General features: G+C 41.4%; 1 protein-coding gene and 2 long non-coding RNA genes across 7 annotated transcripts; 1 reads left to right on the top strand and 2 right to left on the bottom strand.

Moving 5' to 3' along the window:
• Window positions 1–21,398: 21,398 nt before the first annotated feature.
• Window positions 21,399–30,347, bottom strand: LOC115135174 (uncharacterized). 3 transcript variants are annotated; one of them, XR_003864453.1, is made up of 3 exons: window positions 30,138–30,347; window positions 28,326–28,513; window positions 21,399–22,116 (listed from the first exon to the last, which is right to left on the bottom strand). It is a non-coding gene; the product is annotated as an uncharacterized LOC115135174 (long non-coding RNA). The 3 variants fall into 3 exon arrangements; XR_010465558.1 differs by lacking the exon at window positions 30,138–30,347 and adding an exon at window positions 29,778–30,096; XR_010465559.1 differs by lacking the exons at window positions 28,326–28,513; window positions 30,138–30,347 and adding an exon at window positions 26,188–26,374.
• On the top strand, window positions 26,825–27,761 carry LOC135574681 (uncharacterized). The gene is made up of 2 exons (XR_010465557.1): window positions 26,825–26,915; window positions 27,158–27,761. It is a non-coding gene; the product is annotated as an uncharacterized LOC135574681 (long non-coding RNA).
• Window positions 30,348–32,223: 1,876 nt separating the features above from the next.
• Window positions 32,224–58,929, bottom strand: oser1 (oxidative stress responsive serine-rich 1). 3 transcript variants are annotated; one of them, XM_029669583.2, is made up of 5 exons: window positions 58,826–58,929; window positions 50,142–50,313; window positions 45,027–45,136; window positions 44,737–44,847; window positions 32,224–33,329 (listed from the first exon to the last, which is right to left on the bottom strand). In XM_029669583.2, exons 2-5 carry the CDS (start codon window positions 50,151–50,153, stop codon window positions 32,588–32,590), a joined length of 975 nt encoding a protein of 324 aa, XP_029525443.1. In that variant the 5' UTR covers window positions 50,154–50,313; window positions 58,826–58,929; the 3' UTR covers window positions 32,224–32,587. The 3 variants fall into 3 exon arrangements, with proteins under 3 accessions (XP_029525443.1, XP_029525431.1, XP_029525452.1); XM_029669571.2 differs by having other exon boundaries at window positions 58,545–58,902; XM_029669592.2 differs by lacking the exon at window positions 58,826–58,929 and adding an exon at window positions 58,441–58,525.
• Between the last annotated feature and the right edge of the window lie 13,160 nt (window positions 58,930–72,089).

Raw genomic sequence — 72,089 nt, forward strand, 5'->3', positions numbered from 1 at the left:
CTTCTAATTACTACCATAAAGATGATCGCCAGTCCATCCATTTTGAATGTCAACTTAAAAGGTCATGTTTATTCTATGATCTATATTTCTATGATTTCAATAGGTTTTCTATGAAGGATTGACAGTATAATTTACAACAACAATTATTCCCTTTCAAGTCAACATTCTCTGATGTGTGGATCTTCAACCAACATTGTGGTACCTTTTGCAAGTTGCCATTTCAATTTTATTTCCATTTTAGTACACTTATCGGCCAAAACATGACCCCCACCCTGTATTCAAGAACATGTTGTGTCTCAACCGATGGAGGGCACAACACAACTTTAGATGATGCAAAAGAGTGTTATAAAAGGTTAAAAAAGTACAGAATCTTGTTTTAAATACTTTTTTCCCCAGAAATTATAAAAATAGTTTAACAACCTGTTAGTAAGCTTTTAAATTATATAAATCTCAACCGTTGATCTTTTCCAGTGATGAAGACATGGATGTCTAAAGTGGGTGGGTTATGCAAAAGGGGTCAACTTTGAGCACCTTTATCTCTTTAATGTTTTGGCATTCAGGTCCAAAAAGTACATTTATGAGCACTTCTACAATGGGCAAATATGTATGGAAGGTTTCTTTCAAATTAAAAGGGCCCTGTCAAAAAAGGGATTGAATTCAAATGTATTTACCCCATCGCTTTGGCAGGACTACAACCACCAATAAACATAAATAACCATACAACTTTCAAATATACAAAATAATATAAATACCCTTCACAGTAGGTCAGGGTAATTGCAAGACACACATGCATGGTAGTGATCTTATGGTCATTGCCTAAGCCCTCTCTCTCCCACAAGCTTGGTTCACACAGTGTCATATTGAGGCACTTAAAGCCATGTGGCTTCCAAACAACCCGGGCGCCAGTCAGCCAAGAGCCACCCTCAGTGGGGCATGATCCCATCTATGAGGGATCAGAGGTCACAGGGCTAAATATAGCCCAGAGGGAGGAGGGAAGCAGCGCAGGTGAGCCAAACAAGCCTGAAAAAGACCTGCCGGCTCGCATTACAGGAAACAGTCGTTCGGGAGAGGACTTTCCCATTTAAACACCCACTAACTTTTTTTCATTGGCCTAATCATGTGAAAAATGCCCTTCTTACACAAACAAGCAGATGATAATTGTATATTTGTTTTGATCTGTGAAAACGTGGTGAAATATAGAGTTGAGGGCAGGAAACGAGAGCTACCTCACTCTAGACAACAAAGGTTGATTATTTTCCCTCAGAGATGGGTGAAAGGACTGCAGTTGACTTCATGTTTTCATGGAAGGGACAGGTTCTGGCACCAAAGTTATTTAATATGAGATAATGTAGATTGTGATTATATAGCTAATGTGATCACTGTAACTGATTAACATGTGTCAGAGTGACATTGAAATACATGGGAGGTAATTTAAGGAGGTCTGCAATGGCTTTTTAGTGGACGATGTGATGCGAAAGGAGATTAAGGAGATCGGATTAAAATATAAAGCAGTTGTGATCCATTTGAGAGTGATTCTATAACCTGATTAGGTTGCAAAATGATTAAGTTGTTTTAATAACACTATCAATGAACTAGGAAAGCCTCTGGTTAGACAAAACCAGTTCGGATCTATTACGTTTTATTCACAGAGAAAAAACAAAACCACAAGCCCACACAACAAAAGACCCTACATGTAGAAACTAGCACGTTTCTAAGGGTATATGGGATCGAGACAGGGCAAATAAAACCAAACAGATCTGCTTTCATAACATAAAGATGTCTTTTGCTTTAGTGTTTGCCTAATGCAGTTTAAATAGTCTAGAACTGGTTTGATTATTTTGGGCTTTCACTACATGTTATTTGGCAAATATGAGCGAGCTCTTTCTCCCTGAGTGCTACAGAGTGAGGCACACCCTTGTGAATCATTCTAGGTCATGCCAACCTAAAGAGTGAGGCACACCCTTGTGAATCATTCTAGGTCATGCTTTTGTCAACTTTCGAACCTTCAGTTCATTCCCAAGACATACAGTACATGTAGAATAAACTAGTCAAAGACAATAAAGATATATGCTGCTCTCTAGTGGCTATTTTGTAGCTTGAACTCCACCCGGGTCATTCTTGAATTTGGGTGACATTTAGGTCCCTTGCCTTTGAAACCATGAAAACACTTTACAAAAACAAATAGTTACACATCATACATGTTTTTGATGATCAATAATAAAACATAATGCAACATTAGGGCAAGCAAATTGGGGTGTACCAGTTGTAATGAGTGGAGTTGTTGTGACATGTTTTGGGGGTTTACAGATCTATCTTTATATTAATTTGAATGCTAGAAAGTAAACAAAAGTATTTACTTAATTCTATAGATCAATAAAACAAAGAAGGCTATTGATATATCTATATTGTTTTGGTGTTACCGCCTTGAAAATCACTCAATACAAATATATACAGGGAACTAGACCATTCCCTTCAGAGGTCATTGGTATCGGGGGAGGGGTATATATTAAAGGTAATTATTTATTAGCTAATCACATACTTTTAGTATGTCATAAATTTGAGGATTCCATTGATGATCTGGTGTGTATAAATAAAAAGTGTATTTGGTGTTACTGAATTTAAATGAATGGAAATTATATTGTGAGCAAAATTATTCATCATATCACCTCAGTAAATTATTTGTAAAGGTTTAATGACCTTGGATTGGAGCGTCTGTGACCTCCATTTAATAAAATGGTTAATAAAAAATCTTAAAATGTGTCATTGATGTTACCGTCATTGGTGTTACTGGTGGCAAATTGTTATCATAATGGTTGATTTGGAATAGGAAGATGTACCGAAATACGTCAAATGTACCCAAATACCCACATTTATGCCATGCCCAAATGTTACTGCAATTCAAGAATGACCCATTCCCAACCACAAGTGCATGGTGGATTCTTGCAACAACAAATTAACTGCTTTTGAAGATAAGTTCTGAACAAAGAAGACACAGGCTATGCTACTGTATGTCCTTACAAAGCTTTGCAATGGAACAATAGCATGATATTTAATATGTAACCAGCATCTCTCACTAAAAGCGCCAGACATAATGCTTGATCAGATAGACATAAAGTTTAATCAGACTGATGCGACCCACATTTTGGACTGCATTTGAATGACTTTCTGCATTTTGATGAAATGTGAATTTCCACTACAATGCCGGTGAACTCTTCAATTTAGAAGTAACCCCAAATCCAATACATTTTCACACGCAACATAGTTTTGCAGGATAGCCAACAATTACAACCTTTATTCACCCACAATCTGCATACAGAATGACTGCCAGGGTTAGTAATAAATGACTACCTAAACCATATTAACTGGAACAACTATTTCAGTAATGGGTGCAATAAGTCAAACTAACAGATTGGATAAGTTTAGAAAAAAATGTATGGTATTTATCTTTGTGTAACATAATTCATCAATCAATGTATTGATTGTATATATCAATGATGTCGCTCTTGCTGCGGGTGATTCTTTGATCCACCTCCAGCCAGACGACACCATTCTGTACACATCTGGCCCTTCTTGACACTGTGTTATTAACAAACCTCCAAACGAGCTTCAACGCCATACAACACTCCTTCCGTGGCATCCAACTGTTCTTAAATGCTAGAAAAACGAAACACATGCTCTTCAACCGATCGCTGGCCACACCCGCCTGCCCGACTAGCATCACTACTCTGGATGGTTGTCTGGCTAGACTATAAACTCTCCTTCCAGATTCACATTAAGCATCTCCAATCCAAAGTTAAATCGAGAATTGGCTTCCTATTTTGCAACCAAGCCTCCTTCACTCATGCTGCTAAACAAATCCTTGTAAAACTGACTATCCTACCGATCCTTGACTTCGGCGATGTCATTTACAAAATAGCCTCCAACACTCTACTCAGCAAATTGGATACAGTCTATCACAGTGCCATCCGTTTTGTCACCAAAGCCCCATATACTACCCACCACTGCGACCTGTATGCTCTCGTTGGCTGGTCCTCATTACATATTCGTCACCAAACCCACTGGCTCCAGGTCATCTATGTCTTTGTTAGGTAAAGCTCCTTATCTCAGCTCACTGGTCACCATAGCAACACCCACCCATAGCAGGAGCTCCAGCAGGTATATTTCACTGGTCATCCCCAAAGCCAACACCTCGTTTGGCTGCCTTTCCATACAGTTCTCTGCTGTCAATGACTGGAACAAATTGCAAAAATCACTGAATTGGATACTTATATCTCCCTCACTAACTTTAAGCGTCAGCTGTCAGAGCAGCTTACCGATCGCTGCAGCTGTACACAGCCCATTTGTAAATACCCCATCGAACCAACTACCTGCCTCATCCTCATATTTGTTTCTGTTTTTCTGCTCTTTTGCACACCAGTATTTCTACTTGCACATCCTCATTTGCACATATATCACTCCAGTGTAAATTGCTAAATTGTAATTACTTCGCCACTATTGGCCTATTTATTGCCTTACCTCCTTACTTCATTTGCACACACTGCATACATATTTTTCTGTTGTGTTATTGACTGTACGTTTGTTTATCCCATGTGTTGTTGTTTTTGTCGCACTGCTTTGCTTATCTTGGCCAGGTCGCAGTTGTAAATGAGAACTTGTTCTCAACCTGCCTACCTGGTTAAATAAAGGTGTTTTCTTTTAACATGCAACAATTCTACAAATCTAACAGCAATTGAGCATGCTGAGGAATATAATAATGATGGGTGTGGTTTTGCAGACTAGCTTGACCCAAATACCACTCGCCACAATTATTTGTGTAAACTCAAAATAGTTATTTTCTGTGGGTGTCACTGAGTATGACACCCCATTTCATGGATGCACAATTAATAGTTTAGCCTGTACAGTGACGTTAATAATTGTGTAAATTCTTGAGAATTGTGTTCTGTGGGTGTCACTGCGTAGGCTGATTTCATGGGTGCACAGTCTGTTTAGTGCAATTTGAATATTCGATATGCACAATAGGCTGACTGGGAAGGTGATTTCCTACTGTCAGTCATGTTATAAGAGCTAAGATGCTAATATTTGTGTAAACACTTGATAATTGTTTTCTGTGGGTGTCACTGAATAAGCTGATACCCCGTTTCATGGGTGCACAATCCATAGGTAAGGCTGTACAGTGCATGTAAGTATTATCCCAATGTGCTTATGTGGTCTACTACATCCACGGTGGGATTTCAACAGTTTTTACAGTTTATTGTCAAACCAATTAATTATTGTATTTCATTCTAAATTATGTAACAACATTCCAACCTTGTTTAGCATTATCTAGTCTAAATATGGCATGATTCCTCTATTTGTATCCATTTGCATCACTTTCAATTAGGGACTTTTATTTTGAAGGCAAGCCACAAATTCTACTATTGTGGTTAATCATTACTGTGGCTAGCTTCACATTAGGTAGGGAGAAGTGGGTACCAGGGCCGGGTTCAACAGGAGGACAGACACAAAGTTGGCCACATTTCAGATAGAAATGTAAACTATTATTGTAGGACAAACAACCAACTAATTGCAGGACAAAAGTAATTGAAGAGGGAAAAAGTAAGGAACTTGTCTGTCTGCCCTGCATTAAAGACCGAAATTGGTCACGGAAATGGCGCCACACCAAACTGTAAGTCTTCCGACTAGCTTGGAAAGACAGTACCGTGCAGTTTCGAAGAGCCCTCACTGCTGCTCGATCATCCTATTTTTCCAACTTAATTGAGGAAAATAAGAACAATCCTAAATTTATTTTTGATACTGTCGCAAAGCTAACCAAAAAAGCAGCATTCCCCAAGAGAGGATGGCTTTCACTTCAGTAGTAATAATATTAACTTCTTTGAGGAAAAGATCATGATCATTAGAAAGCAAATTACGGACTCCTCTTTAAATCTGCGTATTCCTCCAAAGCTCAGTTGTCCTGAGTCTGCACAACTCTGCCAGGACCTAGGATAAAGAGAGACACTCAAGTGTTTTAGTACTATATCTCTTGACACAATGATGAAAATAATCATGGCCTCAAAACCTTCAAGCTGCATACTGGACCCTATTCCAACTACACTACTGTCCCTTCTATGTTGAACATAATAAACGGCTCTCTATCCACCGGATGTGTACCAAACTCATTAAAAGTGACAGTAATAAAGCCTCTCTTGAAAAAGCCAAACCTTGACCCAGAATTTAAAAAAAAAAAACTATTTGCCTATATCGAATCTTCCATTCCTCTCAAAAATGTTAGAAAAAGCTGTTGTGCAGCAACTCACTGCCTTCCTGAAAACAAACAATTGTATACGAAATGCTTCAGTCTGGTTTTAGACCCCATCATAGCACTTAGACATCACTTGTGAAGGTGGTAAATGACATTTTAATGGCATCGGACCGAGGCTCTGCATCTGTCCTCGTGCTCCTAGACCTTAGTGCTGCTTTTGATACCATCGATCACCACATTCTTTTGGAGAGATTGGGAACCCAAATTGGTCTACACGGACAAGTTCTGGCCTGGTTTAGATCTTATCTGTCGGAAAGATATCAGTTTGTCTCTGTGAATGGTTTGTCCTCTGACAAATCAACTGTAAATGTCGGTGTTCCTCAAGGTTCCGTTTTAGGACTACTATTGTTTTCACTATATATTTTACGTCTTGGGGATGTCATTCGAAAACATAATGTTAACTTTCACTGCTATGCGGATGACACTCAGCTGTACATTTTAATGAAACATGGTGAAGCCCCAAAATTGCCCTCGCTAAAAACCTGTGTTTCAGACATAAGGAAGTGGATGGCTGCAAACGTTCTACTTTTAAACTCGGACAAAACAGAGATGCTTGTTCTAGGCCCCAGGAAACAAAGAGATCTTCTGTTGAATCTGACAATTAATCTTGACGGTTGTACAGTCGTCTCAAATAAAACTGTGAAGGACCTCGGCGTTATTCTGGACCCTGATCTCTCTTTTGACGAACATATCAAGACTGTTTCAAGGACAGCTTTTTTTCCATCTATGTAACATTGCAAGAATCATAAACTTTCTGTCCCAAAATTATGCAGAAAAATTAATCCATGCTTTTGTTACTTCTAGGTTAGACTACTGCAATGCTCTACTTTCCGGCTACTCGGATAAAGCACTAAATAAACTTCAGTTAAGGCTAAATACGGCTGCTAGAATCCTGGCTAGAACAAACAATTTGATCATATTACTCCAGTGCTAGCCTCCCTGTTAAGGCAAGGGTTGATTTCAAGGTTTTACTGCTAACCTACAAAGTATTACATGGGCTTGCTTCTACCTATCTTTCCAATTTGGTCCTGCCGTACATACCTACACGTAAGCTACGGTCACAAGACACAGGCCTCCTAATTGTCCCTAGAATTTCTATGCAAACACTTTTTTTTTAAGCAAACGCTTTTTATTTATTTATTTATTTGACCTTTATTTAACCAGGCAAGTCAGTTAAGAACAAATTCTTATTTTCAATGACGGCCTAGGAACAGCGGGTTAACTGCCTGTTCAGGGGCAGAACGACAGATTTGTACCTTGTCAGCTCGGGGGTTTGAACTTGCAACCTTCCGGTTACTAGTCCAACGCTCTAACCACTAGGCTACCCTGCCGCTTTCTCCTATAGAGCTCCATCATCATCTCTTCAGTGGGTCCTATGATTGAGTGTAGTCTGGCCCATGAGTGTGAAGGTGAGCGGAAAGGCTCTGGAGCAACGAACCGCCCTTGCTGTCTCTGCCTGGCCGGTTCCCCTCTCTCCACTGGGATTCTCTGCATCTAACCCTATTACAGGGGCTGAGTCACTGGCTTACTAGTGCTCTTCCATGCCGTCCCTAGGAGGGGTGAGTCACTTGAGTGGGTTGAGTCACTGACGTGATCTTCCTGTCTGGGTTGGCGCCCCCCCCCCTTGAGTTGTGCCAAGACGGAGATATTTGTGGGCTATACTCGGGCTTGTCTCAGGATGGTAAGTTGGTGGTTGAAGATATCCCTCTAGTGGTGTGGGGGCTGTGTTTTGGCAAAGTGGGTGGGGTTATATCCTGCCTGTTTGTGCCCTGTCCGGGGGTATCATCGGATGGGGCCACAGTGTCTCCTGACCCCTTCTGTCTCAGCCTCCAGTATTTATGCTGCAGTAGTTTATGTGTCGGGGGGCTAGGGTCAGTCTGTTATATCTGGAGTACTTCTCCTGTCTTATCCAGTGTCCTGTGTGAATTTAACTATGCTCTCTCTAATTCTCTTTCTCTCTTTCTTTCTCTCTCTCGGAGGACCATGCCTCAGGACTACCTGGCATGATGACTCCTTGCTGTCGCCAGTTGACCTGGCTGTGCTGCTGCTCCAGTTTCAACTGTTCTGCCTGTGGCTATGGAACCCTGACCTGTTCACCGGACGTGCTACCTGTCCCAAACCTGCTGTTTTCAAATCTCTAGAGACAGCAGGAGCGGTAGAGATACTCTTAATGCAATGCAGATCTCAACCCCATAGAAAATCTTTGGAGGGAGTTGAAAGTACGTGTTGCCCAGCAACAGCCCCAAAACATCACTGCTCTAGAGGAGATCTGGATGGAGGAATGGGCCAAAATACCAGCAACAGTGTGTGAAAACCTTGTGAAGACTTACAGAAAACGTTTGACCTCTGTCAAGTATTGAGATAAACTTTTGTTATTGACCAAATACTTATTTTCCACCATAATTTGCAAATAAATTCATAAAAAATCCTACAATGTGATTTTCTGGATTTTTTTTCTCATTTTGTCTGTCATAGTTGAAGTGTACTATGATGAAAATTACAGGCCTCTCTCATCTTTTTAAGTGGGAGAACTTGCACAATTGGTGGCTGACTAAATATTTTTTTCCCCACTGTAGATATGTATAGTGTAATTATTGTTTATTGATGTGTTCATTCAAGGCTCATCAGGGAACGGGACCGTGCTCTCAGCATGACTCCCTGCTTAAATAAATAAAAACATGGTGCTTAATATATGGTCTTTCCCCAAACTGTTGTAAGGTTGTTGTAAACTTTGTACTGTATGTCTCAAGTAACACATGTTCTCAGTGTTCCTTAGTAGATGTCAAACAGTTGGAAACTCTCATTATCTCTTGCCTATCATTGAGACACTAATATTTTCCAATGTTGAAGCGTATTCAACTGTAGCAAACGACCCTTGCACACACCTGAATTGCAAGTGGTGTTAAATTTGAGTCATGTTCTCATTTTCTGAAGTTGTTTTTGGGTCATGACATTGTCCTCTTGGTCTTTGGAAATCCATTTAAAGGTAATTTCTTATGTATATGAAATGGCCTCTAGAACATGATACTCAAATTTCGCTGTTGTTGATTATGTAAGTCACCACATATGAACAATATTCAACCATGTTCTCTATATCACGTTCTGACCTTTTTTTCCTTTGTTTTGTCATTATTTAGTATGGTCAGGGCGTGAGTTGGGGTGGGCAGTCTACGTTTGTTTTTCTATGATTTGGGTATTTCTATGTTTCAGCCTAGTATGGTTCTCAATCAGAGGCAGGTGTCATTAGTTGTCTCTGATTGAGAATCATACTTAGGTAGCCTGGGTTTCACTGTTTGTTATTGTTCAGGCCTTGGAAGATGGCGCTGCAGAGATGGATAGCTGCCTAAAATGGGCTCCTGACCAATTCTGCTATTTTGTTAGGTTTGTTTACGCTGATCTCAAATTAGTTTGTGCATAATATTGCCGCCATTTCCTATGACCCGAAAATAGCTTCTGGACAACAGCGATCACTAACCTTGATTTGGATGAACATTTCTGCTTTTGCGAGTCAGCTACTGTGGATGGACTGCTCATCCCGGACCAGGCCCTAAATCCCCTGGACTCGAGAGAGAGAGACACGGCTCAAAAGAGGCAAACATGAGAGGGTTCCCTGACAAGACTACGTTAACGAGTAAACAAACTGCCTGTTTGTGCGTTCATCTATAGAACGGATCATAGCTTTGACCTAGTCAGTCTATATCATGGAAATGTTTTGTAAACTAAGTCTATATTATCTATTTGGTATTTTATTAGGGTCCCCATTAGCTGTTGAAAAAGCAGCAGCTACTCTTCCTGGGGTTACCCTCCCAAAACATGAAACAATACAGAATTACATAATACAGAACATCAATAGACAAGAACAGCTCAAGGACAGAACTACATGGAAAAAAAAGGCACACATAGCCTACATATCAATAAATACACACAAACTATCTAGGTCAAATAGGGGAGAGGTGTTGTGCCGTGAGGTGTTTATCTGTTTTTTGAAACCAGGTTTGCTGTTTATTTGAGCAATATGAGATGGAAGGAAGCTCCATGCAATAAGGGCTCTATATAATACTGTACGCTTTCTTTAATTTATTCTGGATTTGGGAACTGTGAAAAGACCCCTGGTGGCAGCATGTCTGGTGGGATAAGTGTGTGTGTCAGAGCTGTGTGTAAGTTGACTATGTAAACAATTTGGGATTTTCAACACATTAATGTTTCTTATAAAAATATGAAGTCACTCTCAGTCACTCACTCCTCAACACTTAGCCAAGAGAGACTGGCATGCATTGTATTTATATTATCCATCCGATTACAATGAAGAGCAAGGCGTGTCGCTCTGTTCTGGGCCAGCTGCAGCTGAACTAGGTCTTTTCTTGCAGCACTGGACCACACGACTGGACAATAATCAAGATTAGACAAAACTAGAGCCTACAGAATTAGTTTTAGAGATGTTCAGGACCAGTTTATTACTGGTCACCCATTCCAAAACAGATTAGCTGTGCTTGCTGATGCGTATATAGTTGAATCATCAGCATACATGGACACACATGCTTTGTTTAATGCCAGTGGCAGGTCATTAGAAAAAATAGAAAAGAGTAGAGGGCCTAGCTGCCCTGCAGTACACCACACTTTACTTGTTTGACATTAGAGAGGCTTCCTTTAACCTGTTGCGACGAGCAATCCCGTATCCGGGAGCGTAATTATAGCCTCAAGCTCATTACCATAACGCAACGTTAACTATTCATGAAAATCACAAATGAAATGAAATAAATATATTGGCTCACAAGCTTAGCCTTTTGTTAACAACACTGTCATCTCAGATTTTAAAAGAATGCTTTTCAACCATAGCTACACAAGCATTTGTGTAAGAGTATTGATAGCTAGCATAGCATTAAGCCTAGCATTCAGCAGGCAACATTTTCACAAAAACAAGAAAAGTATTCAAATAAAATAATTTACCTTTGAAGAACTTCGGATGTTTTCAATGAGGAGACTCTCAGTTAGATAGCAAATGTTCAGTTTTTCCAAAAAAGATTATTTGTGTAGGAGAAATCGCTCCGTTTTGTTCATCACGTTTGGCTAAGAAAACCCCCCGAAAATTCAGTCATTACAACGCAAACCTTTTTCCAAATTAACTCCATAATATCGACAGAAACATGGCAAACGTTGTTTAGAATCAATCCTCAAGGTGTTTTTCACATATCTATTCGATGATAAATCACTCGTTGCAGTTTGGTTTCTCCTCTGTTCAAAATGGAAAAATGCATGCACCTGGAGATTACGCAATAGTTTCGACGGAGGACACCGAGCGGACACCTGGTAAATGTAGTCTCTTATGGTCAATTTTCCAATGATATGCCTACAAATACGTCACAATGCTGCAAACACCTTGGGGAAACGACAGAAAGTGTAGGCTCATTCCTTGCGCATTCACAGCCATATAAGGAGACATTGGAACACAGCGCCTCCAAAATTTGGCTCACTTCCTGTATGAAATTTAATCTTGGTTTCACCTGTAGCATTAGTTCTGTGGCACTCACAGACAATATCTTTGCAGTTTTGGAAACATCAGTGTTTTCTTTCCAAAGCTGTCAATTATATGCATAGTCGAGCATCTTTTCGTGACAAAATATCTTGTTTAAAACGGGAACGTTTTTCATCCAAAAATACTACCCCAGAGGTTCAAGAGGTTAAAGAAAACCCTTTGAGTTCTATTTGATAGCTCTGAATCCACAATATGGCAGAGGTTGAAAAGCCATAACACACACGTTTTTTCAACAACAGGTTATGATCAATAATATCAAAGGCTGCACTGAAATCTAACAGTACAGTCTAACAGCTCCCACAATCATCGTATTATCAATTTCTTTCAACCAATCATCAGTCATTTGTGTCAGTGCAGTACACGTTGAGTGCCCTTCTCTATACATTATTATACAACCTTTTGCAACCAACACAATGTTATATATATGGGGGATACAACCATCCCAACTCTGCAGATTTTGCTGCGAAGAGAAATGATCACGAGATTATTTGTTTTGGTATTGTCTATATGTAGGTTGTTTTTGGTCTCAGGTTCAGGAATGGCTGAAGAATTGTGCTCCTCCCCTTGGGCGTTCGACGTCGCCGGTATACTAACCACCAGTCCTAGCATCCGTCATTACACACACCTGGCACCAATCATTACGTGCACCTGCACTTAATCATCATGAGGCACACCTGGACTCCATTACCTCACTATACTATTACCACTTATTACTCCCTTAGGTTCTTTACCTCACTTATTACCGCTTATTAATCCCTTAAGTTCTTTCCCCAGTCAGTATTGTTTATGTGTTTATGTGAAGACGCCACTGCTATGTTGTCTCCTTCCATGTTTGTTGTTATATAAAAAGTACCACCTGCTTCTCGACTCTCAGCGTCTTCTTTACAGAATACTGACTCAAACAATGGAAGCAGCAGGAAAACAGAATATCTCCCAGACAGTCGACGAGCAGGGATACCTTCTTCGTTAACACCACGACCAGCTGGCACACCTGGGGACGGCTATAGAAGAGGTTCTTCGCAGAGTGCCATGTCTTGAACATACCCGGGAGGTGTTGCCATCAACTAGCGGAGAATAGTCTACAACCAGTCAACCCAGCGAGCCAGCACAACAACCCATTCAGCAACCCGCTCAGGTCAGCGATGCCCGTTTGTCCCTTCTGGATAAATATGACGGGACCCCATCTAAATGCCGTGGCTTCCTACTTCAGTGCTCCCTCTCCAAGGTTGCCACGGTTATTTTTCTGCTGACTGGGCGGACGTTGGAATGGGCCACGGCCTTTTGGGAGAGAGGAGAGGATTCATATGAGAGGTTCATGGCTCTGTTCCAATATATCTTTGATTATCCACCGGAGGGCAGAGAGGGAGGTAAGCGCCTACTCCACTTGCGGCGGGGGACTAGACGGCCAAATTTTAGATTTTTGTTTCTAATGCCGTTTCTTTGTGAGACGCAGAGTAGGTGAACGGACCTCCAGTGCGCCTTCACGTTCTAGTCTATCCAGTGCCACGTCCACGCACCAGCCCTCCGGTGGTAGCCCCCCTGAGCTGCCGGAGTCTCCCGTCCGTCCGGTGCTGCCGGAATCTCCCGTCCATTCGGGACCCGTGGCTTGGGTCCTCAGTCCGAGGTCGGCGGCGAGGGTCGCTGTTCTTAAGAGGCCACGGAGGCGGATAAAGAGGCGGAGAAAAACAATGGTGGAGTCGTGCCAGAGCCGCCACCGCGGACAGATGCCCACCCAGACCCTCCCCTATAGGTTCAGGTTTTGCGGCCGGAGTCCGCACCTTTGGGGGGTACTGTCACGTTCTGACCTTAGTTCCTTTGTTTTGTCTTTTGTTTTAGTATGGTCAGGGCGTGAGTTGGGTGGGTTGTCTATGTTCGTTTTCTATGATTTGCTATTTCTGTGTTTGGCCTGGTATGGTTCTCAATCAGAGGCAGCTGTCAATCGTTGTCCCTGATTGAGAACCATATTTAGGGAGCCTGGTTTCTATTGTGTTTTGTGGGTGGTTGTTTTCTGTCTTTGTGTGTCTGCACCAGATAGAACTGTTTCGGTTGTTTTCGTTGTTTTGTTATTCAGTGTTCAGTTTTCATTAAATAAGATGAACACGTACCACGCTGTGCATCCTCACCTTCTTCCAAAGACAGGCATTACAAGGCACACTTCACCAGCATGGCTACCACAGCATTCTGCAGCGATACGCCATCCCATCTGGTTTGCACTTAGTGGGACGATCATTTGTTTTTCAACAGGACAATGACCCAAAACACCAGGCTGTGTAAGGGCTATTTGACCAAGAAGGAGAGTGATGGAGTGCTGCATCAGATGACCTGGCCTCCACAATCACCCGACCTCAACCAAATTGAGATAGTTTGTGATGAGTTGGACCGCAGAGTGAAGGAAAAGCAGCCAACAAGTGCTCAGCATATGTGGGAACGACTTCAAGACTGTTGAAAATGCATTCCAGGTGAAGCTGGTTGAGAGAATGCCAAGAGTGTGCAAAGCTGTCATCAAGGCAAAGGGTGGCTACTTTGAAGAATCTAAAATATGAAATATATTTGATTGTTTAACACTTTTTTGGCTACTACATGATTCCATATGTGTTATTTCATAGTTTTGATGTCTATTATTCTACAATCTACAAAAATGGTCAAAATAAAGAAAAACCCTTGAATGAGTAGATGTGTCCAAACTTTTGACTGGTACTGTAGATTCAATGTTTATAAAGATAGGGAGATGTCTGTCCGTAATAGAGATTGTCTCGCCCTGATCTGATTCACCTATCTTTGTGCTTGTTTCCACACCCCTCCAGGTGTCGCCCATCTTCCCCATTATCCTGTGTACTTACACCTGTGTTTTCTGTTCGTCTGTTGCCAGTTCATCTTGTTTGTCAAGCTTACCAGCGTTTGTTCTGTCAGCTCCTGTCTTTTCCCAGCCTCACTTTCTCACCCTCCTGGTTTTTGACCCTTGCCTGCCCCTGAGCCTGCCTGCCGTCCTTTACCCCTATCTGGATTTCCAACCTCTACCTGACCTGACACTGAGACTGCCTGACATCATGTACCTTTGCCTCTGTCGCTGTAATAAACATTGCTACTTCGACACAGTCTGCATCTGGGTATTACCTTATCCTAACAGAAATGCTCTGCTTTTTTGACATCACAATCCAAAGTCCTGCAGGCTCTAGTTTTATCTTATCTTGATTATTGTTCATGCATATGGTCAAGAACTGCAAAGAAAGACCTAGTTAGGCTGTAGCTGGCCCATAACAGAGCGGTAGGTCTTGCTCTTCAATGTAATCAGAGGGCTAATATTAATACTATGCCTGCAAGTCTCTTGGCTAGGAGTTGAGGAAAGTGTTTTAATAAATAAACACAACAAGAAACACAAACAAGAAACTGAAACAATAATGCCTGGGGAAGGAACCAAAGGGAGTGACATATATAGGGAAGGTAATCAGGGAAGTGATGGAGTCCAGGCGAGCCTGATGACGCGCAGGTGCGTGTAACGATGGTGACAGATGTGCGCCATAATGAGCAGCCTGATGACCAGAGATGGAGCACACATGACGGTGTTGGAAATTCCAAATGGTTACATACATACATACATACATACATTACTGACACACACTTACCCCACCAGATGTGCCACCAAGAGTCTTTTCACAGTCTCCAGGTCCGAATTCAAGGAAATGTACAGTATTATACAGAGCCATGAGTGCATGGAACTCCCTTCCATCTTATATTGCTCAAGTAAACAGCAATCCTGGTTTCAGAAATAGCTAATAAAGCAACACCTCACGTCAAAACACCTCTCCCCCATGTGACCTACTTGTTATGTGTATGTACTGACATGTATAACTGATACAGTAGATGCATGCACACACTACATGTTAATGTTTTTAAATGTATGTAAACTGCAACGTCTTCTGTCTGTAATGTATTTTTTGTTCTGTGTCGGACCCCAGTAAGACTAGCTGTTGCCATTGCTAATGGGGATCCTAATAAATCAAATCAAAATGACATCAAAGTGGTATTAATTATAATCCTCAACATCTCATCTTTCAAATTACATAGAGTCCTCTAAATTTACAGCATTTACCTCAGACAACAAATACATTGTTTGAGTTCCCTATTTCCGGGAGGGGTGATGCTGCCACCATCATGCTTCAAGGTAGGGATGGTGTTAGACGGGTGACAAGCTGTGACTGGTTTTCTGCAGACATACCACTTTGCATTCAGGGTTACATTTTTGTCTCATCAGACCACAGAATCTTGGTCTTGGAGTCTTTCATGTGCCTTTGGCAGACTCCAGGTGTGCTGTCATATTCCATATGTTTGATGGAGACCACGGCTCTAGGAAACTTTCAACAAATTATTTCAAATAATTATTTTATATTTTATACCCTTCCCCAGAAATACTGTATATAAAAAATATACATTTCAGATCTAGTCATTTCTTGCATTCTATCCAAGCTGGCTTTTGCAGGCTACCTGAGACATGAAACAGGTGGGAGGGGATACAAGCGGTCATCAATTTATTAATGCGCAATGGGTGATGGAAACACTTCAACCACTTCATTTTTATTTAACACTTCAATGGAATAACAGACAGAATGAGATGGAGCGACAGTTTGAGGCTCAACATCAGAAAAAGATGAGGAGACTGATAGAGGAACAGAAGAGAATGGATAGATGAGGAATGTGTGGAAAAACAGAGAATTCATACATTGACCTTGTATGTTCTTATTTGAAATGAAATTGAATGAATATTCAAATTCAATATTTATATTAGTTTCAACATTTTTTTATTTTTTATTTCACCTTTATTTAACCAGGTAGGCTAGTTGAGAACAAGTTCTCATTTGCAACTGCGACCTGGCCAAGATAAAGCATAGCAGTGTGAACAGAAAACAACACAGAGTTACACATGGAGTAAACAATTAACAAGTCAATAACACAGTAGAAAAAAAGAGTCTATATACATTGTGTGCAATGACAAATATTGCACACTTGTCTGTGCATCAAGTTTACAAACTATAATTTCAAGTTGACCAAAGTTTCATATACAGTATTAAACTTCTAAAATGAATTCAGTTTTCAAATTCAGTTCTCTAAATTCAGATTCCAAAACAATTTCTTGGTACGTTGCCAGCCAGTAAAGGTAGAGAACATGTCAAATGCTCTCTGCGGTAACAAGCTAGAGGTACCAAAGGAGCGGTTTCTGAAGCAAATGTGGCATGTAAAATCTATTTTATTCCTATGCATTAGATTCTAGCGTTTGAATCGTTTGGGTTTATTATGGCCTCATTCCTGAAAGCTAAGACTCTCTGGAACATGGATGTGTGTTCTGTTCCCCTCTATGATGCTCGAAAGGCTGTATAGGACATGTTAGAAGGGATTGGAGTGTGACAAAAAGAATATAGTTGGAAAACCCCTATCATATTCCATTTCTTTTTATTTAAAAAAACTCCCTAGTCTTTGCCAAAGACAGCCACCCCCATGCTAGCTTGAAAATACGAAGAGTGGTACAGTACTCAGTGATGTGTTGCGTTGGATTTGCCTCAAACATAATGCTTTGTAATCAGGACATAAAGTAGATTTTTTTTGCCCCATTATTTTGCAGTTATACTTTAGTTTCTTATTGCAAACAGGATGCATGTTTTGGAATATTTATATTATGTACAGTATGTACAGGCTTCCTCCTTTTCACTCTGTCATTTAGGTTAGTATTGGGGAGTAACTACAATGTTGTTGATCAAGCTTCAGTTTTCTCCTTTCACAGCCATTAAACACAATAAACTGTTTTAAAGTCATCATTGGTGGTTTCCTTCCACTCCAGCTGAGTCTAAGTCTCTCCGGGTGCTCATTGACTCTGGGGCTGACGAAAGTTTTATGGATGCTACCATGGTTTCTGAATGAGGTATTCCCACTCAACCTCTCTCTGTCCCCATGGATGCATGGGCAATGGACGGCCGTTCTATTGGAAGAGTCACACATACCAATGTGCCCGTTCATATACGAGTATCAGGAAACCACAGTGAGACCATAAGTTAGGAAGGAGTGACTGGGTGTATTGGTACACCATCCAAAGGGTAATTAATGCTCAAAGGGATATTCAATGTCTACTTAATTTTTTTTTACCCATCTACCAATAAATGCCTGCTTTCCGAGGCATTGTCAAGCCTCCCTGGTCTTTGTGGTTGACTCAGACCGTACAATTATCTGTATGTGTGGGGTACAGCGACGAGGTAGTCATTCACTGGTACACAGTGAGTCCATGGGTTGAATACTTATTGACCCCCCCAACAAAGCGTCATCTTCCGTATCTCGAAATGAGGAATTGATCAAGGCAGTGGCCATCATCATCAGATTCTGGACAAGGCACATTTACCTTCGCTAGTGGTAACTTCAGCCCGAGAGCTGGACCAGGAGGTTCTGGTAAAACAAATTGTGGTTAAAACACTATTCAGAATAAATAGATCATGTGTTAGTCAAAACATGATTTTAAATGCAGGGTGGAGAGCAGCTCAGTAAGATGCTGAGTACATGCATTATCAATCATATCACACAAATGAATGTCTAATGAGCTAACAATAGATTATTTAGCTTAATTGACTAGGTTGACCAGGTATACTCCTTTGCTTTTCAAGTTCAGGTTTTACTTTCAATTGAGCTCTTCAATTAGGAGGCTGGACACTACCCATCCCCCAACCTGTTCTTATTGAACATCACTAAGGCTAAGGGTGGATTCTGGTGTAGCTTCAATAGGCAGAGGAAAGGTTGGTTATGAAATTGGAGGTCTGTGTGGTGACTTGATAAACTGTACAGGATATTCATGCAGGCACAAACACTGCCCAACTGAGCCCAGTCATAGCTTTGTTTCCCGCCTGCTGCGCACACCTGCCTTCCCCCTGTCACACGCATCAGCGACTATTGGACTCACCTGGACTCAATCACCGGTTTATTACCTCCCCTATACTTGTCAGTTCCCCAGCTCTGTTCCCCACTGCTGCATTGATTGTCGTTTGTCTGTGTATCCGTGTGCTGACGCTGTTTCTGTCTTGCTCTTTGTCTGTTCCTAATTAAATGTCAACTCCCCTGCTTCTTGTCTCTGGCGTTGGTCCTTACAGAATGCAGCAGCCATCATACGAAGCATTGGGGAGTGCTGGTGTTCCGGTTGGTGGTGACGTCGGGTCCAGGGGCCGACACTGTCGGGCTATCCCGCCCTAGCTGGCTCGAGGTTTCTTAACCCGGTTGGCTCGGAAGGCGCCCATCCCACGTCAGGCCTCAGCCGGATTGTCAGGTTTTTATGCCCCGCCGGCTCATCAGGCTGCTACGCCTCCGCCGGATCATTGGGCTCCCACGCCTCTGCGGGATCGACAGGCTCACTACTCTTTGTCTGTTCCTGATTAAATGTCAACTCCCCGTACCTGTTTCTCGTCTCCGGTGTCAGTCCTTACAGCTTTGCATGCCTTGTCATTCCCTTTTACAGCATTGGCAGACAGTCCCTCTTTAGTCAAGTTCTCCTTTGCAGCATCTTTCTCTTCTCGACTCATCTGTAGGGCAGCCCTCGAAGTGACTCTTATCAACTATGCAAGAATTTCCCCTTTGTCTTAGGAATTCAGCATTCTGTGTTGCTCTCTCCAACCCCCATTGTCTCACCTCTGAGAAGCAGAGGTTATATCCTGTAGGTCAGATATGTGATTCGAGGTTCATTTTACAGTAACACTATTGTTCAACAGCTTATAAAAAGGTATTGGATTCATTGTTTCTCCTTTTTGTTCCTGAACTGTTGTGGAGAGGTTCGGCATGGCCTTTCAGGCTATGATTTCTCCCTCTCTTACCATGCTTAGAATAATTCCTTGTAATGCTTGATAATGCTTTGTAACTTACACTTTATGCCTTGTATGTCAATCCATCTCAGACATTGCCTATTACTATAACTCAACCATAGTGTTCTTGCATATTGCCATTTATCTTATGGAGTCAGAATTTTAAAAGGCTAATTTCAGTCTTATTATGAGTCACATGTGATGTATATATTATACGGAATATACACAACACATATTGCTGCCCACTACACCTTTCTCTTCATCTCTCTCTTCTAAGAATTTCCAATTCAACTGTCATCTTAGCCATTTCACTTTCTGCAACAGGCCTTAGGGAACCCATTGAGATATCTTCTGGATCATGTTGTGCTTTAACTAGCTCACCTGTCAGTTAGGGAAGCATTATCGGGGCGGCAGGCAGCCTAGTGGTTAGAGCATTGGGCCAGTAAACGAAAGGTTGCTAAATCGAATCCCCGAGCTGACAAGGCAAAAGATCTGTTCTGCCCCTGAACAAGGCAGTTAACCCAATGTTCCTAGGCTGTCATTGTAAAAAAGAAGTTGTTCTTAATAACTGACTTGCCCTTAAAAAGGGCAAAGCATCATTTGGCTCACAAAAGATGGAAGTACCATTGTCATTGGATGTCCTGGGGAGCCTCTTTCTTTTGGGTGGTGTCAATTGAGGAACTCCTATCGCTCGTTTTGTAGCATTGCCAAAACGGCTGCCTTTTCTTTCACAGCAAGATTCCTATTGGTGGGGAAAAATAAATGGCAGAGTCTGGATGTAGATGGTCACTTACATGAAACCCTGAAATAATTGACATGAACTTCAGTTTTGGTATTTGGAACCAGGGGCGCATCTTTGGTTTTAGGAAGTTGGTCACTTTTATTGTAAATAAGAATGGAATATGTTCAGGGCATAAAATTAACACACATGCGGGTAGATTTTGGCATTGGCGGGTAAAGATGTATTTTCCACTAGCCACTTTGGCAGGTGGTCAGGGCTTCACAGTGCAAGCATTTAACTCACATTTGTGAATAAAAATAGTAAAATATGATCACATTTATAGTAAAATAAATGTTGCAGTAGCTATATTTCTGCTGTTTTGTTCCATAGCTGGTAAATGTAATAGCACATGGTAAAAGAACCACAAATCCTACATAGCCTATCCCATCTCGCGCTGCAACACTGCCTGGCTGGGGGCTGTGCACACGTGAGATCTGAGTGAAATATTTATTTAATATTTTTGATGCGCACAGGCATAAAAGTTGGTATAATTTACTTGAAACTAAAGTCTACTGAAGTGAGACTTTGTTCTTGTGTTTCTTGGCTATTTACATTATTTTGTTCACAAGCTAGCCCAGTCAACACCGTGGGTTTGGGCCTATTCCATTTGAGACTCGGGGCTTCATACAGGCCGAGCTCTTCCCGAGTCCGGCAGAATCATATTACTCTGGGTTCTGGCTAATGGTACTCGGGCCCAGTCACACTAATTCTATTTATTTCAGTCATTCGGCCAATAATGGCATTAGCGATGTTTAGGCATATGCTGGTGGTCATGTTAATTATAGGACGACTTGAGATACATTATCCATGACTAACAGCACATCTGTGTCATAGCCTATTGTTCTGTGGTAGACTTATCTGTAAACGCTGATACATCCTGACAAAATACGATATGAGTGGCCTAAATGTAATTTTCTGGACCTTGTAAACTGTCGAGAATAAACCCATAACTGATCCAAATGGTTGTATAATCAGGACTTTATTTTGGCATGAAACACAAAAGGATGTTTGATTAGCCCACATCACTGCCTAGACAATCATTGTGTACTAACAATAATACATTCGTCATTGCACTGTGTTGTAGCCTAGGACATAGAATACCTTTATTAAAAAAAAAATGAAGGCCTATATCTTCCACCGGATAATCTGCTACATAGGTTGAAGAAGTGATGCAGCCTACAACCATGCATGTTGAGTTACTGCATTAGCCTATTAAACTGTTAAATGAAGTCTATAGCGAATTTAAAATAGCTAAAAAAATAACGACCATGACAGTCAATGGGTACGATTCCCAGAGCCACGAACAGAAAATTAATGCATGCACAGTGTTTTGGATGAAAGCATCTGCATTATTGTCACTTATTTGGATCTAGCTAGTGGTCAAAGACAAAACAAATAATTTTGTGAAACTATTCATGGTTGACCCTATACAGCCAATGGGTCAATCAGCTGCTGTCTTCTTTCATCGAAAAGCAAATCTATAAAAAAAGGAAATCAACTATATGTATCATGTAAAACAACATTCTATCGGTTTAATAAGTAGTGTTTCCAGCTGATCCCATTCCTCACTTGAACCCCCAAGTACATGTCTTCTTGTTTGTCTTCCTGCCAGCAGACTCTGTCTCTCCACTCTCAGCCTCTTCGTCTCTACCTTCCACCACCATGTGCCAAATACTCACTGTTAACAGCCAGAAATGTATGTGTAACACAACAGTTATCACTCATAATAACCAGGGATGGGTAGGTTACTTTCTAAATGTAATTAGTTACAAGTTACCTGTCAAATTGTAATCAGTAACTTAACTTTTGGATTGCCCAAACTCGGTAATGTAATCTGGTAACATTGTTACTTTTAGATTACTTTCCCCTTAAGGGGCATTAGAAGAAGACAAATGTATGTTACCAATTGAACGACATCTATTGCAGGATAAAATCCATGTTACAGTTTACATGGCTGGCTATATATTTAACTTTATGGGTCGGTTATGTAGGCTTCTTCATCGCTTTCTACTACATATTACGATTAAATGATAGACTTTGTTTTTTAATGTGAAGATATCAAAATTCCAGGCATTCCAATAAATGTTACACCCCTTGATCTTCAACAATAGGACTTGGAAATATGGAAGTATAGATAAGCCAAAATGTTTTCCCTGAGCATGACCCCAAAACTAAGGATTTATTAGCCAGTACTCTGTTTCTGATTTTGTTGTGGCACAGCATCTCAATGTGATTTTCTGGATATTTTTTTCTCATTTTGTCTGTCATAGTTGAAGTGTACCTATGATGAAAATTACAGGCCTCATTTTTAAGTGGGATAACTTCCACAATTGGTGGCTGACTAAATACTTTTTTTGCCCCACTGTATATTATGACTACATTTTGAAGTTTTTGTTTTGCATTTGTTATTTTTTTGCTGTTAGAGCACACTAAATGTTTTCTGGAAGTAAGGCAAAGTTGTAATGTAATGGCGACTGTGCTTGTATCTAAAAGTGCAGCAATGGAAGTGTGTGATAAGGAATGGAAAATATTTCAATCAAAGAATGGAACAAAACGAGCAAAAGTTGTAGTAGAAGACAAGGACCGGTCAGATTTCTTAATGGACTATGTTTTTTGAACAAGGAGATTCATTTGGGAAATCCATTTGTAATATCGAGGACTGTGAATAAACCAGTGGGAAAGGTGGATGAAGAACAGAAGTATGTGCTGGATCTGGCAAAATATTCCATGTGTTGATCTTCGGAGCAGGGCGCGTGCCAAAGGAGTTATAGCTGGAGTGTTGTTGGATATAGAAGAGTACAACTTCGTCAGAAAATCCCAGGAGTGGTGAGTGCACGTCGCCTGACCCGTATGGTAAATGGAAGGAAGGAGAAGCCTGTCAACATTGTTATTTGAGGAGACTGGATATGTGAGGTATGTGGTCCAAACCATTACAGTATGGAAAATGTAGAGGATATGGTCACATGTCAAATGTTTGCTGACGGGAGAGGTATTATATTGAAGTATCTGTGAATGGAAAATGTTGCAACTGTGGTGGGGATCATACTACGGACTTCCTTGAAGGTTGCGCAGCGGATCTCCTATGTGGAGGCCGGTGAAGAGAATCGAAGGAACAAGAGGCAGCATTGTTGAAGATATAGCGGTGGATGCATTGCAACCTGTTGCTAGTGTTTCAAGTCAAATCGGGTGATCTGGATACACTCATTTTGAAGAAGGTGGATTTTGGGACACTTATAGCCACAGTGATTCATTGTACAGCACACGTGTCTAAGAAGTACAATAATCTGGCTATTATATCTGCAGCCGAGAAGTTTTTGGGGCTCAGACTTCACGACAGAAGCATTACAAGGACTATGAATTGTCCTGCCCTCACAGGAGGCTTCTGAGCCTGTGTTGGGACCTGATTAGAATGAGGTTTTTACTGAAAGCAGGTTGATTTTGTTTAGTTAATACATTTTTTGGTAGTTTGTATGATATCTTATTTATTTTTACCCAAATGGTTTTCCTTTTTGGGATCCTTCTTATCCACCTGCACAGTAGGTGGCGGAATGCACATAATTGTTATGAACGTCATTATACCATAGAAGGAGCGATTACTTGTTTTCATGCAAGTTTTTTCACAGAAAAATACTGCATCAAACATCTTAGTTAGATGTAAATTTGCGTGACTAAGCTCTCTTCAGCAAAAACTCAAATGTCATAATTTTGCTATCTTAGATTAGTACTTTGAAGAAGTGTATACTGGATACGGCATCTCAAAATGGACAAACTACTATTGGCACTTTTTTCTCGTTTTTCAAGCGACGGTCTTTTAAGGGAGTATGCGAGCACAATTGTTCGGTTTGGTTAGCCGACCGCCGACCCCCCCCCCCCCCCCCAGCACGGTAGTTGTGTACAATGTATTATGATGGTTTATACAACGGGTAGGTCTAATCCTGAATGCTGATTATTTAAAACCGCATTCCAGCCAGCGTCTTTTTCACAAGTTACCACCGTCTAAATCTATGACATTATCTCACATTCTTTTACATTTAGTTTTTAACAGCGGAGATTTTTATAAACCTTGCTGTCTGTCTCTCCGACATTTGCAACATGACAGCCCACTTGGAGTTTGCCAAAAGGTACCTAAAGGACTTAGACCATGAGAAACAAGATTCTCTGGCCAACACCTTGGCCTGAATGCCAAGGGTAACGTCTGGAGAAAACCTGGCACCATTCCTACTGTGAAGCATGGTAGTGGCAGCATCATGCTGTGAGGATATTTTTTAACAGCAGGGACTGGGAGCCTAGTTCGGATCGAGGGAAAGATGAACGGAGCAAAGTACAGAGAGAGCCTTGATGAAAAACTTCTCCAGAGCTCTCAGGACCTTAGACTGGGGCGACGGTTCACCTTCCAACAGGACGACAACCACAAGCACACAGCTAAGACAATCCAGAAGTGGCTTCGGGACAAGTCCTTGAGTGGCCCAGCCAGAGTCCAGACTTGAGCCTGATCGAACATCTCTGGAGAGACCTGAAAATAGCTGTACAGCGACGCTCCCCATCCAACCTGGCAGAGCTTGAGAGGATCTGTAGAGAATGGGAGAAAATCTCCAAATTCAGGTGTGCCATGCCCAAGAAGACATGAGGTTGTAATCGCTGCCAACGGTGCTTCAACAAAGTACTGAGTAAAGGGTCTGAATACTTACGTAAATGTGATAGAATAAGGCTGTAACGTAACAAAATGTGGAAAAAGTCAACAGGTCTGAACACTTTCCGACTGCACTGTATATACAAAGAAATATCAATAGAAAACTGTTCAAACAAAACGAAGTGCAGCCACTTTCCAGCTTCAGATCTCTTGTGGCATGTCTTGTGGGGTATGCATGGGTGTCTGAGCTGTGAGACAGTAGTTCAAACAGACAGCTCGGTGCATTCAACATGTCAATACCTCTCATAAACACAAGTAGTGATTAAATCAATCTCTCAACTTTGAGCCAGGAGAGATTGGCATGCATATTGTTCATGTTAGCTCTCTGTGTACATGCAAGGGCTGACCTGTTCTGAGCCAATTGCAATTTTCCTAAGTCCCTTGTGGCACCTGACCACACAACTGAAATGTAGTCCAGGTGCGACAACTGGGGCCTGTAGGAACTGCCTTGTTGATAGTGCTGTTAAGAAGGTAGAGCAGCACCTTTTATTATGGAAATACTTCTTCCCATCTTAGCTACTGTTGTATCAATATGTTTTGACCATGACAGTTTCCAATCCAGGATTACTCCAAGCAGTTTAGTCACCTCAACAATTTCCACATGATTTATTACAAGTTGAGGTTTAGTGAATTAGTTTTCCCAAATAAAATGCTTTTAGTTTTAGAAATATTTGTACTAACGTATTCCTTGCCACCCACTCTGAAACCAACTTCAGCTCTTTCTTAAGCATTGCAGTCATTTCAGTCGCTGTAGTAGCTGACGTGTATAGTGTTGAGTCATTTACTCAACGCCAATGGCATGTCGTTAGTAATGATTAAAAAGTAAGGGGCCTAGACAGTTGCTCTGGGGAATTTCTGATTCTACCTGGATTATGTTGCAAGTGTTTTACACCCTTCAAAAGATTAGAATCTTGGTAATCAAACTACGTTTTCCAATTTAAAATAGCTATTAAAGAGAACAAATCCCATGCTTTTGTTTGAGAAGAGCAATCAAGAACAAACATTTTCCGCCATGACAGTTTTTACACATTCACATCTGAAGGTAAAATTATGACTTACTACATTCTGATATCTTGCTCTTATTTCTCTTCCTGAGTGACCCATTGATCAAATGAAGTGCCGTTTTCTTTGATAAAATCCATTTTTATAGCCTAAATCAAAACATTTTGTAAACTGTTTGTGCCGTGAATTCCATCTCTATCATTTTTTACGGAGCATTCGGCGTGATTCGCCCCTGTAAACAATCATTTATCTAGTCATGGTGAGTTTCAGTGCATTCCTCTGGATGTTTGCAACACAGCCAAATAAACGTTGTTTTTTTGCAGGTAGTATTGACCGAAGTGAGCTGATTTGAAGACAAAGATAAATGACTACCTTACGCACCAATAATTTTAGCGAAGCTTCATTAATTGACTATATTCTGCCCAATGACCACTGATCTTCTTGAAATCTAGCTGGGTAGATAGCCAATGAGCTGAGGTAAACGCCAGTATGTAATGGTTTGGGGTTGGACCACAATTCCTTGGTTGTAATCGCACGCGCAGGGAACTCCATTCTCGCATTGACGATCAGAGTTGCTGAAAGGTTTTTTACGCGCAGCTGTATTTCGGAAAGTTATAGTTTCAACGATTTCATTGAAGATATCATGGCGAATAAATCATGTAAAGCGAAGTCAAACTCTAAAGTGAAAAAGTGAAACAGATTTTTTGTTTGGGGAATCTTGGAGTGTTATGATTCAAACGAACTGAGGAGCTGTTTCTGCATGGACAGGACGTACTTCTGGACGGGTAAGTGCTAATGCCGTTTTATGAAATATATATTTTTTTAAATGCAATGAAATGTGTAGTTTGTGTGTGTGTGTGTGTGTATATATATATATGTGTATATATACACAACAATGGCCGGAGTTGAATGGAACACCTTAGTGACTGTTCCCTCTGCTCTATACAATCAATACATATCTGTTTATTTTATGTGATGATAAAAGGCTCATACAATACACATATGTTTTTAATGTTTTCTTTCACAGTGATAGCGACTCTGACTGGGAGCCCCCGGTGCCCGCTCTACCTGTGCCCCCAGTGGTGTTCATATGCCACAGTTCATTACTGCAGGCATGACTGTGCCTCAGGGCCAAAAGGGCACAGCATGGAGGCGTTGTGTTCTGTGTCGCATGAAATGCACCACTTGTTCAGTTTGCCTCTGCTTTATATCAGAAAGAGACTGCTATGGCAGCAAAATATTATGACGGGGACTTCCAAGGGGTGTACTGTTATTTTAAATGAAATATATTTATATATATATATATATATTTAAACATTTTTTTGTGTGTGTTAGAATTGCTTTTTGATATGTTGTATATAGTTATTTGCTCTGCTGTATATAGTTATAGGTCATTTCACCAATTCGGCCACTTGGGTACATTTGGGCAACTTGTGTGGGACACCTGGGTGACTTCATGCTAAATGTCATGTAGCTCACCCATTCCTGAAGTTATCAGTCTGAAACTTTGCACACATACAGTTTCCCTCTTGTGTTATCCATCAAAATTATCTTCAGCATCCTATCTGACTGTGTGGCTATTCTAGTACATGTGAAAGATGATACTACAACAATAAAAAACAGAAAACGTATGCTCTTTCTTTCTCTTTTCTTCCACCAGATCTACTGTGTTATATTCTCCTACATTCAATTAACATTTCCGAATGTTTCCATTCAAATGATACCAAGAATATGCATATCCTTGCCTCTGGGGCTGAGCTACAGGCAGTTAGATTTGGGTATGTCTTCAGGTGGAAATTGAGAACAAAGGGATGCAGCCATAACAGGTTAAGGCATATTGGGCAGGGCTGGGGGCTCTACAGTGAAATAAGACAATCACTAACCAAAACAGGCATATTGACATTAGGGAGAGGCATGTGTAGCCGGGTGATCATAGGGTCCAATGAGTAGCAATAGGTTAATCAGGGAGCCGTTCAGTAGTCGCTACTATGCTAGGCGAGCTACTATTACTACCGCTCTGAGACCAAGGACTGTCGCCTTGCAGATTTGATCATCTGTCCACCAAAGCCTTTAACGGGGACACGACTGTCAGAATTGGAGGCTGTTTTACTAGCTTCTTGAAGATTACAACTAGCTAACTGGTAAATTAGACTTTTCCCCAAAGCTCATTGGCAAGACTGCCAATACATACTCACCTCGCACAAAAGGCTTGAAATGCTTCAGGTTGGTTATTACTAAGTGGCAGTGTTCTCTCTTCTTTTCAGAAAGGTCCATCGCTGAGTTTTTCTCCCAAGTTTTAGTTAGCTAGGCAGGTAGCCTAACTTTAGCTTGGCTTGTTTACTTCTCTAGTGGGGTCATCTCAAATTTACGAGGAAGCATGTGCCTGCAAATAGTATGCATATGACAACCAATCATAAAGTCATTCATTAAAATCACACTTTAACCAACACACATCTATTTTTGTGACGACCTGGACCGACCGCTTGGTTTTGAAGTATTGAAACCAAACCATATGGATTTGAATGAAAAGTATTTGAATAAACATGAAAAGGTGAATGTAAGAAGCATAATTTGAAATAGGCAACATCATATTAAACAGCATAAACACACTCTAAACAGGTCAGGAGCCAGACAGGGAGCGTAAGGAACAAAAATAAATTATTTAGGCTATATTATTTCAAGGCTATAAGCTACATTGTGAAGCATGTCCGAGTGCTACACAATTGGCTGGTAGGAACATGAAGCACTCAGTATTTAAACAACATTTTGTTGTATTAAATCATTATAGTCTATAAATTGCAAACATAAGCTGTAATTTACAAATTAAGTCTATAAATTGCAAATATAAGCTGTCATTTACAAATTAAGTGAAAAATGACTTACTGGTGCATTTAAATGATTTTTTTTTAAACACAAGTTTGGCCGGTCTGTGGCTTCAAGCTCATGCAATGGTGCCTGGAGAGCAGGCCAGCAGTGGAGAATACCCTCTCCACACTTGCAGAGCCACTGGGGATGCTAAACACTCTTTTGGCCACTCTAGGCAGATAGTTTTTTGTTGTTGTTTTCTATAGGTAGGCCTAAAGGTTATTAGGCAAAATAACCCAATCAAAACGTAAAACTCTTTGAATGTGGGAATATACCAGGCTTATTGGGCCAAACTCAATTATGACCCATTGTAAAGATAATGCAACAAAAATGAACTAAACATTTAAGAGATCAGATTTATTTGTTTATAAATACTTTGCTATAATGACACACTTCGTTATCTACCCAGCTCATTCCTTTCTTTTATCATGTGCACATAGTAAGTACAACATCATGCTTTAGGGTATGTGTCTTTTCAGATTCCACAATGATTATTTAGTTATGGACACTACATCACCGCACTCCCTCTTTTGCTCTTGTTCCTGTGTGTTTATCAGTTTCTTTATGAAAATGTAAATAGTTTGCTAACTCCATGACAGTAGCTAAAGCAGCACACAAGTACACCACAATGCATGCTGGGCCAGGCATGCCCTGAGCTGGTGATTTTTTTTTATTTTTTATTTATTTAACTATGTAAGTCAGTTAAGAACAAATTCCTATTTACAATGACGGCCCACAGTGGGTTATCTGCCTTGTTCAGGGGCAGAATGACAAATTCTTACCTTGTCAGCTTGGGGATTCTATCCAGCAACCTTTCGGTTACTAGTCTAATGCTCTAACCACTAGGCTACCTGCTGCCCCGTGAAGCGAGCGCTACTGCAGTGAAATTGGAATGGGCGAAAAGGCCGACGGTCCAGCCTTTGGGAATCTCGCTCAAATTGGGCATATTGAGCATCTCCTCACAAATGTATTTCATTTATTTAACTACGCAAGTCATTCAATAACAAATTCTTATTTACAATGCTAGCCTACACCGTCATTGTCACATACTCTGGTTGGGGAATGCTGCCAGCATGGCTCTTGCCTTTAAAACACATAACTCATTGCTTCAAGCCACACCCACCAAACAGGAGCAAACGTACCTCAAAGTCTGTTCAATAACGTACATGAACGTTTTTGGGAAGTGTTTAGTTCAGTACAAACCGTTCCACAATGTAGCAAATGTTCAAGCGAACTGAGCGCACCTCAGAACAGTAAGTCACTGTATATATAAATCATTGGTCACAGCTCGCCGTGTATATACATGGTTGGCGCATCAGCCAAACTGTATCCGTGCAACGAAACAATGTTAGCTCGCTAGATCAGAATGGTTCTTATCAGAGATGTGCGTACGCATGGTCTAAAGTTTGCGGGGAGTTGAGTACATATTTTTATTTATTTTTTATAAATGCCAACTTTTGGCGCACACACATTTTGGGGTGTATGTTGTAAGTATGCACGGTTTATAAATGAGGCCCCTGGGGTGTAATCATTAGTCCAAACTAAAACGAGTTTCTAATGTTTCATTCCGTTTGCTTCCGGGTTAAGAAACATTTTGCAACAGAATCGGCGTACTGAATATAGTCAAGTCATTGAGATACCAGTACCTGCTATTTTATTAGGATCCCCGTTAGCTGTTGCGAAAGCAGCAGCTACTCTTTCTGGGGTCCACAAAACATGAAATAATACACAACATTAATAGACAAGAACAGCTCAAGGACAGAACTACATCAATTTAAAAAAAGGCACATGTAGCCTACATATCAATAGACACACAAACTATCTAACGGGAGAGGCGTTGTGCTCTTCTCCTGCCCCCAATGAAATATCAACCTATCAGGAGCATTGGAGCATAAGGCTGGTGAATGTAAAAATACTTACTGGAGTATAAGTATATAAGTAGTTGTCCTGTATTTCATAAAATAATAAGAGTTGGCTACACCATAAACAGTTTTCCATTCATACAACGTGTCTGGTAAATTTCCACAGTAGATTTGCCATGGTAAACGAGGAAATACTTTATTCGAGTTGTTCGGAAAGATTGTCAAACAGATAAATCGCCTGTAGTCTGCTCATAAAGTATGACTTAGATGTTTTGATGATAATACCAACCAGAGGACGAAATAGTCTGGAAAAATTATGGCTGCAATCAAGACTGGCTTTCGATGGTTACAATTGGCCCTGTATCTCCTTGGACACCAGAGGCTCAACCTACAACAAGTTAATTCACCTTCAAGAAAATAATAAGAAAACACCTAATGCTTAGGTTTAAATGTTAAATGTGTTTGTTACCGGTCAGGTATTTTATGTCTGTAATATCTATTTGTTAACATTTGTAATGTCTTCAATGTAAAATATAAGCATTTTTATTGATGTGTTGGACCCCAATAAGATTAGCTGGCATCATGACATCAGTTAATGGGGTTCCTAATAACTTCAAATTCCAGCCCACAATATTACTGATAAAATATCATAACTGCATTGATTTCAATAAATAGTTTCCTCAGTCATTTACTGTAGACATAATAGAACCAATTTCTTATTAATGGTCTTAATGTGCTCTAGCATTTCAGTGTGCCAGGTTTTTTCAAGCCCCTTCATTATTTATTTGCATTAAAGTTCAGGCTTTAGTGGTCAATGTCAAATTATATTTCTGAAAAGTTGTGTTTGTAAGACATTCTTACTGTGGCTCCAAGATGTCGCCCCCGCCTGGCCACCTGAAACAAGAGCCTGCCAGAGGCCGAGGGCTGCAGCTCCTCTCTGGGGCTCCCGTCATGAAGGAACTGCTCTCCTTGTGCTACTCCTCCCCTGTGTTGCAGTGAAGCTCAGGCTCCAGTGGTACATTTTGTGTCCAATTTTGTAAGACATAATTATTCAGACATAATTTGAGTGAATGTGGTCAAATTAACACATTTTCTCGCTCACCCTTTTGAAATCAAACATCTGATCAAATTACTGGTTATTCCCCTGAGTTCTTAGAAACAAATACATGTGGAACCTGTCCAATTTGAGCCCATGGATCTGGTTGGGTGAAATGTGGTGCTTTATCACAAAAGGGCACAATTCTTTGCTCTAGCTTCTCCATTATTGCAGCACAAACAATATGCTTCGAACTACAGCATATGAATCAAACAATAAACACAAAGGGTAAAATAGTGATAGAAATAAAGTGTGACAAAGGCAAACATCTGTTTTCAACAAAAATGTTTTATTGAGTGAAATGGAAACCTCTTTGGCCGTGGAAAACAATCACACTTGGCATTACAAGTTTGCTTTGCATATACCAACAAATCCCACCTGCACTTTTTGCGATAGAGCTTTGGCAACTTCATTTGTCAACCAGAAATAAGGACAATCATGAAAAATTAAAAGAAAACAAATAATTCAAAAGTAATAAGAAAAATACAATGTGTCTTTCAGCTCTGGTACTGGAGTTGCAAAGAGAATGGAGAAACTGCGGTAATAAACATTTAAACCTTATATTTAAATTACTTCATGCCTAACCATTCCTTAAGCCACCCCCCAAAATGTATATATTTTTTCAATTACTTATTTAAGTATACATCATCTCTGCCATATGTGACATTTTCTTGGGAATATAAAGATAGTACTCCATGTAACCAGAAAGATCCTCTATTGTGATGTCATCAACATAGGCCCGAGCCTGTTCGGAACAGGAACGCGGGGAGGTTGATGTGGTGGACCCATCGGTCTGAGTTCTCTGTTGCAGGGAGGTCTGGGACGTATCCTCTGGGCTCGCCAGATTCCTCTCGCACTCTGAGAGGATGTTACGGAGGCCCGTGAAGGAGTAGACCTCTATGCCCTGCCAGCCCGTGCACTGGCACTCGCTCTGAGCGCAGGGGCACGAGCCCCCACCCTCGTGGAGCTTTGACAGGGACCTGAAGTCAGAGGGCACAGCTCCGGTTTTGGCTTCAGCCCCTACGCAGTGAGCTGCCTCTGGGACATCCTTGTCGTCAGACAGGGGCTGTCTGGGGCTGCGCTCCAGCTTGGCTGTGGGGCCTTCCCCAGAGGCAGCGGGGATGTGGGGCTCATAGCCAGCACCACCAAACACAGGGGAGGAGTGGCCCGAGGAGAGCAGTTCCTTCTTGGCGGGGATCTCCAGGGAGGAGCTGCAACCTTCAGCCTCTGGCAGGCTCTTGTGTTTCAGATGGCCAGGTAAGGGCGACATCTTGGAACCACAGTAGGTGAACTTTGGAGGATGGAGAATGGGAGACTTGGATCTCCGGCGTCTTTGGCTTCTCACGGCTCCTCTTGACGTCTTCCTCATACAACTACTACATAGAAAAACAAAAATGTTAAAACCAAACATAACTATGATGGTAAAATAAAAATGGACCCAAACAGTCATTCTGATTACCATGCCTTTTGAGTGACTAAAATAAAACGCATAATATTTTGGGGGAATAGAAATGCTGTAAATTAGAAAAAGCACTCTGTCTCGTGGCTAACTACCAAGAAGTTTGAAAAGATAGGCTGAGTGGGCGGGGAGCTTAGTCATGGTCTCGCCTTGAGTGACAGTTCTTTAAAATGCCCATGTCGAGAAACTTGCAGTAAAATCATCAAGCAAATGTTGTGATACACAAAGCAACTCAAACACTGAAATTGCATCAATGATGTCAATTTTTTTATACAACACTTGTTTGGCATGTCTCTTGTGATGCGGTTCATAGCAGCAATGACAACTGCATCGGAACTACCCTTTCGCCCTTTTGTTCCATGCTGGCTGAATACCGAGCTAGCCAGTAACTAGTTAACACCATACACAAATGAAAAGGGAAACATTAGTATCTAGCTGAATAGTGTACATTTTTAAATATATTTCCCGACACCCTACAGTCAAATTTTGGGACCAGTAGTATAGCTATCTTGCTATATAATCCCCACCCCTTTGCAAACACACTTTGCAGATGTTGGTTACAAGGCAGTACTTAAAGATAATGTTACCATTGGTGTATTAATAATCCCACCTCGTGAACCCAAGTGTTTTACATTGGGGGTGGAATTGTAACTTTATGATCAAACTTTATCAATGTAGAAGCAACAGCAATTTTTCACACTTTGGTCATCATAGTTTGATTTGGTGTCATCCAAATATCATAAGATTGAATGAAAAACATGATTTTGAATGTTGATGAGTCTTTAAAATGGTACAAAGTAAACATTAACTATACTTGGTTGACTTCCGCAGCAACAAAGAGCACGTAGCAAGATGCAAATCTCCTTTGAAGTTCTTGTCATGCAGCTATCAAGCTGCAGAAGAGTGGACCATACTTTCCTGCACATGCGCAGATGCTCTGTGTGGGTGATTTAAAGTGCTGCCTTTTGCATTGCTCTCACTCTGCAATATCTTTGGTTCACACTGTCACTGATGGTCATGTCTTATTAGCTGAATCTATTGTTTGGTATGAGCCATTGTTTACTTGTGTAATGACATTAGGGCTGTCCATGTATCACAATTTTGTGATTAGAATCAGATTAGTCATTTCTTACGAATATTTGTCAAAGATTTGCGCCCGTTGCTCATGGCAAAATGTTATTTTGCGAATATTCAAAATCAGCAAAAATGATTTGAATCAGAGTGAAGGAGTGGAATCAGAATATATTTGGATCTTTGTGGTTAGCCATAAATGACCTCGATAAACAATTAAGTTATAAATTGACAAGTTGACAGATTTCACTTAGCAGCGTTACATTCCTTTTGGTATTCCAGAATACAGTATGTTGAGATGTTAGCCGCTGCTGTGTGTTAAATCGGTTGTTTTTTCAGCTGAAAAAAAGAGAGTTTTAGTGTTTTCCCAAGGATTCTTTTCAGCAGTGGTGACAAAGGAAGCTTGGGGGCCCAGGGGCATGCCCAGCCAATATACTTTTTTTTTTTATAGAAAGACAGGTCACTTCTGGTGACTTTTTGAAAGGACATTCTACATGGCAACAAAAAACAAATGCATGAAAATACATGCAATAAAATGCAAATTAATTACTTAAAAATCATACATGTGATTTTCTGGATTTTTGTTTTTAGATTCAGTCTTTCACAGTTGAAGTGTACCTATGATATAAAATTACAGACCTCTACATGCTTTGTAAGTAGGAAACACTGCCGATTTTCTCCCCACTGTATATCCACAGTAAAACGAGTCCTATATCGACATAACCCGAAAGGCCGCTCAGCAAGGTAGAAGCCACTGCTCCAAAACCGCCATAAAAAAGCCAGACTACGGTTGGCAACTGCACATGGGGACAAAGATCGTACTTTTTTGGAGAAATGTCCGCTGGTCTGATGAAACAAAAATAGAACTGTTTGGCCATAATGACCATTGTTATGTTTGGAGGGAAAGGGGGGAGGTTTGCAAGCCGAAGAACACCATCCCAACCGTGAAGCACGGGGTGGCAGCATCATGTTGCTTCAGGAGGGACTGGTGAGCTTCACAAAATAGATGGCATCATGAGAGAGGAAATTTATGTGGATATATTGAAGCTACATCTCAAGACATCAGTCAGGAAGTTAAAGCTTGGTGGCAAATGGGTCTTCCAAATGGACAATGACCCCCAAGCATACTTCCAAAGTTGTGACAAAATGGCCTAATGACAACAAAGTCAAGGTATTGGAGTCGCCATCACAAAGCCCCGACCTCAATCCTATAGAACATTTGTGGGCAGAACTGAAAAAGCGTGTGCGAGCAAGGAGGCCGACAAACCTGACTCAGTTACACCAGCTCTGTCAGGAGGAATAGACCAAAATTCACCCAACTTATTGTAGGAAGCTTATGGAAGGCTACCTGAAACATTTGACCCAAGTTAAACAATTTAAAGGCAATGCTACCAAATACTAATTGAGCGTATGTAAACTTCGGACCCACTGGGAATGTGATGAAAGAAATAAAAATCTCCTATTATTCTGACATTTCACATTCTTAAAATAAGGCGGTGATCCTAAATGACCTAAAACAGGGAATTTTTACTTGGATTAAAGGTCAGGAATTGTGAATAACTAAGTTGAAATGTATTTGGCTAAGGTGTATGTAAACTTCCGACTTCAACTGTATACGGAACTAGTAAAAAGTTTGGACACACCTCATACCAGGGTTTCCCTTTATTTATTTTTTACTATTTTCTACATTGTAGAATAATAGTGAAGACATCAAAACTATGAAATAACACATATGGAATCATGTAGTAACCAAAAAAGTGTTAAACAAATCAAAATATATTTGAGATTCTTCAACGTAGCCATCCTTTGCCTTGACAGCTTTGCACACCCTTGGCATTCTCTCAGGTAGTCACCTGAAATGCATTTCAGAAAGACTGCATTTCAGAAAGACATTTCAGGAAGACTCCGTTACCTCTGCTGCAGAGGATTAGATCATTTGAGTTAACTGCACCTCAGATTGCAGCCCAAATAAATTAATCAGAGTTCAAGTAACAGGCACATTTCAACATCAACTGTTCAGAGGGGACTGCGTGAATCAGGCCTTCATGGTCAAATTGCTGCAAAGAAACCACTACTAAAGGACACCAATTAATAAGGAGACTTACTTGGGCCAACAATCACGAGCAATGGACATTATACCGGTGGAAATCTGTCCTTTGTTCTGATGAGTCCAAATTTGAGATTTTTGGTTCCAACCACCGTGTCTTTGTGAGACGCAGAGTAGGTGAATGGATCATCTCCGCATGTGTGGTTCACACCGTGAAGCATGGAGGAAGAGGTGCAATGGTGCTTTGCTGGTGACACTGTCAGTGATTTATTTACAATTCAAGGTACACTTATTAACCAGCATGGCTACCACCTCATTCTGCAGCGATACGCCATTCCATCTCGTTTGCACTTAGTGGGACGATCATTTGTTTTTCAACAGGAAAATGACCCAAAACACACCTCCAGGTTGTGTAAAGGCTAATTGACCAAGGAGAGGGATGGTGTGCTGCATCAGATAACCTGGCCTCCACAATCACCCACGATCAACCCAATTGAGATGGTTTGGGATGAGTTGGACCACAGAGTGAAGGAAAAGCAGCCAACAAGTGCTCAGCATATGTGGGACCTCCTTCAAGACAGTTGGAAAAACATTCCTCATGAAGCTGTTTGAGAGAATGCCAAGAGTGTACAAAGCTGTCATCAAGGCAAATGGTGGCTACTTTGAAGAATCTCAAATCTAATCTGTTTAACACTTTTTTGGTTACTAAATGATTCCATGTGTTATTTAATAGTTTGTTTTCACTATTCTACAATGTAGAAAATTGTTTAAAAAAAAGAAGAAACCCTTGAATGAGGTGTTCTAAAAAACTTTCAACACACACACACACACACCAGGGTTTCCGTTAGATGGTAAAATACTACTTTTGGCCGATAAAAAAATAATTGCTGGTCAAATTGTCCACGGCAGAAAGAAAAAAAATCCATAGCAAAATAATGCTTTTTATTAATTGATGGAAATACCAGTCGATGTGCTCCAACTTCAAAGGCAAATATACTTCATAGGCTAATAAATCCTCAAGCCGCTTGGAAATTAGTGTCGAGTGCGTGTTTCAGTTTTCACGCAAGGTCCTCTTAAGGGACTTCAGCAAAGTGTACCCCAACTGGGCAAAATTGGCAAAGATTGTGTTAACTTCCAGTGTGCCCACCGAGAGGGGATTTTTCCTCCAAAACAGAGTAAAGATGGCCTCAAATCGCACCATCTTGAGGAAAAAGGAACAAGGCTGATGCGCAACGCAAGCTGCTCTGAAGAGTTGAACAGTTTTGACTTCCCAACAGCAGCGGCTCACTTTGAGCAGGCCCAGATCCACCGCAAACGCAAGTAAATTAGAGGCCATTTATTGTGTTCGTCAGGCCTGGTCCTAGAACTTCTGCTGCCGCTCTAGGCAAGACCAAGATATGCCGCCCGTCTCATGTATAGTATAAAGATTTGGAATTGATTGCTACACTAGAGTAGAGAGACTAATGATATGTATCATGTGCAATTGGTGACTTTCAGTTCAGCAGAACCTGGAAACGAAACATCGTTGCCAACTATTCACGTCAGTGACAATGTTGCAATCACAAGGCAGTCAACTGCCTATAGTAGGAAACAGAGTTATCAATTGAGCCCCACAGTGGAGGAGTCATAACACCCATAAAAACCTAGCGGTCAAACCCCAAAATGGTTCCAATTGTTTTTCCACCATGGATTTTAAAAACAGTGTTTCGTGTAGGTATCCTATAAAACTGTGCCAATTTTCTGTTGTGGTATTTTCTTTCTGTATAAACATATGACGCGTGGTCGGCCGCTGGACACAAACAGTTATCTAACCTTGGATGCTTGCAGCGGTCTCTAGTTTTCTTTGTTTTATTAACGAAACGTGTTCCTGGTTACAAGGGCAAATGTCTGCATAGGATTACAAATCCGCCAGCTGATAAACGCATTTTCTCATTCCACTAAGGATCTCCGTCTACCAGCAGGAAAACACATTTCTTCATTTGATCCTCGTAGGTATGGCAACTAAATCAACAAATGCTAGCATCCATACATAAAATGATAGATTTGAGGCGACGAGTGAGGAACTGGCATGTAACCATTAGTTGAATTTTTATTTTATTTAACCAGGCAAGTCAGTTAAGAACAAATTCTTATTTACAATGACAGCTTACCGGGGATCAGTGGGTTAAACTGTGTTGTTCAGGGGCAGAACAGATTTTTACCTTGTCAGTTAATCCATTCAATCCATCAACTTTTCGGTTACTGGCCGAACGCTCTAACCACTAGGCTACCTGCCGCCCCAAATATTTAAGAGCTTAAACTGTACATTTGGTCAAATGTAGAAATGAGGCCATCTTTACATCACTAAATATGCACGTAGAGTCGTGAAACTTCATATTGTACTCTTGAATATGTTAAAGTATAAGACCTACTTTTTATTTGCCCCCCCCCCACGAGAAGAGGGGGAAATATATCACGGGTATGCGTGTCCAAGCATAGATGACGTGCCACCTTGATTCAAAATGAAAGATATGGAACTGTAAATTAAAATGTTCAATATATTTTATTTAACTAATATTTGTTGTTTTATTTACTGTAATTTCCGGACTAAAAGCCGCTACTTTTTTCCCACGCTTTGAACCTCGCGGCTTATACAATGACACGGCTAAATTATGGATTTTTCCCGCTTTCACATGATTCATGCCGCCAAAAAACTGAGCACCGTCACAATGTGACGTAAATCGAGCGCGCTCAAACTTCCCATCATTCTGATTACGGTAGTCATTTTGTCACCCTCATCATGGCAAAGACACGGAGAAATTCATTGTTGTGAAAGTCAACAAGAAAGGATGGATGACGGAAGGCCTTAATGCATGAATGGCATACAGAGTGTTACGGCAAGCGACCGGGAGGATTCTTTCACAAGAACAAGGCATTGCTCGTGTTGGATAGCATGAGGGCCCACATAACAGATTCTGTGAAAGAAGCCATCAAGAGGACAAACTCAATTCCAGCTGTGATTCCTGGGGGCACAACAAAGTATTTGCAGCCACTTGACATCAGTGTAAATCGTGCATTTAAGGTGGCGCTCCGTGTTCAGTGGGATGACAAGTGGGGAGAAATCCTTCACTAAAACGGGCCGCATGCGAAGAGCAACTTATGGTCAAGTCTGCCAGTGGGTCCTGACAGCGTGGAGCATTGTCAAAAAATCCACTATCATCAACGGGTTTCGAAAGGCTGGACTGCTGCGTGTTGAAGGGGCAGCATGAGCTCAGCGGGGAATTTGCCTCCGGATGAAAGTGACGAGAGCGACAATGGAAACGATCCAACATCGGCTGAAGCAATTCTGAGGCTATTCAACTCAGACACCGAAGGCGATGACTTCAGTGGTTTCAGTGCACAGGAGGAGGAAGATAGTGACCAATGACTTTATTGGTAGGCTACTGTTCACTGCTATTTTTATTACAAGCCGTGTTTCGTTTAAAAGCTTATTCATTTTTGTTACAAGCCGTGTTTCGTTAAAGCCTATTTATTTTTGTTACAAGCCGTGTTTAGTTTAAAAGCCTATTTTTGTTACACGCCGTGTTTCGTTTAAAGGCTGTGTGAAGTTCATTTGTTTCAATGTACCGGTAGGCACCTGTGGCTTATAGACATGTTGCGGCTTATTTATGTACAAAATACATATATATTTTTAAATTATTTTACCAGATACTCTTCTCCTTCAGACAGTGGTCTTTATTTAATCCATTATCATTTCTGCCAACTATATGAACAAGGTCAAATCTACTCCAATTAATGCTGTCAGAATGCACTGCTGTATTAAAGCAGTTCAGATCTAACTTGACATGTTCTGTTTGCAGATTCAAAGCCCAATTAAGTCATTGCAGAATATATCCATAATCATGAATGAATAAACATATATTTGACAAAAATAGTTTAGTGTCACCCATGAATCACAGACACCCAAACTCCAACAATCACATTGTTTTAAATTTAAAAAATAGTTAATGCATACATATTCGTATATGTTATGTTAAGTAAACATTCAATTATTTACTCATCAATGCCACACACCTGGGACATCAAAGAGCACCATATGAACTTTTATTACTATCTGAGAGCGAACAGATTCTTCTATGTTTCCCATTTTTAGGAATTAGGCCAGCACAAATAATACATGTAAAACAGCATATTGTGATTTTGGTGGGTGGGTTACAAATGGAAAAACTGGATGCGTAAGGTAGGTTTTATATAAATTACTAGCCAACTCCAGCAACAACAAAAATAAAAGTATGAAAATGTATGCACTCACTACTGTAAGTCGCTCTGGGTAAGATCGTCTGCTAAATTACTCAAATGTAAAAATATAAAAATGTAAAATGAGAAACGCACTTAAGACTCAAAACAAGTTAGCAGCAATATCAACACCCTTCTTGTCAATGTTGCTTGTCAGTAGCAAAAACAGTACACCACAACACTTTTAAATGTGTTACTGAGTCTAGATGTTATCAAATCAGGAGAAGAACAAGTGAAGGAAGCAGCATAGGGGAAATGTGTGAAGGTAGGGTAGAGAGTTCCAAAGTGTCTGAAGTTGAAAGAGTGTGGAATAAAGGGTAGCTAGAGAGCTTGTTGGCCATGGAATAAAAATAAAATGGGATGCTGGTGTGCTTCTGCACCCCTAGTAGGTAGTGGTCACAAATATCCGGACCATGTCCAATCATACTCGTGGTCTCTGCATATGTCCCTCGACATCATTACGTCTCAGTTTCAGCATTCAAATCATAGTCATCTTGTGTCTGTGGATCACAACATTAAAGACGATGAGCGATCACAGCATTTCCAACAAGTTCAACTTCAATTTGAGAGTGGAGCATGTGTTATAGCAATAACCCCACCCAAGTGTACCCATAGTACAGAATGGACAGCTCCAGATCTGAATGGCAAGAGCGTGTATAGGCTTTTGTTCCAGCCCAGCCAATACCTGACTACAAATCATAGCCTATCGCCATGATTCGGTATGTTGCTTATTTAAGTCAGTTGTTAGAGCAGGGCTGGGACAAAACCCTTCACACGCTGCTGTTCCTCAGGACTTCGTGCAATGACTGAAACAGAAAAAAACAGGAGAATGGTGTTCGAGGTTGAAACAGCTTACCTAGTTGAGAAGACTCAGGCACACCAATTGGTTCTGGAATAGACAAGGTGCAAATAAGGTTAGCAATTTGGAATCATTAACATTACAGTAATTCTACCTCAAAAAACAAATGTGTGAATATCAATCAACTTGAAACCCACCATAGCAGATAGCACCAAATAAGGTTACATAACCTTGCCTACTACCTATACTAATGATCTGCTGTCCAGAGGGTAACAGCACACAATGTTTTCCCGCAGTACAGTAAGCACACTGACTCGAGAGAATGCTAAATCAGTCCATCTATGAAGCCTCTCAGAATGCCAGACTAAAATAATACAGCTAGCTAGGGTAGCTACAATTAAAGTAGTACTTTGAAGTAGGCTACCCACAGACGCAAACAAACATGATCAAGAACTCCTAGCGCTAGAGCTTCACCATCTAAGCTAGCTTGTTAGTTAATTAGCGAGCTAAACTGCTGACTAGTGAGCTATTGTTGATTTATAGAAGCCAAAAGAAAGCTAAACTTGTTTTTCTGAATTTCTCATGCATTTAATGGCTAGACAAATAGATGGCTAATGTAGCCATCTAGCCAGGGTAATGTTGCTAACTAGCTAACCATGAGATAGCTAGATAGACATTTTCTATGTAAAACTTGCCCAAGACATTTGGCAATTCTGCGAACTGAAACAATTTTAGCCAATGTATTAACTAATAAATGTAGCTAATATTAGATGGTTAATCCAGAGATGCTTACCTTTGCCTCGATTCGGCAGTCTCGTCTAGATCATCATGGCCCTGGTGAGTGACTTGAAGCTTGAGACAGGAATGTGTAGTTCTCTATGACAGCCACATTGAATACAGGCGAATATATTGATAAAAAAAAGTAACCTTGTCCAGGAGACTTACATGGTAATCAAAACGCCATACCAGGGTAAGTCTCCACGAAACACATCCCTTATTCGAAGTGTTTCTAAAATCCACAATGGATAAATTGAAATGGTGGAAAAACATTTGGAACCATTTCCGTGTTTGACCGATAGGTTTTATGGGTATTGTGATTCATACCGTGGTAGACTACACAACCCCACGATAGTTCAAATTACAGTAAATATACAATTTATTAACATCATCCAGTAGAACTGTAAAAAGAGTGACAGAATTTGAGCTTTGCAAACTAGTGACTTCATAAATGCATGGCATGGGCCTTGTTTCACAAGAGGATTGTAAAATAAGCTTTTTCTCAATGAAGCAGCCTTAACGAATTTAATTTATGTACATATTGAATTTGATTGCACAACATCAGTTTAATAACGTATTAATTTTGTGGCTGCCTAGAGTGTCCTCGTTCAACTGCTTGTGTTGCTGAATCGCAGATGGAATGGAGGGTGGTGGGACAGCCAGCCCGGTCATGGCTAAATGGGATCCCAGCTTTTGTCAAATTAACGTCAAAAGTAAAAAATAAACTAAATTGCATTTTAGCTAACCTTAACCTAATTCTCCTAACCTGCTGCTATAAAGTGATTTATAGCAGGGATGAACAGATAACGGGCAATGTTTTGCTTTTCTATAAAACCTGTCATGTTGGTATAAGAACATCATTCTACTTTATTACAACTTTACAGGCAAAATTCTATTCTGTTAAGATGAATTACATCTAAATGTGATTTTGAGCACCGTGGGTGGATGCCCTAATGCGTTACGCACCCAATGCATATGGATGTCTGGAATTTTTTGCAAATGTCCAGTAAATTAAAATCTTACTGGTCAAGTTGTCCGGTGCCAAATTTTCCTAACAGAAAACCTGACATACAGTGTACAAAACATAAGGAACACCTGCTCTTTCCATGACAGACTGACCAGGTGAAAGCCATGATCCCCTATTGAGGTCACTTGTTAAATCAACTTCAATCACTGTAGATAAAGGGGACGCGACAGGTTAAAGATGTATTTTTGAGCCTTGAGATAATTGAGACATGAATCTGCGGCGGTTACAGTCAGGACCAAAGTTATTAGCACACCTTGATAAAGAATAATAATACCAATTCTGAGCTTTTATATGCCAAACAATTTAAATTATATGATTATTTTATACCAATGAATTGCGCAGATGGCAATTTTAACAATCAATATGTTTTCTCCTCTCAAAAAGATAGGGGTCAAAATTATTTGCACCCGTTTTCAATACCTTTCAATACATCACCTTGCAAGGATAACAGCACTGAGCCTTTTTCTAAAATGTTTTATTGGAGAACACATTAGGAGGGATCTTAGACCATTCCATCATACAGAATCTTTCCAGATCTTATGGCCTGTCCTTTTCAATTCAAACCACAGGTTTTCAATAGGGTTCAAGTCCAGAGACTGAGATGGCCATTGCAAAATGTTGATAGTCAATTAACCATTTCCTTGTGGATTTTGATGTGTGCTTGGGGTTATTGTCTTGCTGGAAGATTCACTTGCAACCAGGTTTTTGGATAAAATGTCCTCATACTGGGTAAAGTTTATAATGCCATTGACCTTAAGGGCTCCAGGACCAGTGGAAGCAAAATTGCCCAATAATATCAAAGATCCACCACCATACTATACAGTAGGTATGGGGTTATTTTATGCTTACGAATCCTTATTATTTCAACGCTAAACCCACCATGTGCGTGGCCAAAGAGTTCTATTTTCATGTCATCTGACCATAGCAATGGTTCCAATCCAAGTGCCAATGCCGTTTAGAAAACTCCAAGCGTTTACATTTTTTGGATGACATGAAAATAGAGCTCTTTTTCTCCAAATATTTTTCTCTGAGCATTTATATTAGTATAAAATAATATAATTTCATTTTTTTTGCATGCAATATAGCTCAGTATTTGTGTAATTTGTTTTATACAGCCTTTTTTGTACTCATTTTAAACACAATGTGTTACATTGTATTACAAAATGTGTACATTTTACAAATATAGAATTTATAAAACTGAATCTGGCCCTAGGGGTTCTAACAAGTTATTATACTTAAATAATAAAAAAGGAACAGACAATAGAGAAGCATAGCAAGAAGATACTTATAAAACAGTGGACAATGATAGTAAGAGGGCCTTTCCTTACCCATGCCAGTTCTCCTTGGGGCAGCTAAGTTTGGGCTTGGCACCCTCTAGAAAGGCTCGGCTAACCACTCTTGGAGTAATGGTCTCACAGACGTGCAGCGTAGCAGGCAAGCTAAAGAAACCAACAAAAACTCAGACCACAATATACTGAACAGCAGAAGAACTTAACTGAGACTTCAAATTTTCAAGAAATATTACATTAATCCTGGAAACTGACCCTAGATCAACCAGTAAGGAAGGACCTAAAACGTGAAAGAATTAAATGTAATAGCCATTAACAGTACTACGAACCTTTCAGCATCTACCCGGAGCTTTTTAAAGGCAGTTTGTAGGGTCTCGTCCTCACAGTCTTTTCCTCCTGCCTCCATAGTGGGAGGAGGTTGTAGTGACCAGCCACCCAGCTATAAAACAAGAACACTTCATTAGCGAGGTATTACTGGTGACTCAAGATGTGAGTGACTGACTTGCTAGTGTAAGGTTGGTTATAGACATGCTGGCTAAAGTTGTCATGTTCTCACACTATAGCATCTAACAACTGGCTTAAATACTTTCTTGTGAACTGCTCGGTGATGATGTAAGGGATGCAGATTTAATGAAAACTATCTACCGACTACGGATATTCCTTCCGAAGTGGAATGTCGCTAAACAGGTACAGACTTAAAGGGATAGTGCGAGATGTTGGAAATTAAGCATTTTTTCTACTTACCCAGAGTCAGATGAACTCATGGATACCATTTTTGTCTTAGCATCCATTCACTCGCTAAACTACCTTCACCTGACTGAATCTCGCACTATCCATTTAAATCAAACACATTTGTAATGCCGTTTGGAGATGGCTGCCATTTTACGATCCCCTAACCAATTATACTATTGTGTGTTTTTTTTGCGTTATTTGTAACTTATTTTGTACATAATGTTTCTGCCACTGTGTCTTATGACTGAAAAGATCTTCTAGATATCATGACAGCGATTACTCATCCCGTACTGGAGGAATAGTTTTTCTTTAACGAGTCAGACGGGAAGGATTTATTTCAGACGCCCGACAAGGCCCTCATCCACCTCATTCGCTGGACAAATAGACAGAGATATTGGGGACGAAGGTCTGGGTGGCTTGTAAGGATCCGACGACAAGTGGGTAATCTGCCTTTACCATCAGTCTTATTAGCCAATGTACAATCATTGGATAATAAAATAGATGAGCTACAAGCACGTATATCTTACCAAAGGGACATTAAAAACTAATATCTTATGTTTCACCGAGTCGTAGCTGAATAACGACATGCATAACATACAGGTTTTAAGCTTTTTCGGCAGGGTAGAACAGCGGCCTCTGGTAAGACATGGGGTAAACAACAGCTGGTGCACGAAATCTAAGGAAGTCTCGAGGTTTTGCTCACCCGAGGTAGAGCATTTCATCTATATTCTTCGTAGCTGTCTATTTACCATCACAGACCGATGCTGGCACTAAGAACGCACTCAATGAGCTATATACGGCCATAAGCAAACAGGAAAACGCTCATCCAGGGGCGGCGCTCCTAGTGGCCGGTGACTTTAATGCAGGGAAACAAATCTGTTTAACATAATTTCTAACCGCATGTTAAATGTACAACTAGAGGAAAGAAAGAAAAGAAAAACTCTAGACCCCCTTTACTCCACACACAGAATCACATACAAAGCTCTCCCTAAATTTGACAAATCTGACCATAATTACAAGCAAAAATTTAAGCAGGAAGCACCAGTGACTCGGTCAATAATAAAGTGGTCAGATAAAGCAGATGCTAAGCTACAGGACTGTTTTGCTAGCAGACTGGAATATGTTCTGGGATTCTTCTGATGGCATTGAGGAGTACACCACATCAGTCACTGGCTTCATCAATAAGTGCCTCGATTACATCATCCCCACAGTGACCATACGTACATACCCCAACCAGAAGCCATGGATTACAGGCAACATCCGCACTGAGCTAAAAAAGCTGCCACTTTCAAGGAGCGGGAATCTAACCCGGAAGCTTATAAGAAATGCCGCTAGACACTCATACGAAACATCAAACAGGCAAAGAGTCAATACAAGATTAAGATTGAATCGTACTACACCGGGTCCGACACTCATCGGATGTGGCACGGCTTGCAAAACTATTAGACTACAAAAAAGGGAAGCACAGCCGCGAGCTGCCCCGTGACACAAGCCTTCCAGACAAACTAAATTACTTCTATGCTCGCGTCGAGGCAAGTAACACAGAAACATGCATGAGAGCACCAGCTGTTTCGGATATCTGTGTCATCACACTCTCCGCAGCCGATGTGTGTAAGACCTTTAAATAGGTCAACATTCACAAGGCTGCGGGGCCAGATGGATTACCAGGACATGTACTGCGCTGACCAACTGGCAAGTGTCTCACTGACATTTTCAACCTGTCCCTGACTGTGTAACACCAACATGTTTCAAGCAGACCACCATAGTCCCTGTGCCCAAGAATACTAAGTTTACCTGCCTAAATGACTACCGACCCACAGCCCTCATGTCTGTAGCCATAAAGTTCTTTGAAAGACTGGTCATGGCTCACAACACCATTATCCCAGAAACCCTAGACCCACTCCAATACGCATACTGCCCCAACAGATAATGCAACCTCTATTGCACTCCACACTGCCCTTTCCCACCTGAACAAAAGGAACACCTATGTGAGAATGGTATTCATTGATTACAGCTCAGCGTTCAACACCATAGTGCCCTCAAAGCTCATCACTAAACTAAGGACCCTAGGACTAAACACCTCCCTCTGCAACTGGATCCTGGACTTCATGACGGGCCAACCCCATGTGGTAAGGGTAGGTAACAACACATCCACCACGCTGATCCTCAACATGGGGGCCCTCGGGTGCGTGCTCAGTCCCCTCCTGTACTCCCTGTTCACTCATGACCGCATGGCCAGGCACGACACCAAAACAATCATCAAGTTAGCCAATGACAACAGCGTACGGCCTGTTCACCGACAACAACCTCTCCCACAACATGATCAAGACATAGGAGATGATTGTAGACTACAGGAAAAGGAGGACCGAACATGCCCCCATTCTCATTGACGGGGCTGTAGAGGAGCAGGTTGAGAGCTTCAAGTTCCTTGGCGTCCACATTACCAACAAACTATCATGGTCCAAACACACTAAGACAGTCATGAAGAAGGCAAGACAAAGCCTATTCCCCCTCAGGAGACTGAAAATATTTGGCATGGGTCCTCAGATCCTCAAAAGATTCTACAGCTGCACCATTGAGAGCATCCGGAGGGTTGCATCACTGCCTGGTATGGCACTACGGGGGCACTACGGGGAGAGGGTAATGCGTACGGCCCACTGGGGCCAAGTTTCCTGCCATCCAGGACCTCTATACCAGGCAGTGTCAGAGGAAGGCCCTAAAAATGGTCAAAGACTCCAGCCACCCTAGTCATAGACTGTTCTCTCTGCTACCGCACGGCAAAATTACATTATAAAATAATTACATTATACAATGTCACAATAACGTGTGCATTGCCTGACAAAATAGAAAGCATGCTCCCGACACAAACACACTAATGAAGAATATACGTGTGGTAGCTAGTCAGTCACGCCATTTGAGATGTTTAAAGAGTTATTGATGAGTTATTGTATCATGTCCTAAAACGAGAAAGTGACCAAAAACTGGGTTCCCTTTCTAATGGAACGCATTGTATGTAAAAACCAAGTTGAGGCAAACATTCAACATTGTCTTGGTAGTAATAAATGGACATGGTTTTACCGCAACAGAATAGTTACACCCTTAAATTGAACCATTTTGGTAAAAACGGTCCCACCCATTACAGGTTAAAATGTAATTGGTTGATTCCACTGTCACTCCAAAGTTCTGCCCTAATACAGTTGAACAGCAGATGCCTTCTATCTAGCTTTTGATGGCCTAGCCAATGGCTGATTTAGCTAGCTAGATTTATCCCCCCCCAGAGACCACTAAAGAAAAATCACAAAATGCAACAACCAGTTGTTTGAGAGTTGCGCGTGTGTGATAAATAAATCGACATAAGGAACAGCTTAAGGAATCCATCTGTTTTTTATAAATGATATAGCCTAGATTAAAAATACCATTATTACAACATTTTGTTCACTGGCCCAAGCGTGTCACTGATGGGGATGATCGAAGGGTTTCCAAAACCTCTCCTGTATGTTGAGTCCTGACACACAGACCGTTGTTGCCTCTTCATAAAGTTGGTTTATTATGGTCAATTGCACATCATAATGGCAAAAATATTGCAAATTGTGAGCCAAAAACTAATGTGACCATGTAATTTATTTTCACTGGCCAATTCAAAATGTGTGTCATACTGCCAAGTCAAATAGCTTCAAATGTGACTGTTTTGTCGCAGTATCGAACCCTGTATACGTTCTGCATGTAGGTGCTGCGGAGAAAAACCCGTCCCTGATATTCACACCTCTTCTCAATACAACAGATTGAATTTAACTCCACACTTTCTACTGTATAATAGAAAAGGCTACTGCAGAAAATAGCTGATTTGCTCATATCCAAAAGGTCTACTTGTGATTAGGCAGGACAGACATAGTAAGGAATATAAACACATAATCTGCATTTTCATTTTGGCAATAAGGGAAAAACACACTAGCCCTACATGAAACCATCTTTAGCCTACTCTTCAGACACCTTTACACACAGCATACATACTCCCCCACCCACACCACTCTTAGGCACCAAACATAATTTAATTAACACCAAAAAAATAGATTGACTTTTGATTCAGATTTAGCTTAAAATTACATTGGCATATATATCCTACCTTTGAAGTATCTCTTTAAGTAGGCTATCTATCCCGTTTCCCTGTGCCATTCAAATGTGTGCATAGCCAAGTTAACAAGTTGTTAGCTAGCTAGCCAGGTAACATGACTAAACAAGGTTGTTTGATATCAAACCAAAAACTCTGCCCATGAGTAGTTAATTCTTAGTAATAACTACTGTGAATTGGACAGTGCAGATATAGATTTAAAACATTTTAAAACAGATGGAGATGCACAGAAACAACAGACAGAAGCAGCTGAGTAGGCTAATGGCTGGAGATGCGGCTGGCTACTCAGCTGTCACATGTGATATTGGATGGAGGACTCATTCTGATATTACGATCTGAACTCTGATATTCTATTTGTAGGACACGTAGGAATGCATTCAGTGCTCACTCAACTATTCATTGACAAGTGGTAATGTTATAGTAATGTTAGCTGGCCATCTTAGTTGCTGACGTGGCTAGCTAACGCCAGCTAGCTAAAGTTTACTTTGAGTGTAATAATTTGCTCTATTGAAACATACATGCAACTATAATTTACTTCTTATCAACTATAACCACAGCATTATTTTGACCATAGGTTGCTTACCTCGAGTTGCATTCCAAATATCCCAGTCAGGGACAATGTTGCGTGGAGTGTGTGATGACACAGCTGACAGAGAAGGTAATGTGATCACACAGGGAGAAGATCTGATCGCCCCGTTCTTTTATAGTTCCATGGGTGATGCACTCTGCGTCTGTTTACTTTTCACGTGGATGACCTATTTTGAAATCAAAACAGCAAATATCATCGAAAAGTGACGAGTTTGCATTCCTGTAGCTAGTAGCAATAGCCTAATCAGATTTATGAATAGCCTAATTAGCAATAGCCTAATCAGATTTTGTATGAATAATATGAACCATCTCTGGCCATAATATGGTGAATAGGCTTTACAAATAGGCTCTGCTACTGTGAGGCAACCCCTTTCAAAACAGCAGAGTGCAGACCTTAAACACAGACCAGTTTAGAAAAACTGATTTCATTAGCTAGCTATCACAATCACCACAGCTAGCGGATAGCTAGGTTCATTTCTATTTCAAATGAACCCATGAGCACCAACATGTGAAGTTCATAGGTTCATATCAAATTGGGTGTCAAATGAAAGCGAAGAGTATATTTTGGGGAAATGAAGGCATAGATACATTTTTCAACTATTTTCCATCTTAAAAATTGGTTAGTGCTATCTGGGCTCCTTGGGAAGTCCCTAACCTAACCCTTAACTTCTTATGGCTGGTGGGCAGTTGAGTAGCTTGGATGAATAAGGTGCCCAGAGTAAACTGCCTGCTACTCAGGCCCAGAAGCTAGAATATACATATATTAGTATATTTGGATAGAAAACACTCTGAAGTTTCTAAAACAGTTTGAATGATGTCTGTGAGTATAACAGAACTCATATGGCAGGCAAAAACCTGAGAAAAATATCCAACCAGGAAGTGGGAAATCTGAGGTTTGTAGGTATTCAAGTCTTTGCCTATCCAATATACAGTGTAAAAATTTGGTCCGATTGCAATTCCCAAGGCTTCCACTAGATGTCAAGTCTTTAGAACCTGTGTTCCCTTTCACTTCTAAAGACAAAGAAATTGTCCGGTTGAAACATTATTGAAGATTTATGATAAAAACATCCCAAAGATTGATTATATACATCGTTTGACATGTTTCTATGAACTGTATGTAACTTTTTTGACTTTGTCAGACCTAGTGATCGCGCCTTGTGAATTTGGATTTGTGAACTAAACGCGCAAACAGAAAGGAGGTATTTGGACATAAATTATGGACTTTATCGAACAAAACAAACATTTATGGTGGAACTGGGATTCCTGGGAGTGCATTCCGATGAATATCATCAAAGGTAGGTGAATATTTATAATGCCATTTCTGACTTCTGTTGACGCCACAACACGGCGGGTATCTGTATGGCTTGTTTTGGTCTCTGAGCGCTGTACTCAGATTATTCCATGGTGTGCTATCGCTGTAAAGCATTTTTTTTTTATCTGACGCAGCAGTTGCATTAAGGAGAAGTATATCTTTAATTCCATGCATAACACTTGTATTTTCATCAGCATTTATGATGAGTATTTCTGTAAATTGATGTGGCTCTCTGCAAAATCACCGGATGTTTTGGAAGCAAAACATTACTGAACATAACGCGCCAATGTAAACTGAGATTTTTGGATATAAATATGAACTTTATCGAACAAAACACACATGTATTGTGTAACATGAAGAAGTCCTATGAGTGTCATCTGATAAAGAGCATCAAAGGTTAGTGATTCATTTTATCTCTTTCTGCTTTTCGTGACTCCTCTCTTTCGCTGGAAAAATGGCTGATTTCTGTGACTAGGCGCTGACCTAACTATCGCATGGTATGCTTTCGTTGTAAAGCCTTTTTGAAATCGGACAGTGGTGGGATTAACAACAAATGTATCTTTAAAATGGTGTATAATACTTGCATGTTTGAGGAATTTTAATTATGAGATTTCTGTTTGAATTTGGCGCCCTCCACTTTCACTGGCGGTCAAATCGATCCCGTTAACGGGATTTCAGCTGTAAAGAAGTTATTAAGCCTAAACTTAACCCTTACCATTATAAATGCAAACTTCAATTGGGTAACGTCAGAATTGGGATGTCCCAAGGATTCCAGATAACAAGCACCCTTAAAAATTAGGTGTAAGTATTGGCTTTGATTTCTGGTCAAACTGATCGAAAAGGGGTCTTACAAAACCTCTACCAGAAAAAGTCTTAAAAGGTATTAGAAATACATTTAAAGACCCCTGCCAACTAATATCAACAAAAAAATTGTTTTGTAGAAATGATTTGCCTTGTTTAAAAAACATTGTCTTGTAATTCTGTTACCAAAATGTTTTACCTCATGAGGAAGGACAATGAAAGTTAACAGAAGTAACAAGGTAAACCTACCAATTAGTTTGTACTAATATAATTTTTTGTTAAGTGATTAAAAGTCATAATTTTGTTACCAAATCGGTAATAAAATGACCTATACATTTTTTCCCCCCTTTTTAAAATACGCTAATACTGCAATTGATTTGGCTACAATGGAAAATCATAGTAGTCACAAACCACAGTTGGGTCACCTTTTACTGTTCTTCCTTCCACTGGCATACTGTTAGACACTGCATCTCAGTGCTAGAGGAGTCACTACAGACCCTGGTTTGATTCCAGGCTATATCACAACCGGCCGTAATTGGGAGTCCCATAAGGTGGCGCACAATTGGCCCAGACGTCTTCCGGGTTAAGCCGTCTTTGTAAATAAGAATTTGTTCTTAACTGACTTGCCTAGTTAAATAAAGGTTACATTTTTATTTATTTTTTTTAAAACATGTTCAGCTCATAACGGTTTTCTTTCTCTTTTAGTCATATGGTGGTCAAAGCGAGTGTGAACAGTCTGAAAATGCTCTTTCAGCTAGTGGGCACTATTTTTATGTTTGGAAAAATAACTTTCCCAATGTAAACGGCCTATTTCTCAGGCCCATATGCTAGAATATGTATATAATTGACAAGATTAGGATAGAAAACAACAAAGTTTCCAAAACTGTCAAAATATTGTGTGTGAGTCTAACAGAACTGAATATTGCAGGCGAAACCTGAGGAAAATCAAACCAGGAAGTGGCTTCTATTTTGAAAGCTCCATGTTCCATAGCCTGCCTTCGCTCCATTTAAAGGAATATCAACAAGATTCCTTTTCCTATCGCTTCCTCAAGGTGTCAGTCTAGACAGTTTCAGGCTTTTATTTTGAAAAATTTGCGAGAAAGATAACATCGCGCCAGGTGTTCGCATGAGTTTTGCTTGCGCAACAGAGCTTGGACAGCCATCGTCTCTCCCTCTCCTACTGAAAAAGACAGTGCTGCTTGATATATTATCGATTACATATTTTAAAAACAACCTGAGGATTGATTATAAAAAACCTTTGACAGGTTTGTGGACATTACGGATACTATTTGGAATTTTCGTCTGCGTTGTCGTGACGGCTCGAGCCTGTGGATTTCTGAACATAACGCGCCAAACAAACGGAGGTATTTTGGATATAAAATAATCTTTATGGAACAAAAGGAACATTTATTGTGTAACTGGGAGTCTTGTGAGTGAAAACATCCGAAGATCAAAGGTAAGCGATTCATTTGATTGCTTTTCTGATTTGTGACCAAGCTACTTTGATGCTAGGTGTTCATAATGTTTTGTCTAGTAATCGATAAACTTACACAAACACTGTGATTGCTTTCGCTGTAAAGCATATTTTCTAAATCTGACACGACAGGTGGATTAACAAATGCTAAACTGTGTTTTGCTATATTGCACTTGTGATTTCATGAATATAAATACTTTTAGTAATATTATTTGAATGTGACGCTCTGCAATTCAGCGGTTGTTGATGACAATTATCCCGCTAACGGGATAGGTAGCATCAAGAAGTTAATGATACCTCTACCGGCTCTTACTGACACCTACCCATGACCCCCTCTCTTTCCACTTACTGTAACCAGCATCCACACCCCCTGAACATGGACGTTGAAGTGGTTGAAGTTTGGTCAGTCCGCCCTGGCCTTGACTTCAACATCCACAAACGTCTATTTTTGGGCCGGTCCAAAACAGCCTTGATTTGGCCCAAACATAGACGTTAGGGATGCACGATATATCGGTAAGCATATCGGAATCGGCCAATATTAGTTAAAAATGCCAACATCGGCCCAATGTCTGGTTTAAAGCCGATATGCGAACCGATGTCAAAGCTGACGTGCATACCTATATAATGTAGGTAGATGACGTAATGATGCAACGGAAAATACAGCGCTACACAGAACAAAAGCAGAAAAATACTAAGCGCGCACTTCCAACAACTAAACAAGTTCAAGTCGAGCCGTCATTTGAAAGAGTAAGAAACTTTCAGAGACAACTCAAAGGTGAAATCCATTAACTCCAAGATAATGTAATTCATTGCCCTTGACAATCAACCGTTCTCTGTCGTGGATGATGTTGGCATTCGCCGACTGGTTGAGCACCTCGAGCCCGGTACACACCACCAAATAGGTGCTATTTTTCAGATGTTGCCTTATCGGAGTTACACAGTATTGTTGAAACGCACATCCCTGAGCTACTTGTTATGGGCATCACTGCTATTAGCTTCACGACTGACATTTGGACCAGCGATGTCAGCCCCATGAGCATGCTGACTGACAGCACAGTGTGTCAATGAGGATTTGGGGACACTCTTAGCTCCATTCGAGCTGAAACTAACAACTGACTCAAGAAATAAGCTAATCCAACTATGTCTGCAGGAGACGCAGTACCCTCTGTAATAGCATTGAAACACCTGCTCAACAAAACTGCTGACACATACCGTGGGGTTAAAACTTGCTAAAGTACTCTACGATTCGGTGACATACAGTCTCTTTATTGTGTCGCCACCATGCTCGATGTGGACAGAGCGCACCGAGGAAGAGGCCACGGACAGACAGAGCTGAAAGTTCACTGCATGACATGTGTAACAAAGTCCTGGTTGAGACTGAAAAAATTAACCACGAAACAGCACAGCAAGTGAAAAAAAAAGCTTTCATTATGTTTTACTGGTAATGCGAATTGGCGAATAAGTAAATGGCAACAAAATTACTTTTTAGGTCAGTGTGTGTGTTTCAACTATTTAACTGTACTAGAATGCATAAAAATTAAATATCGGCATTGTTTTTTTTTTGCAAAGAAAATATTGGATATCAGTATCAGCCAAAAATGTCATATTGGTGCATCCCTAATAAACATCCATGATTGGTGACCAGACCAAATCTGAACCAATCATAGACATCTGTGTTTCACAAGCTTGGACAGCACATTACAGTGAAACAAAGTAGATCACTGTACAGTATAGTCAAGAAAACTAGAATATAGTTCAGTAGAGTTCAATACAGTACACTGGAGCACGCTAGAGTATAACTGTATTGTACTGCACTCTACTGTGCTGAACCAAAGATTTTTATAACTAAACAGAGAGACCACAGCCCGTCATTTAAAATGGGAACAAATGAGTCATAGTGTGCAGAACAAGCAGGGGGGGGGGGGGCTGAGCCAAGCACGAGCTAGCGAGATCCTATTGGTGAGTTTTAGCATGCATTTGCATATTTATGTTAGGGACGGTCTACTCTGGAGTGCATGTGTGCAATAAGTCAATTCGCCTTTGCACTCCTTAACAACGCAATTTTAAAAAATGTTGTCAAAGGGTAAAGTCTACAAACTGTTGTCCACTCTTGTTCATAACAGATTTTAGTTTTGGGAAGAGAACTGTTTTGAGATCAAATGTTTCATTGTTCTGTGTTGTCTCCCTCGCCTCCCGCCTGCTGTTCACCAGACTAGATGATTTTTTTTATTTTACTTTTATTTAACTAGGCAAGTCAGTTAAGAACCAATTCTTATTTTCAATGACGGTCTAGCAACAGTGGGTTAACTGCCTTGTTCAGGGGCAGAACGACAGATTTGTACCTTGTCTGCTCGGGGATTCGAACTTGCAACCTTCGGTTACTAGTTCAACGCTAACCACTAGGCTACGCTGCTGATTAAGCTAGCACACAGTGTCCTTCTCTCCCGCCTGCCCTCGCCATCATTAACATAACTGTGGGGAAACAGTGCCAGATAAGCAGGGACGAAGGACACCGTCTACCGTTGTACGGCTAGCTAGCTATCGGTGTCGCCCCGCCCCCTCTTCTGGGGGGGTTTATTGGCAGCTGGCATCCAACATTATTGTGCATTAGCGCCCCCGCCTGTCCTAGCTAAAACATTTACCAATAGAAGTATAAAGAGGGGTTCCTGCAGACATAGGAATGCCCACATGCAGGAACACCCCAAATTGCAGGCCGCAATTACACCAGTTTCCAATAACTAAATTCACCCCTTGCACCCCTAAACAGTATTTTTTTTTGGCAGAGGGTAAAATCTACAAAACTTAGTCCACTCTTAGTTTTGAAACAGCAAACTGTATTGAGATCAAATGTTCCATTGATAAGAAGAATGTCAGCCAAAAGCCATATCACTCCATCTCCCACTGCCGGCCACTGGGCTTCTTCTCATCACCATATCTGAAAACGTCAACCGGATGCTTTACGGGTATACATCCGTGAAATATCTGGCTCATTGTTCTGTGGCTGTACAGTCCAAACTTGTGAAACAGAAATGTCTATTATTGGTTCAGATTTGGTCCGGTCCAACCAAATTTGGTCTTGTTTTGGTTAGAATTAGAATAATAGTCAGTGTGTAGAATAATACCCATATATGCAAATAATGATATTGCATATTTCTTCCATGGTGAACCTATTCAGGATAAGTCATCATGAAGATAATGACATTCATATCTGTAATTATGCATTTCTGTGTAGTACAGATCAGGGGCCGGATTCACAAAACATTGCTTACAAAAAAAGTAAGAAGTTTATGGGAAAAAATAAAAAGTTCATTAGATAGTTTGTAAATGTAATTCCTCAAAGTTCTTAGGAACCTCGTAAATATCTTATCTGGCATTGACATTAGTGACGTGCTTGAAACCAATAAATAAGCCTGTGTGACAGGATTTGGTTATTTCTCACACATTATAGCCAGCAGACTAGCTATATCAAAACCAAAAATAATAACCAAGGAAAGAGCAATAAAAACTTCAGCAAACAAGAGCTTGAAGTGACAGTGGAGGAAATAGCAGCCAGGAAAAGGTTGCTGTTGGGGAGACTTGATAACTGCGGGGGGGGGGGGGGGGGGGGGTCACTGCAGAGACCAAAAAGGATGGGCGAGATTGGCCAAGTCTGACTTTACATTCGGGGGTATGGCAAGGGACAGTGACGCCGTAAAAAAGAAGTGGTGCGGAGAGACCATTCATGTGGACCAGCTGGAGGAGAAGGTGTCGTCCATGATAGGAGAAATGATGGTAGAGGGACTGCGCGACCGGTAAATTAGGTAGCTACGTTAGCTAACTAACGCGTAACGACATTATAGCCAACATAGCTAGCGACGGTTAACGACAGTTCAATTTTTTTTACAAATTGATGAGATAACGCTAGCTATTTAACACTTCTAGAATATTGTAATATATTGTTAATTACTAGCTAGCTAGATAATGCACGTTTAATTTGTTTTCTTGCTGTAATGAAATATCAGGTAGCCAACTGTGGTGCAAGAAAACGTTGATGTTTACAAAAGTATCCATTCAAGTCAAGACAAGGGTTTAGCTGCCCTAAAATTAAAATACATTTCCAAGAAGAAATCCTAAAACATTATTTTCAAGAATCCCATTTCTTAATTCGGGGGAATTAAGAAATGGGATTCTTGAAAATAATGTTTTCTTCTTAGGAGAATAGGTAATAACACTTCCAATAACTTTGTTGAGGAATAGCAACTTTGTTTACATTTATTTAAATCTATAGTTAAGGAAAAAATGGCAGTTAAGAAATTAATTTAACAAAATGTTGTGGATTATGTAATTCCGTTACCGTAATCTGATACCAGGTGTAAATACACTTCACTCCCTGTAGCCTAGTTCAACAACAACAGTATATTTGTTCAAACTCAAGGTGTCATATCATAGCGGACACCCCATTCTTTCTGTAGACATCTTTAAATCTTAATTCGGTGCAGATATTTAAGAGTTTTTGGTAAACGTCGGATAAAAAAAAAACTAAGTGAGATTTTAGCATAAAATGTTAGCTAGCCACCAAACTTTGCATCCAGTTCTTCCAGTAACTTCGTTTTTCTTAAATGTGGTAAATTGTTCAACGTACTGCTAGTGCATAGAGTTGTACGGTTTATTAAGCTTTTAAATCAATGGTATTTGTTTTGTACATTTTAAAGTGAAAATCTAGCCTACCGTGTGTGGATGAAGTTGCGCATCAGTTCCATAATAATCAACGTGGATACTAGCTCGCCAAGCAATATCGAAGTTTGACATCGTGTGAGAATTGGGGTACTCACAACTCAGGATCTCCTGTCCACAGTCCAGATTGAGGATGGCCTGGACATGCAGGGTCTACCAGGCGCTGCGACAAACGGGCCTCAAATGCAGCAAGCTATTAAGCAACAGTGAGGTGGCTAGCTAAAGTAGCTAACTCTGTTAGCAATGTCTCATCGATTGATGAGACGCGACAGACGCGAGCTATTGCATTTTTCGATTAGGTTTAGCGTTCCACAAGCATCACACTACAATCAATTAAGTTTCATTCTAATCTATTATTATTTTCAAAAGCAGTATTTACTTGGCTAGTTCCAGACTTTTCTTTCTCCAACATCTTGTTTACACACGAACCACTTCGCAGTGACTCTGCAACAACGCACTCTGCCCTGACGTAGAACACAGACGCTTCTTCTTCGGTGTGGTTTATCGGCGGTTGGCATCCAACGTTAAGGTGCATTACCGCCACCTACTGTACTGGAGTGTAGGCCAGAGATAGGGATAAACTAAATCCTACCTGCCAGCCCCATTGCTCTTAAAAAATATTAAATATTTGTGACTATATCTAATGACGTTCTACTCAATATACTCTTTAAATTAATTTCCTGTATCCCCTTCATCAAACTAGATCTCATCCTCTCTCTTTCCCTCCAATAATGCTCACATTGTATCAATACATGCTCCACGGTCTCTGTTTCCTAGCAATACTCACATTTTCTTCAATGAGGCACACCCAGTCCTTCCCTGTCAGACAGCGCATCACATTTAGTACCTTCTTACACTGTCCCATCACTCTCTCAATGTGTTTTACATTTACATTTACATTTATATGACTGAGTGAAAACTAAGTAAAACTACAAAGGAACAAACAAACAGGATAATACCTGGAGGAGCAGAGAGAGACAAGAATGATTAGTGAAGCAGTTTAAATACCCCGAGCCCAGGTGACTCCAAGCACTAACGACCCTCCTCTGCCTGCAGGAGGAACCGCCCCTGCACTGCAGAGGAGGGGCCGTGACAATAGTCAGGAAGGTACAGGAAGCAATTGATGAGGTAGAGCGGTGGGTATTAATGTGAGGTTTCAGGTTCTCTGTAGAGAAAACTCAGAAAGTGTTCTTTACCAGGAGGAAGATGGGAGATGAGGTATGCTTGAGGTTATATGGAGATGGTTGGGGCCTTCAAGTACCTTGGGGATACTTTGATGCTAGAATGACCTGGGCAGAACGCCGTCTGGTGTTCAACCTTCCCAAGTTCTCTCACGTCACCCCGCTCCTCCGCTCTCTCCACTGGCTTCCAGTTGAAGCTCGCATCCGCTACAAGACCATGGTGCTTGCCTACGGAGCTGTGAGGGGAACGGCACCTCAGTACCTCCAGGCTCTGATCAGGCCCTACACCCAAACAAGGGCACTGCGTTCATCCACCTCTGGCCTGCTCGCCTCCCTACCACTGAGGAAGTACAGTTCCCGCGCAGCCCAGTCAAAACTGTTCGCTGCTCTGGCCCCCCAATGGTGGAACAAACTCCCTCACGACGCCAGGACAGCGGAGTCAATCACCACCTTCCGGAGACACCTGAAACCCCACCTATTTCAGGAATACCTAGGATAGGATAAAGTAATCCTTCTCACCCCCCCCTTAAAAGATTTAGATGCACTATTGTAAAGTGGCTGTTCCACTGGATGTCTTAAGGTGAACGCACCAATTTGTAAGTCGCTCTGGATAAGAGCGTCTGCTAAATGACTTAAATGTAAATGTAAATGTAAAATGTTGCCTGGTGATGCTAACGCTAAATACTAATGCTAAATGCTAACGCTAAATGCTAAATGCTAGTTTTGCTATGGTAGAGAAGCATATTTTTGAAAATCTGAGATGACAGTGTTGTTAACAAAAGGCTAAGCATGAGAGCTAGCATATTGATTTCATTTCATTTGCGATTTTCATGAATAGTTAATGTTGCGTTATGGTAATGAGTTTGAGGCTGTAGTCATGATCCCGGATCCGGGTTGGCTCGACGCAAGAAGTTAACAACCCCTCCTTCCATATCATATCATATGCCTTCTCCACATCAAAAGATACAGTTAACAACAGTTTCCTTGTTCACCTGAGCCTTCCTGACCTCTGCTTCAAAGCAGAGCACTGGGTCCATTGTTCCCCTACCCTTCCTGAATCCACTCTGATGTGGCAATACTAACCCCCTGCTCTCCAGGAAGTAAGTTAGCCTCCATTATCATACGCTCCATAATCTTACATACATGTGATGTTAAAAGGCTATTGACCTTGTTGGCCTCGTTGGGTCCTTCCCTGGCCTCCGGATTGGTACCCCTACTGCCTCCTTCCAGCTGCCTGGTAGTGTCCCCTCCTTCCACACTGTTGTACAACACCAATACCTTATCCAGTGCCTCATCACTCATCACTATCTTTCCCAGGTGAAGTTAACCCGGTACATCCTCCCTCCTATCCAGCAGTCCCGGGTGCTCCCAACTCCCATCTTTTAACACTTTAGCATTGACAACTTTCCCAATCAACTATTTTCTCGCAGCCGTCAACCTTATCGTACTCATCACCCCTACACCCTTCCTCCCTAAACTTCAGAATCACTATGCTCCTCCTCACCTCCATGCTCCCCTCGCGTCTTATCTTGCCCTTCCTCTGCACTTTCTACCTCTGAACGGCCGCTAGCATTAGAAACTATGTTGCTTTCCTCAAACTTTTCTGCCTCCTCTCCACCTCCATAGACCTCTTGCTCCTCTTCAAACCCCTACACCATTTCTCTCCCGCTTTCTTTTACTCTTTCTTACTCCCTCCTTTACTCGGAAATCCATGTCGGAAACTCTGGCGTCTTTCTAGAGCTCAGACTTTCCGACCTGAAGATCACTGACGTAATGATTTAACTAAGTTTCTTCCCCCGAGTTCGCAGTTGTCTTGAAAGCACCACATTCGTTCAACAGATTTGAGGCACGTTTGCTCCAGCTTTGGTGTGGCGAGGTGTGACTTGAAGCAATGAGTGAAGTATTTAAAAGAGCAGTGATTTACAGTGGCGGAAAAAGTACCCGATCGTCATACTTGAGTGAATGTATAGATACGACAATAGAAACAAAGTGAAAGTCACTCAGTAAAATAATACTTCAGTAAAAGTCTAAAAGTATTTGGGTTAAAATATACTTAAGTATCAAAAATAAATGTAATTGCTAAAGTATATTTAAGTATCGAAAGTAAAAGTATGAATAATTTCAAATTCCTTATACATAGGCGGAAATCACTGGGGGGACACGACCCCCCCCCCATCCTGGGAAAAATATGATATTTTTTCCACCCAATATATCACTAAATATAACTATGTAATTTCAATAATACTTATAATACGCAATGAAAACACTTGTGCTGATTATAGACAAACATTGCAACCCCAGTAGTGGCACATGATGCAGGTACAGTGCATGTGTGGGAATCTGACAGTCTGTCGTTGGTGGCTGACCTCCAGTAAGTAGTTCAAACAAAGGATATGTTAGACATTTCTTTACTTCTACCACTCAATACAATAAAACGCATTTATAACCGTCACCAGTCTTCATTTTCACAGCATTGAATTACAGGTCACTCTTTATGTTAGCTAGCGGTTAGCTGACGTTTGTTAGCTAGCTACAGTAACATCAACCAGTGTTTGCAGCTGTTTGAATTTGAGTCGATGAGAGGAGCTAGAAATGCAATGTAGTGTTCCTTAGCTGGCAATGTGACAGTGTTCATGTCTAATGTGAGGTTAATCCAGTCAATCGCACCATAGCGATTTCGTTTTATGTTGGCAGGGTTAATTTTCAGAGCTAGCGAGCAAACCAATGGAGCAAACATTAGCTAGCTAGCACCTATTCCATTTATGTGGCGTCGTCAAAGATGGAATCTTTGCTATTGTCAGTTTATTCCAAGATCAGGATGCAGCTGTAATTCTTCCCTGTGATAAGGTTAGCGATAAACTGAACTCCAAACTGAACAGAACTACACTCTCTTCTACCATTGTCTTAAATATCTTTAATGGTCTAGTTGCAAAAGCTAAATTGCTGCTAGGGGACTTTGAAGCACCTATGTGCCGATCTTGGAGTAAACTGACGATAGCAAAGATTATAGCAAACACCACTGAAATGAAATTGGTGCTCGCTAGCTCTGCAAATTCAGCTATTGTGGGAAGCCAGCCAATATAAAACAATAAAACAAAAACAAACAATATTGAAATTACAAAAGGTTGCAACATATGTTGTGTAAATGGTGAACTCATACAGCTACCCTTGTAGATGATAGAAGCCCATCTCCTACTGTAAATAGCCTGCACACTGTGTGTGTGTGTAGCCAGCCAGCCAGAAAAATGGCAGAAAAAGGAAAAAATAAATTTTTCAGTACACTAAAATGCAAAGTAAGAACCCTAGTAGCCTAATATCTCAAAGACTAGTTGATAAAATGTTCACAAGAAAGAAGTGAAATGCGAATGGAATTGTTTCATAATGATGTCATTAGGCAGAGCAGGCAACAGATGGCACACAGACGGCAGAGCTGGGGACAGAGAGGCAGGGACACATTGGCAAAGACAGGGAGTCTCAGGTAAGTTTGAGTCTTTGTTTGACAACATTATGAAAGGTCCCCTCTTTCTTTTAGACCTATAAAACAGGGACATAATTGGACAATACCATGGATACCCCCACTCTCAACTTAAACTGGTGACTGAACCAAGATTCATTTAAGGCAATGGTATTACTGCTGTGATTAATTGTGTAGTTTTGGGTACCGGTAGATAGGAGTGTGGCAAACACCTTCTTTATTTTCTAGGAGGCAAAATGTGAGTCAGTGAGGGTGGTGAAAGGGAAAGAGCCAGGCAGAGAGACTTCAGAATACAGTGTCACAGCCACGGCAGGACCAGGTGTCAACCTTGTTGCCAGCAGCACCAGTATAGGGGACAGTGGCACAGCATTGTCCAGTTACTTCAGTGATGGCACAAAACCATATCAGCCACACCAACAATTTATAGAACCACAAACTCTTGCCAAAAGAGTGTTGACGTTTCAAGATAAATGGTTTCCCGATGTCCTTTGGCTATATTATAATCCATCAAAAAAAGGAGTGTTTTCACTGTAGCCAAGGGTTTTCAAGCTGGCCATATTTTGGCCAAAGAGTGGATTATGCCTTCAATAGTGCAGGATTTAGGAACTGGAGAAAAGTCATTGTAAAATTCACAGCACATCAAAACAGCCAAACCCACCGCCACTTTGTAACTGTAACAGCACACCAGCTAAATCCAATCAGTTCCCAGTTATCCAGTGCGTGGGGTAAACAGCAGGAGGACGCAAGGCATTGCTTGATGAAAATTGTTAGTTCAGTGCGGCATAAAGCAAGACAGGGACAAGCCTTCAGAGGCCACATGGATGACAGTGGGAATTTATACCAGCTTTTGAAACTTAGGGCAGAAGAGGATGATCTCATTTTACTGAAGTGGTTAACAGAGCATACCACAATGTACACAGGCCCCAAGGCACAGAATGAAATTCTGAACATCATGGCCAATACAGTCATTCGAGGCATTGCAGCTTATATTAGGTCTCTTTCGATTGTACACTTTTCAGTAATTGTTGATGGTACTCAAGATGTCTCTGCTGCTGAACAGGAGAGTGTCTGCCTGCGTTATGTTGTCCTTGTCCCTCACAAGGAGTTTATTGTGCTATACAGGGTGTCAGAGTCAACAGGCGAGGGCATTGCGAAAGTGGCAACTGTCACGCCTTGGTCTTAGTATTTTGTGTTTTCTTTATTTATTTGGTCAGGCCAGGGTGTGACATGGGTTATTGTGGTGTGTTTTTGTCTTAGGGGTTTTGTGGGGTGTCTACGTAGTCTATGGCTGCCTGAGGCGGTTCTCAATCAGAGTCAGGTGGTTATCGTTGTCTCTGATTGGGAACCATATTTAGGCAGCCATATTCTGTGAGTGTTTCGTGGGTGATTGTTCCTGTTCCTGTGTTAGTTATTTCACCAGATAGGCTGTATAGGTTTTCACATTCCGTTTGTTGTTTTTGTATTGTTCGTGTTTTTCTATATTAAAGATGTATCGAACTAACCACGCTGCATTTTGGTCCGACTCTCCTTCGACGGAAGAAAGCCGTTACAGCAACTGATGTGTTGTTGAGGCTCAATTTGCCCATGTCATTTTGCAGGGCTCTGGCAGTGCTCCTCCTGCTCCTCCTTGCACAAAGGCGGAGGTAGCGGTCCTGCTGCTGGGTTGTTGCCCTCCTACGGCCTCCTCCACGTCTCCTGATGTACTGGCCTGTCTCCTGGTAGCGCCTCCATGCTCTGGACAGTACGCTGACAGACACAGCAAACATTCTTGCCACAGCTCGCATTGATGTGCCATCCTGGATGAGCTGCACTACCTGAGCCACTTGTGTGGGTTGTAGACTCCGTCTCATGCTACCACTAGAGTGAAAGCACCGCCATCATTCAAAAGTGACCAAAACATCAGCCAGGAAGCATAGGAACTGAGAAGTGGTCTGTGGTCTCCACCTGCAGAACAACTCCTTTATTGGGGGTGTCTTGCTAATTGCCTATAATTTCCACCTGTTGTCTATTCCATTTGCACAACAGCATGTGAAATTTATTGTCAATCAGTGTTGCTTCCTAAGTGGACAGTTTGATTTCACAGAAGTGTGATTGACTTGGAGTTACATTGTGTTGTTTAAGTGTTCCCTTTATTTTTTTGAGCAGTGTATCAAGTGGCATTGGCTAGTGATACATTTTTACATCAATTTCCATCCATTTCCATTATTAAAGTGGCTGGAGTTGAGTCAGTATGTTGGCAGCAGCCACTCAATGTTAGTGGTGGCTGTTTAACAGTCTGATGGCCTTGAGATAGAAGCTGTTTTTCAGTCTCTCGGTCCCTGCTTTGATGCACCTGTACTGACCTCGTCTTCTGGATGATAGTGGGGTGAACAGGCCGTGGCTCATCATCAACACACCTCAGACACAGGGGTGTTGTGGTATTTTGTGTTCTATCTGTTGACTATTTAAACATTTAGATCATCTTTCCTAGTTGCTCTTTAAAGCCCTGCTTATTATCCACATTCTGATTGTCCCCACATTTGTGAACAGGTGTAGACAATCACAAGATCCATTGTGAACCAATTGTGATTAGATCTTCCTGACCACCGGTGTAATACAGTCAAATTAAAATACAGTTGGTTGTCTATGTAAATGTTATAAAAGTACACTCTAATCTAAAGGTACAAGTGGAAAATTAGAGAGGGTTTACTTAACCCAAAATCTGTCCACTAAAATAAGACCACAAAGTGAAGGTCAATGAAAGCATGGAGGTCAATGAAAGAGTGTCGAATTTGGTCCCCCAAAAATGTAATTGCTGATTTGCTATGTGAGGTTTATTTGATCTTATAGATGTTTCGCAATGGTTAGGTTGTATGAATTTGAGCCTTGAGATAGAAGCTGTTTTTCAGTCTCTCGGTCCCAGCTTTGATGCACATGTACTGACCTTGCCTTCTGAATGATAGCGGGGTGAACAGGCAGTCGCTCGGGTGGTTGTTGTCCTTGATGATCTTAATGGCCTTCATGTGACATTGGGTGGTGTAGGTGTCCTGGAGGGCAGGTAGTTTGCCCCCAGCATTGTGCAGTCCTCACTACCCTCTGGAGAGCTTTACGGTTGTGGGCGGAGCAGTTGCCGTACCAGGTGGTGATACAGCCCGACAGGAGGCTCTCGATTGTACATCTGTAGAAGTTTGTGAGTGCTTTTGGTGACAACCCAGATTTCTTCAGCCTCCTGAGGTTGAAGAGGCGCTGCTGCGCCTTCTTCACAACGCTGTCTGTGTGGGTGGACCAATTCAGTTTGTCTGTGATGTGTACGCCGAGGAACTACTGTCCCGTCGATGTGGATAGAGTGGTGCACCCTCTGCTATTTCCTGAAGTCCACAATCATCTCCTTTGTTTTGTTGACATTGAGTGTGAGGTTATTTTCCTGACACCACACTCCGAGGGCCCTCACCTCCTCCCTGTAGGCCGTCTCGTCGTTGTTGGTAATCAAGCCTACCACTGTAGTGTCGTCCGCAAACTTGATGATTGAGTTGGAGGCATGCATGGCCGTGGGTGAACAGGGAGTACAGGAGAGGGCTCAGAACACACCCTTCTGGGGCCCCAATGTTGAGGATCAGCAGGGTGGAGATGTTGTTACCTACCCTCACCAGCTGGGGGCGGCTCGTCAGGAAGTCCAGTACCCAGTTGCACAGAGCGGGGTCGAGACCCAGTGTGCAGTGTGGTTGTGATTGCGTCGTCTGTGGACCTATTGGGGCGGTAAGCAAATTGGAGTGGGTCTAGGGTGTCGGGTAGGGTGGAGGTGATATGGTCCTTGATTAGTCTCTCAAAGCACTTCATGATGACAGAATTGAGTGCTACGGGGCGGACGTCGTTTAGCTCAGTTACCTTAGCTTTCTTGGGAACAGGAACAATGGTAGCCCTCTTGAAGCATGTGGGAACAGCAGACTGGGATAAGGATTAATCACTCTATGTGTATTTGTGTCTTTAGACACCATTAAACATGCACCTGTCTGGGGAGTGTTGATGATGGGATATGATAAAGGGTGAGTCGGTCAAGGATCGATGCAGACAAGGTGGTAGATTGTACGACAAGCGACAGGTTTATTCAGAGTGAAGATATCTGGTACAGTGTATATACGGGCCCCTCTGTTAGCTCATCAGAGACCAACAGAAAGAACCCTGCTAACAGTGAGTACAAGCTTCATATACAGAACAGAAAGAAGGTTGATTTCTAGGAGATCGGATCTTCGGATTGGATCAGGCTGGGGTGTAGTCATCCGGCATTGGCTCAGTTGTCTGTCCGTCATCGTAGAGTTCCGCCATGCCTGTTCTTGGTCGTCACACCATGTTCAGCTGAAAAGGAGATTTGGTGTGTGCGTTTGGTGTGTGCGCTGCCCTTGGTCACACAATGTTCGGCTAGAAATGAGATTATGTGTGTGCGCTAGTTTGTCTCCAAGTCTAGGCTTTCTGCCAATCTGTGGGTGTCTTATCTGGGTGTCCTCGGCAGCTATGTGTGTACTGTATGTGCGTCGTCCCTGTCTTCTGGGGTCAGTGTGTAAGAACGTATGCGTCCCTGTCCTGTCCTCGAGAGTCCGTGTGTAATGTGTGTGCGTCCCTATCTTCTGGGGAGTTGTGGCCGAACTGACGGCTAGCACCTGTGGCTAGGAGTATCCTGTTGTGACAGTGTTGTGGATGATTTAAGTGAGTGTGTGTGTGAGAGATATCCTGTATGGGGCCCAACCTGTTTTACTATGAAAATACGTTGTCTCAGCTATAGTAGTGTAATGTCACCTACATAGGAATTAATAGTAATGTAATGTCACCTACATAGGAATTAGCAGTCCCTTACAAATCCCTCTCTTCACATCTCCCCAGAGACGTGACACAACCTAACTAGGTCCAGGAAAGCTCTCTCAAAGGGACTATGAAAAAGGCACAGTATTTTAACAGAAATAGATGTATATGTATTACCACCATGTTCTCCACTCAATCCCACTATGTACTAAGTTGGCTACCAGCCACCTAGGAACTTACAACCCTCATTTAACAGAGCGGAGAACAACAGCTCAAAATGAAAGTAATAATGATATTCTACATAAGCCAACTTTTTCCAGCAGAGAAAAAGTTGTGATACCCTCTCTTCACATCTCCAAAGAGATGTGACACTCTCTAAAGGGTATTCTCCACCTCATCCTCAAACTCTGGCAGGTCATTAGCAAGCAGAGGATACATCTGGGAAGGGGAGACAGGGTCAATAGCTTTAGAGATAACTCTAGTAGTAAGGGACCGGATACATGGAATGCAACAGCATCCACAGAGAACTAAAATGGCAGCAAACACCGAAATGGAGACCAAAATGGAGGAAACCAGGGTTTTATATTTACCAAACGCACTCATCCAGGAGTCCCACATCGAGGAATCTATCCCAGAATGAGATTTCATTTTACCATTAAGCGTCCGCAGACCCTCCAAAGCGGCCGACAAGCTACCATCCGAAGCTGTGTTATTGGGGATGAAAGTACAACACTGGTCACCAAACATAGAGCAAACTCCGCCCTTCTCAGAGAGTAACATATCAATGGCAATACGATTTTGGAAAGCCATCAGGCTGGTTGCAGCCAGTTGACCATGTACAGCTTCAAAACCCTGCTGAGTCCAATTGCCTAGCCTTTGGATGTTGTAATGTATGTAATTAATACGATCAACATTTTTGTTTACTGTACACCACCAACAGAGGGATGATTCAAATCCTGCAGCTACCTGATCTACTAACTTATACTCATCAGGCACTCCCCTGGGGACTCCAATAGCGTCTATGTAGGTGGGGTCTCCACTAGATGGGGTGGTGGCTCGCCTGGCACGTCCCCAATATCCGGGGTTTACTCCCTGGATCCGCAGGACGAGGTCCTCGGCTCCTATGGGGTAGATAGAAACAGGCAACAAGAGAGTAACAAGTGCACAGCGTCCAGTACTGTTGGAAGGTAACTCATCAAACAGGACAGTACTACCACACCACCACCACACATCCGCTCTGGATTTTGGCCTAAAGCTACCCTTAATATTAACTGTATCCAGACACCAATCTGCAGGAACCCATCCCACTTTAGTTCTTCCTCCCGTCATATTGACACAAGTAAAATTTGCCCTTGCTACCTGGTTGGAAAACACTGGTTTCCTATCGGTGAATTTAGTGACTGGATAGACACCATCCCAGGCAGTACAATTATCTCTGGGGTTATCAGTTGTCATAAGTGGGATTAGACATGCTCGAGTCACCACTGCTGGGACAATTGGAGCAATGGACGAGCTCCCATGCACACCACACAACTCTGTCTGGTGGTATTTGCAGCTTCCTCTGTCAACAATAGCCAATTATTGGAAAAACCTGAGACCCCTGTGGCTGTCAATATTACATCATCCGGGCTTTTAAGCCTGGATATTGTCTCCACCGGGCCAAACAGTGGGAATATAGGTGACCCTTTTACGGGTGCGTTCATGTCATTCCTTACTGTAACCGAAGTCGGTTTAGGATTCTTAGTCAAGCAAATTCGCCACAGCCAATATCTGGTCCCGGAATTCCATGGGGCCAGTATGAAATCATAACACTTTAACCTGTTGCTTCTACTCGGGACGCTTGCGCCCCAACTAGAGCTCTGGAAATGCAAATGCGCTGCGCTAAATGCTAATAGTATTAGTTAAAACTCAAAAGTTCATTAAAATACACATGCAGGGTATCAAATTAAAGCTACACTCGTTGTGAATCCAGGCAACAAGTCAGATTTTTAAAATGCTTTTCGGCGAAAGCATGAGAAGCTATTATCTGATAGCATGCAACACCCCAAAAGACCCACAGGGGACGTAAACAAAATAATTAGCATTTCGGCGTTACACAAACCGCACAATAAAATAGAAAACATTCATTACCTTTCACCATCTTCTTTGTTGGCACTCCTAGATGTCCCATAAACACTATTTGGGTCTTTATTTCGATTAAATCGGTCCATATAAAGCCTAGATATCGTTATATGTAGACTGTGTGATAAACGAAAAAAACATTGTTTCAAAACGTAACGTCATTTTTTAAAATTCAAAAAGTCGACGATAAACTTTCACAAAACACTTCGAAATACGTTTTGTAATGCAACTTTAGGTATTAGTAAACGTTAATAAGCGATAAAATTCATCAGGAGGCGATGTAAAGATCATTAGCTGTCCGTCTGGAAAAATGTCCGGCTAGAAACTCAACGAAAATATCCGGTCCTAGACCGGATTAGATACGGTGTCCTGTATGTGTTTGACCAAGAAAAAACTCGAAGGGAAATGACAAGACTCTAGACACCCTGTGGAAGCTGTAGGTACTGCAACCTCAGTCAATTAATTGTGGTTCACGTTTATCAATGGGTTTAAGTAGCGCATGGATATATTTTCCCCATTTTCAGTGATCAGTTTTTCCTGTGCTTTTCGATGTAAATGCCGTTCTGGTAAAGCCACAGCAGTGATTTAACCAGTTTTTTAAACATCTGAGTGTTTTCTATCCACACAGACTAAGCAAATGCATATACTATATTCCTGGCATGAGTAGCAGGGCGCTGAAATGTTGCGCGATTTTTAACAGAATGTTCAAAAAAGTAGAGGGTCGACTGAAGAGGTTAAAGGCTGGTCCCCTGGTCTAACGGTAAGTTTCAGTCCCGTTTTTGTCTTAGTTAAAGTCAGTCGCTTCCTCCATTTCAATGCCCTCTTGTTTGTCGTCCAGTCTTCCCACCCATTAATTGTCTCCCCCACTAAATTCTGCCAATACCAATCGCCAACCTTTCCTAATGTCATATACCAGACATGTCCAGCAGCCCAGAGGGCACTGGTTCCTACCCCGTTCCTAGAGCCCCCTAAGGTCCCCCAAGGGATGTCAATGATACTAGTTGCATTGAAGGGCACACAAACAGTCGTACTGCGCACGTCGTTGGCCCTGCAATCAGTTTTAGGGGTGGTGGAGCGTTTCGTGTGCAAATGATTGGTCAGTTCTATATGTGTCATGGATGTGGTCAGGTTGGATGACCCATTAGAGGGTCCTATGTCTGCTTGTAATGTAGGTGTATGATGCTCTAATACCCACAGGAGAATCCCCATGGAAACTCCTGTGACTATTACAAAAATAACAAACACGGGGCCCGATATCCCCAATCTCTTCCAGGGATAGCCCCTATCCCTGGAAGACCGGTTAGTTGGTGAGCTGGGGAGTTGCTCCCACATCCTTACCAACTAAGGGTTCCGAGGTTGGAATCAAATTCAGGTCGCTCAAATCGACCCTGACTTCAGTCAAAGTTCTGGAAGGAGTCGGTGCTGGTGTACAATGTGTCAAGTGGTGCCAAGGTGCGCCCGATTTACCTTTGACCTGGACTGAGTGTGAAGTAACCTCCTTCACTTCGTACGGTCCAGTCCACCTGGGATCCGCCCACTTTCTTTTGTGGACCTTGATCCTTACCCAATCGCCGACCTTTACCCTTGGCTGCTCTGGATCTCCCGTCAGCTCCCCCTCATGGACTCTGTGTATCTGTTTGGAGAGAGCTGCAGACAGTTCCGTCAATTTTCTTACATAGTCAGTCATACCTATCTGATGTACATCAAGAGGGGGCATATGACCTCCCTCTCTTGGTGGACCTGGCATCACTCTTCCTGTCATTATCTTGTGGGGTGAAAGATGAGTCCCTGCCCCTGGTGATGACCTCATGGCCATCAACGCCAGTGGCAGGGCCTCCACCCATGTCAGTTTTGTACCAGCACACACTTTGGCTATCTTACACTTAAGAGATTGGTTGCAGCGCTCCACAAGGCCTTGGGCCTGCGGCTTATACACGGAACCAAACTTGTGTATAATGCCGAACCTCTCCTCCACCTGTCTCAGGTGTTTGTTTGCGAAGTGGGACCCATTGTCGCCGGTTTGTCTAGGGACCCCATATCTAGGTATTAGTTCTGACTGCAGCCACTTAATGACCGTCTTCCCATCCTCCTTG

Source organism: Oncorhynchus nerka, linkage group LG2 (assembly GCF_034236695.1).
Source record: "Oncorhynchus nerka isolate Pitt River linkage group LG2, Oner_Uvic_2.0, whole genome shotgun sequence".
In the NCBI taxonomy this organism is placed as follows: Eukaryota; Metazoa; Chordata; class Actinopteri; order Salmoniformes; family Salmonidae; genus Oncorhynchus; species Oncorhynchus nerka.

Bases quoted from the DNA above. Each gene is read 5' to 3' on its own strand.
- oser1 (XM_029669583.2), bottom strand. The intron at 44,848-45,026 runs GTTCGTAGTACT...TGGTTTCTTTAG, and splicing joins CTCCGGGTAGATGCTGAAAG to CTTGCCTGCTACGCTGCACG. The intron at 33,330-44,736 runs GTAAGGAAAGGC...TTTTCTATGTAG, and splicing joins CCCAAGGAGAACTGGCATGG to TAGTTGTATGAGGAAGACGT.